This window comes from Daucus carota, chromosome 3, assembly GCF_001625215.2.
Source record: "Daucus carota subsp. sativus chromosome 3, DH1 v3.0, whole genome shotgun sequence".
In the NCBI taxonomy this organism is placed as follows: domain Eukaryota; kingdom Viridiplantae; phylum Streptophyta; class Magnoliopsida; order Apiales; family Apiaceae; genus Daucus; species Daucus carota.
In genome coordinates this window covers 52,084,821-52,156,909 of record NC_030383.2, presented here as the reverse complement: position 1 = coordinate 52,156,909, position 72,089 = coordinate 52,084,821, and the positions used below count along the sequence as shown (strand labels likewise).

General features: G+C 31.4%; 4 protein-coding genes across 4 annotated transcripts in view; 2 read left to right on the top strand and 2 right to left on the bottom strand.

Annotated features, from left to right (window-relative positions):
• LOC108211073 (D-aminoacyl-tRNA deacylase) overlaps nt 1–2,870 on the bottom strand; it is a 3,993-nt gene extending 1,123 nt beyond the window's left edge. Inside the window, exons 1-8 of the mRNA XM_017382563.2 lie at nt 2,698–2,870; nt 2,321–2,504; nt 2,095–2,237; nt 1,824–1,887; nt 1,643–1,695; nt 1,043–1,098; nt 865–939; nt 179–367 (exon numbers count right to left, since the gene is read on the bottom strand). Of these exons, the coding sequence (XP_017238052.1) occupies nt 179–367; nt 865–939; nt 1,043–1,098; nt 1,643–1,695; nt 1,824–1,887; nt 2,095–2,237; nt 2,321–2,504; nt 2,698–2,799 (866 nt within the window). The 5' untranslated portion in view covers nt 2,800–2,870. The remainder of the gene's footprint in view (nt 1–178; nt 368–864; nt 940–1,042; nt 1,099–1,642; nt 1,696–1,823; nt 1,888–2,094; nt 2,238–2,320; nt 2,505–2,697) is intronic.
• Nucleotides 2,871–20,202: 17,332 nt separating this feature from the next.
• On the top strand, nt 20,203–47,075 carry LOC108214605 (uncharacterized). Its single transcript, XM_017386701.2, is given in 27 exon segments — nt 20,203–20,433; nt 20,921–21,667; nt 22,348–22,459; nt 22,560–22,657; nt 35,188–35,343; nt 35,896–35,964; nt 36,204–36,326; nt 36,409–36,558; nt 36,724–36,849; nt 36,940–37,019; nt 37,164–37,258; nt 37,381–37,448; nt 37,742–37,843; nt 37,926–37,999; nt 39,337–39,444; nt 39,549–39,624; nt 40,497–40,633; nt 40,717–40,876; nt 43,366–43,545; nt 43,708–43,824; nt 45,539–45,694; nt 45,808–45,975; nt 46,086–46,198; nt 46,418–46,541; nt 46,645–46,740; nt 46,822–46,884; nt 46,980–47,075. Coding segments are annotated over 27 exon segments (3,786 nt in total). The 5' UTR covers nt 20,203–20,241.
• A 2,576-nt stretch (nt 47,076–49,651) lies between these two features.
• Nucleotides 49,652–52,855, top strand: LOC108211074 (isoaspartyl peptidase/L-asparaginase). Its single transcript, XM_017382564.2, has 4 exons — nt 49,652–49,927; nt 50,282–50,515; nt 51,742–51,828; nt 52,309–52,855. Exons 1-4 carry the CDS (start codon nt 49,766–49,768, stop codon nt 52,777–52,779), a joined length of 954 nt encoding a protein of 317 aa, XP_017238053.1. The 5' UTR covers nt 49,652–49,765; the 3' UTR covers nt 52,780–52,855.
• Nucleotides 52,856–58,415: 5,560 nt separating this feature from the next.
• On the bottom strand, nt 58,416–71,048 carry LOC108211688 (truncated transcription factor CAULIFLOWER A). Its single transcript, XM_017383351.2, has 8 exons — nt 70,712–71,048; nt 60,755–60,833; nt 60,554–60,618; nt 60,369–60,468; nt 60,232–60,273; nt 59,379–59,420; nt 59,197–59,303; nt 58,416–58,754 (listed from the first exon to the last, which is right to left on the bottom strand). The coding sequence occupies exons 1-8, from the start codon at nt 70,894–70,896 to the stop codon at nt 58,652–58,654; spliced, it is 723 nt and encodes a 240-aa protein (XP_017238840.1). The 5' UTR covers nt 70,897–71,048; the 3' UTR covers nt 58,416–58,651.
• Between the last annotated feature and the right edge of the window lie 1,041 nt (nt 71,049–72,089).

The following is a 72,089-nucleotide window of genomic DNA, read 5'->3' as shown; positions in this document are numbered from 1 at the left end:
ATGTAATACTTTCAACCAGAATCAATGGCGCACGCATTGAAACCACAAATTCCAAAATTTAAAAAAAAACAAAAAAAAACCGAAGGCTTCGCAATAAAAGGCACATTGGCTTCGCAATTAAGATTTTTCTGGTTCTCAATGTTTGCACTTTGGCACAATAGTAAAAATTTGAACTTACTTTTGATCAATATGTGCCAGAACATCTCCTCCGGGAAAAGCTGCTTTAGATGTCTCATATGAAACTTTTATAGCTTCTTTCCATGTTCCACCAACTTCCCCTGGATTTTCCCGAGCTTTAGATTGACCCGGGTCTTCCATTAACAACGAATAGCCAGAAAGCAAGTGCCCTACCCAGACAGTGTCTTTCCTGAAAAGCAACAAATTTTGAATATTGATGTTGGAAAATGTAAGATGAAGAGATACTTAGAGCAAGTCCAAGAGATGCCTTATAATTTAGTGCATTTGATAAAAAAAGGTCGATTTAACAATATCCTAGTGATGCCTTATATTACTAGGACAGCCTCTTCAAGCCTTATTTTTCACGGACCTCTTTCTTTGCCCTGTCTTATATTTATGATAAATTATTATATACACACTCTCTCTCTACTTTATATTGTCCTTTAATGATGAAAGAAAGTCTTTACTAATAAAATATTAATGATATAGTGAGGATGCACATTGTTGGAGTTGAAGTTGGTTAAATATGTCCTAAATTAGTATAACATAATTTTTTATATTATATTTAAGTCTTGAACTAGGACACTTTGGACTTGCTCTTATGCACTGAATTTTCTTCCAGCCTAATCAGCTAACTGCTCAATTGCAGTAATGGATAATAATCAATAATAGGATCAGGTAACTCACAGGATAACATCCATGTGGCGGGGTACATAATGTCCCCCGCCAAGACCTAGAAGGATCTTGTTTTTGCCATTATTCCTGCAACACATTGCAAGTGCCAGGACAAATAAGATCGAAAAAAGAAGCAGAAGAAACAAACAAAAAAAAAATCTATTATAATAATTCTGCACATGATAATTACCTGCTCCAGTCTCCAACAGCATCGCCTCCTCCAAGTCCAAGCCCTTCCCAAACTAACTTAACTCGCAAAAAATGAAAAAAAAAAATACTAGTAAACCTATGAGTCAATTACCATTTTGTCTTTCTTTAGTACTTGAAAGATGCTATAATAGCTGATATAAGACTATTATTATTTAAAAAGGAAAGTTATGGAAGCTATGCTACTAGATATGAACTGAAGATCAAACACTCATGGGAAGAAAAGGAGAATGATGTTGATGGTACCTAAGGCCTGATAATGATGTATGAATAATAAATTACCCTTTGTAGTTTGTTCTATGACCAAGCATTTTTGAGATGAAAATTGAACAATTGACAAAGCAAAGCAAGAGAATAGAAGAAAATAAGGAGTTTATGTATAATTGTATAAGTAAGATAATCACAGGTAATCAACATATTTTCCAGAAAAAAAACAAAATTTCCACTACTGCAGGTTTGAACAATCTTAAATGCACAATGTACAAACATCTATTACTTGTTCTGGCATGCAAGGTGAAGATATTAACCTAGTGTATATATAAATCACTTCCATATCAATAAAATAATATAAGCTCTACCCTACTAAAGCAATGGCTTGTGCAGCATCCTGCCTCTTCCAGTACTCCTCTGTACTACCTAAAATAAACAATGAAGTAGTCTAAGATACCAATATCAGAGAGGAAAAAAGATAAAGAGACGAGGACACTCGCATATAATAAGTTAATGTGATTCCAAGTTGAAATGACATCATTAGTAGAAAGTACCAATTTCTACAAACATTGTCGGTGAATTAATTTCAGGTCCATGATGGGTTGCCTCAAGCGTGACCTACATAAAGGTACAAATGTTATGCAACAGCTATATCCACATTATAGGCTCTGGAGGTTTCATGAATTTATCAGATTTCTTATATACGAATAAATATTAGGGAATCCTTCCATAGTTCTTTTTCAACGACAGTGGATATATAGCAAAACTACTTGCACTATATAGGATCTTGCATTAAAAAAATCAACAAGTGAGAATGTATATTACCTCAAATTCAGGAGTTAAATCATGAGCCTGAGCTATAGTCTTCAACAACTTCAACCATGGCCCTATTCTAGGATTTGGAGGTGCAGCCCACCCCGGTTTTCCACCCGCTGGAGACACATCACTTTCACGCAAGTGAGGCACACCTGAAAACACATCAAATCAAAATCAATCATCTCCATAACTCGGGACACGAAACATCAAACACATGATTAAAAACAAGAAATACCAATGGGGTGAATGGTGAGAGCGGGACGATTCGAGGCAGCAGTGTGCTTGCTCAGAAAAATAACTTCGTGAACAAGCTCACCGGTAGCAGCCTCCCACCTCTTATCCAAATGATCCTCTCTGACAATACTATTATCATGTTTTAACAACCTCACTTCCTTATTCACAAAACTCGACATATTCCCCTAAAACACACCAGTAATCAAATTCAATAATAATAACAACCATAATCAAACATTTCACGAAACCCCAACAAAAATCTCGAGGGTTCATTGTTGTTAATTAGATGGGCACTATTGAAATGTGAATAGAAGACAATTAGCATCAAACAACGAACATAATGAGAATAAATGAATAATAAGAGTACATAATGATGACCTGAAGAGAGGGGCCAGGGTGCCAACCAGGCATGGAGAGAAGGGCAGAGGCAGGGCCGATAGAGGCAGGGTCAGTGGTGGTTGCCACCACGAGGCTCACCATCTCTCTGCTCGTCGCCCTTTGGAAACTATTGCTACTGCTACTCAACCTTGTTAATCTTGTATTGTCCGGCTCCTCTTGGACTTCACAAATCCAATTTCTTTGTTTTATAATTTTTTTTCTTATTAATTATTTTTTTCAAATATTGGAATGTTGAATTATAATGGTATTTAAAATATTCGAGATGGTATTTTAATGTAATAAATTTGTGGATTCAGTTGGTTTTTCATTTTTCATATTTTATTAATTTTTTATGAAATATTTGAGCTGATAACCCCACATCGGGATATATATCTTATGAAATTTAAACAATTTATAAAGTTCGTCTTAAAATTTGGATTGTTATACTCTCTTCAAAACTTGTATACATATAAATTAATCTGTATTGACATTTAATTATTTTGAAGGTGAGATTCTAAAAATTTACGGGCCGAATTAATAATATCCGTTAGATCATATAAATACTATTTTCTTCTTTTTTCTGAGAATGAGAATGAATCTCAACAAATATGATTCGGCAATTCACCATGATAATTCTTTTATTCAACAAAAGCTTATCATCTAATCGCTGGACATGCAAGATGACAGGGGAAATTTAGACAATAAAACTTTAATGTCCGAAAAGAAAAACTGTTTTCTTCCAAGCATCCTGAAAATATACACAAAGGAAACAAGAAGAATATAAGTCGATAAATATAATATACTATATATATTATAAAGCAATAAAAGATAATATAAAAATTATATAGCGAACACTAAAGGAAAAACAGTATAGAGACAATTTAAAACACAAGCAATAAATGATAACTAATTAAAAAGCAAAAAACACGTCAATAGATGACACTTAATTGCTTATATTAGTCAAAATATTCTCACAATCATGAAAATTCATGATTGAGATAATTAAGCATTCAAATAAGACACAATTAACAAAACGATAAAGCCCTCAATTAAGGCACAATTAACACCTTCAATCGAGGCACAATTAACGCACTCAATTAAGGCACAATTAATGTTTCCTTTGTGGAACCGACTCACAGATCCCATTCTGATCCTGGAATAGCCACTGTCACCGTCATCCTCTTTGACCACACACCGCTACCGCGAATGGACTATTCCCTTTCCGAGACCCACGCTTCTGGTCACGTCCGATAGCACGTGTCACCGACCCTAATGAAACGATCAGTTTTAATTCATCATCATGATCTTATATTCCTCAAAATTAACAAACTCATTCCCATCAGAATCAACACTACTGATCATTTTTTTGCAATCTTCCTCCGTCCTGTTTTCCCTGAGTTTCGTCATAATCTGATGCAGCTCCGCCGCAGAACTCAATCCATCCTTACCTGCAAATAATTATTAACCAAGAAAAAACAACCAAAAACTCACCTGGGCACCCTAGATTCAGAAGCAGAAACACCGGGGCCAAGCTTCTCTACACCTTCAACACTACTTGAGCACAAAAACCTCTTAGCAAACCCCTCGTTAGAACAAAACCCGGAACCATAAACACCTACTGATGGTGATGGATTAATCCTCTCTCGTACTCCCTGCACCGAAGTTGTCAAAAACCCATATGCATTTGTCATTTGTGTACACGGAAGATTGTTTCTATATCTACTCTTGGTTGGGAAACAATCGACTTCAACTAGAATTTAATATTTGATTTGTCAACGATATAGATGTAATTTAAGATGGAAGGAATTTTTATTTTTTTTAAATGAAAATAAATTTCCATTGATACTGAGTATCGAGAATACAATGTTCGACGGAACAAAGTTTCGTTCATCCACAAAAATATATCATCTAACCGAAGAGTAAGCAAGTACTCTCGGACGTTTAGATGGAAGGAATTTGAATAACTTAATTATCTATTTAAAATTTAACATGGTGTAACAAGAAGTTTATCCACTTGTTAAAATATGTATTGAAAGTGTAACACCCTGTTCCGGAGTTACGAGGAAGTAAGTGAAGAGCAAGTAAAGTTATATAACTTTCACTCATGTTTGTACTCCCGAGTTTTTCAAAAGGACGAAAGCCAGTGACAATGGATGCAATTATGACATAGTTTCACTACAGAAATGGGATGAAAGTGAAAGTTTATTGCTTTCACTTACATTCACTTACTTTCTCACCTAAAAAAACTTGGGAGCAGGAATTAAGCAATTGTTAGTAAGTGTGCATGTCAAAGCAAAGAAAGAAAAAAAATAATACGAGAGATTATTATCCTAGTTCGTGATGACGCAACTATTTATGGATCCGCTTACCTCTAGTCATATTCATGAACTCCTCCGTGAACTCAAGATTTTCACTATAAAATAAAGTATTCCTTACAACATGCGTGGAAACCTTTTGACAACTCTACAAATATAAATCCAATATAAATCTTGGTACTTAACTACCCGTTACTACCTCAATACAAATCTAAACGAATCTACTTTATCATCTTTGAACATAACTCCGTGTTACTTCCCCAAAATCGACGTAAAACCCTTAGGATCTTTGAATTTCTAAACTTTAATTTGTCGGTCTTCGAGTTTAGGTCTTAGGTTTTGGTAATTTCCTCTTCCTTCAAAAATGACTAATTCTCCGTCAGCATGTCTAGGACTTGGATCATTGGACAAAGATCACTTCACTTCAACTCATTACAAAACTTAGAAAATAACATCCATGACAAAAAAATCTTGTAATTAAGAGAGTTTTAGACCAAACACGACTAGACCGAGAGTAAATACAATATTCGGTTAAGAATCCATATGTGTGTGTGTGCCTGTGCATGTACACATGCTTGTGTTTTGGCTAAGTAATGTCATGTAGGTCTTTGATATTGGTTGTTCCAGGCATATGACATGTGATAAGACCTTGTTAACATACGTGGTTATGGGGACCAACCCTATCGTGATATTTGGAGATAAAAACAAAGGATTTACCAGAGGATATGATAATTTGAAGATTGGAAATGTTCCCATTTGTAAAGCATAATCTTACTCATTATTTAATAGTGATAACTCAACCAAGTAATTGAGCAGGAAACAATACGTAAGTATAATACAAGAATCAACATGTTGGAGATCTAGTACGTACAAAAATAGACAATCCAGCTAACTGAAGCAACACTCGTCCACTGAAAGAAGTTCATTAATATGTTCAATAATCAGTGAAGAACAAAGTTCAAAACTCTTTTTGTTATCGAAAGTTGTCTATCAATTCAGTCACAAGAACCAGAAGATTCCAATATACATGCTCTAATTATTCGGAATTAAATTCTGAAGCAACTACAACCAAGTTGGACTGATCAAAGCCATTCATCAAAAGATGATACAAAGTTCGGTTTCAATATTAGTCGTTTGTGAACCAGACTAGTGCACTAAACGTCAATACATACGAAGTCGTTCGAAGTATTTATTCAAAAGAGAATTGATCAAGTCAAGTAAGTTGTTCCCATATCAAGTCGAATGCTTTCAGATGTCCCTGGCCAGTTTTTCATCACTATTCTTAACTACAAAAATCACACATATGTATATCAGAAATCACTATTTTATATATGTAAAATCTGACAAATACACACACACACACACACACACACACACACACACATATATATATACAACGTATATCATCTTCATTTTCAATCATACTACATTGATGAAACTCCTAGCATCTTTATCAACCCCTTCCACTACTACCGTCGTCGCCTACAACCATGATTTGTCTATCGCCATTTGTCATCATAACTTGACATTACTAATGACTATATACCATCACCACACACTTCATCCCGTTATTTGCTACCATCACGGACCTCCTACAACTATAATTGATCATCAACAATCGATCACCAATATCAATTATAAGTAATTTTTCTCAATGGTTAAAAATAAAAACAGATGATTTTACTGTATAAAATAGTGATTAACAGCATAAAAACTAGTGATTTCTGTAGTTATAAACAGTGATTGAAGGAGTGGTTTCTAGTTTCTAGAATAACATTCATTTTTATTTTATCACTTGCCTATAAATATATATGTAATATGTATGTGTTTATGCTATGAATGTTTCGCTAAGTACAAACATTTGTAGCGCCACTTATGTCATATGGCGCCACTTGAGGTCAATAGAGTCAAGGCGCCACCAGCAAAATGACAAAGTCATTTGCTATGAAAAATGATGGACGTATTAAAAAATGTTATAATCATATTCGTTGGATATTTATCCAACGGTCAGATAATGATACTCCATCTATCCCTCTCATTTCCTTTATAGCGTTTTGCATTGCTTTTCACATTGCTTTTCATGTATTTTAAGATGCATATAAAACACAGTTTCATAACTTATTTTTAAAATTTATCTTTCTTTTATAAATTTTTAAATATGCTTTAAACCGGTCCTCATAAACAACCTATTCGGCTGAAGTTTAGTCCTCGTTATACACGTGTCGGGCACATGACCAGATATAAATTGGGCGTTGGCGCTCCCTATAACAATTTTGAGGAATAATGCCTCATATATAACATTTTGAGAAAATGGCCCCAACCCTCACAACGCTATCTAATGTCACGTTTTAGGATCATGTTCCCCAATGCTAGTTCGTCTAGCGTTTTCATCATTTTTAGTCTCACAGAGTTCAGTTTTGTTGGACTTTTATAAATGGGTATATTTCACAGAGATAGAAAATATTAATTACAATAGGATTGTCCCAACATTAAACCTGACAATTTGGTACACGACATGAAAATATGACACAAACACAAAAGTATACGTACACAAAAGTATAAGAGTGTTTGGATTTTGAATTTTGGTATATGAACACAAAAGTATACGTACATGAAAGTACACAATTAATCTAGAGTCGGGTATGAGTTTTCATTTTATATATACAAAAGTAGTCGTACATGATTAAAAAATATTGTAAATAAATAAGTATATTTCTATGTAAAATATGTATTCACATATATATAATATATATTTATGTACAAATTTGTACATAATTGTGTCTAAGTATAAAGCTTTAACTTGTATATCTTAAAATAATACATAAATATGTATTTTTATAATATATTTTAATTAAATATTATTATTTATATTTATATTAAAAGTACATGAAAAGTACCCGACACGTTTCGAAATAGATTTGGATCTCAGACTAGATACACGAATTCTAAACGGGCCGGGTACGAGTTTCAATTTCAAATATACGAAACACGGAGATCCACGACATGACACAATCGACATATTCACCAACATATAACAATTCACCCAACATATAACAATTCATCCTGTTTTGTTCATGAGAACGCTGCACAAAATAGCGTGAAACGTAACAAATGAAAATGATACCCAACATTAATGTGATATTTGAAACTATTTTTTTGGAGGTGATCATTGACTTTAAATTTGTGATATTACGCCCATTTTCTCATAATAGTATAAATGAGAGAACCAATCAATCAATCAATATATTCTTAATTTGTGCTAGAACTAACTTTTCTTAAATACTAAAGTTACCCTTGCACTTTTTTCTTCACACACTAATGATTGTGGCATTTTAGACATCTTACATTTTTGTGGATCATCCAACCGAAAATGGGTTGCTCCACTTCAGATATGCGTCTGCTATCACTGGATATCCATTCTTTCGAGTCGACTTATCATTTTCAAAACTTAAACAGCTGATTAGGGATGGGCATCGGGTCACTTCGGGACCGGGGAGTGCTATCCCCAACCCCGATCCCCGAATTGGTACCCATAACCCGACCCCGCCCCGATCCCCGACGGGAAGTACTTTTGTTTCCCCGTACCCGCCCCGAACGGAGAACGGGAATCCCGCGGGATTTCGGGGTTTTTACAATTATACTAAAATATAATTAAATTTCATGATTATACTATATTTTAAAGAAATATTCAGCTTAGCTCTGTAGTGTTTAACAAAAAAGTAGCCTGATCACATTCTCCCGTGACTATGACAAAAATAAAATCACAAAAACACCTGTAACATGACATTTAAGAAAACAAAGCAACATTTTTTGAAACCTGATCCACACAAATAACTTCTAATAAAATATTCAAGAATGAAATTCAAGTTAAAAAATAATAAGAATATTACACAAATCAAACTTAGCATGCTAAATTTTTCGAGACTTGCAGCTCTGTGAACGAAGATTCCAGAAACACTCTCCCTACTAGTAAGTAATATGCTTGGAAAATCATATAAGCTATTAGAAAATTATATAAACATTAAATTTCATATTTCTTGGCCATATATGCAGAGCTAACTTAGGTCATGTGTTTCATGTGCATAAAAAGATAACATGCACATTTTTTAACCTGATTATACATGTATTATTTTGACAAAATCTAAATAATAAAAAATTGTATTAAAATTATATATCAACCTATACATATTTTAGGTTTAACATATTTTTGAATTCAAGTTATGTTTATTTCTTCATAAAATTTTATTTCATATATTTTATCTCATAAATCTTAAAAAAAAATTACATTTTTTGAGTTCCATAAATATTAGTTATTTTTGTACTTTAATTTATTATGAGTCTGATTTTAAATTTTTTTTAATCATGTTAGATTCTTATGTTTTTTCGGTTATTCATATAAGCAATATTAGAAAATTAAATATTTAATTTCATGTTTCTTTGCCATCTTGTATATGCAGATAAATAAGGATTCCAACTTTTATTAGGGTTCTTTCTTTGTCTCCCTGTTTTGAGAGTCGACTCCCGTATCTAGCCACCACTTCTCCATCTTCTAAATCTTCATCCTTTCATCGATTAATCATTTTCACTCTCCCATCCTCTATTCTGTATTTCAATTTTTCAATAAACCAAGATCTGTGAGATCTTGTTGAGTACCTTGTTATCAAGGCCGCGCCCATATTTTTGGGATGTTAGTATGTCATGTTTTGTGTTTTGTGTGTGTTTTCGTATCGTTGTCGGAGGTTTCTCTAAAAAGGATTCATATGGTATCTTGGGCGATCTGTAAGTATTGCATCGATTTTGGGATGACGGTGGATATCGCAAAAACTCACCTTTTACTGCAAAAATTTGTTCATATTTTGGGAGTCCTTGTTGCTCCAATATCAGTTGATACAACTGATAGTTCTGAACGTTGGGCTACAGATGATACTTATGTGGAGGTCAATTGTTATGCTACGAGTTTCATAGGTGATGTAGGTTGGATTGCTCAATATTTCATTGTATTACTTTTTAGATCAAAGAATTTAAATATTCTATGTGTTAAGCGATCTGAAAACAAAACGGCTATTTGTGTAGCTCGTTCTTTGTTTCACAATCAGATTGTAGTTGACAATTCGGGGGTTTGTCCCGGCTGGGTTCCGATGAGTGATTTCTGTTAATAAAATCATTTGTTTGTCAAAAAAAAATAAGGATATGTGAAGAAAATGATAATATGCACATTCGTTAACTTGCTTATACATACATTATTTTGAAAAAATTTAAATAATAAAAAATTGTACTAAAATTATCTATATTTTAGATTTTACATAATTTTAAATTAATTTTGAATTAAAGTTTTATATATTTCTTCATAAAAATTTATCTCATAAATCTTAAAAAGTTTTACATACTTGTAAAATTGTATATATTAGTTATTTATGTATTTAAATATATTATGAGTATGATTTTATTTTTTTGTCATGTTTGATTCATATATTAGTTAGCTATGATGATTTTAAAAAGTTATAAATATATGACGTAATAATAAAAAATTTGTATAAAAAGTAGTTGTTTTTACATTTGACTTAATAAAAATATATGTAGTAAAAGTCTTAATCCTAGAAATTTGAAAAAACAAAAGATAAAAATTTAATAATTGTACATGCAAGCATAATAAACAGTAAATTTAAGAACTTGAATCATGCAGTGGTGGTATATCAGATGCCAATCACTCACCATCATCTGAATCTTCATCATTAATAGTTGGAACTTCTATTTCAAAAAAAAAAAAAATTAGAATAATTATCACATATATATATAACCAAAGATATAATAACCACAACAATAGAGAATACTGCCTCCTTCCTCAAGAGCAGTTAACCAAATTTGACAACACATGAGTGATTCTAAAGTTTTAGGAGTAAGTCTATTTCGTCGCTCATTCAACACTCGACCACTTGTACTAAAAGCAGATTCTGATGCTATTGTAGACACTGGCACGACAAGCACATCCCTAGCTATGGCTTGTAAAATAGGATACTTTAAATTAGTTTTCCAATAAGCCAATATATCAAACTCCTCACTCCTAGGCAACTGCTCCTCTTCTAAATAATTATCCAATTCAAATTTAACATGTGATACTTTCCCCTTCTTTTCTTGACTAAGAAAAATTTCATAATCACCAAGAAAGTGAGAAACTCATCTACTACTCAAAGAGATAGAAGAAGATTTAGACACCAAAGTACACTCACCATCATTCTTCTTTTTCTTTATTTTACCTTCGAACAATGTGAGCAAGTCATAACAGGAACTCTTTTCTCGCTCCACCATTTCTGGACAACGTTGCCCAAAAAGTTTAATGTAGTAGTACTTGATAAGGCTGAGCTTGAATATTGGATCTAAAACAACTGCGACGGCTAGAAATCCATGTGATTCATTCCAATATTTTTCATATTTCTCAATCATTTTGTTTACCATATTTTCCACCACCTCATTTCCACATAGAGACCAATCATCAAGTGTCATCTTAATATTACACACATCTGAGAAAAATAAATTTGCAGTAGGATAATTAGTACCACTAAACAACAAAGTTGTCTTGTAAAATATTTTCAATCTTTCACAAATATCTTCAGCTAAAATCCAATCATCATCACTGGGGAAACATTTATATTGTGTCTTCTTTAATTTCAGTCGACTAAAAACATTTCTATAAGGCATGGCCGTGTCAAGCATCAGACAGGTGATGTTCCAACTTGTAGTATAATCAATAGCCAATAATTTTTATATTTGACACCTATTTGACGAGCTGCCTCTTCAAATTTCTGCTCTCTCTTTGCAGTAGCGGTCCAATAGGCTACACTATCTCTTACATTTTCAATCAAAGGCTTTATAACCTCCAAACCTTCTTTCACTATCAAATTAATAATGTGAGCTGCACATTGGATATGAAAGAAAATTTTCAACCAAATTTGGTTGCTTCCAAATTTATCCAACATGAGATTGATCATTGCATCACTAGTGGTACAATTATCCACTGTCAAAGTATTTAATTTACTATCAACATTCCACTCTAAGAAAGTCTCCATCAAAACCTCACATAATACTTCTGTTGTGTGTGGACATGGCACATATGCAAACCTAAACACACAAAAATTAAAAATAAAAATATTATTAGTAACAAGTATATATATAAATGTAACTAGTAAATAATTATATCTATAAATATTAATAGTACCTCATAATGTGATTCTCCAACCTCCAATTATCATTGATAAAATGTGCAGTGATTACTATGAACCTCTTTTTTTTTTACTCTTACATGTCCACATATCTGTAGTGAATGAGATTTTACTTTTAACTCTTTCCAAATGCCTCATAGTCTTTCTCTTCTCAATATCATAAATCTTGTAGATGTCCCGTTTAAGAGTGGTTTGAGAAACTACTTTAAACGCGGGTTGTAAACCATGGCAAAATCTTTTAAATCCAACATGGTCCACCATACTGAGAGGATATTCATGTATTATGATCATGTAAGCTAGGTGTTTCCTAGACTCTTCTTAATCAAAATTATAATTCTGGAGGTTGGCCTTTTTCCCTCCACCCATCACAAAACTAGATGTTAGAATCTTTTGCTTGCCATCAACCATTTTTTTTCAGACAAAATTTAGAGTGGTCTTGCAAATGCTTTGTTCCATTCTTCCCATCTCCAATCAATTTTATATTACAAAATAAACATCTAGGCTTGACTACACTGGTTCCTTTCACCCTCTATTCTCTGAAAGTTTTCCCACCATTTACTCCTTATATTATCTTTAGACGAAATTTCATCACCTTCAGAATTATACTCTTTGTCATCAATTGGTTGAGCATTTTCGGCTTGAGAATTTTCAAGGTTTAATGGTTGAGACTCATTTGACTTCCCATTTTGATCCCTATTATATTATATCATTGGATACTAAGATTTAGAGAAGTAGAACATATTGATACATAAAAAATATAAGAAACAAGCATTTTACAAAAAAAATCAAAATTAAGACAAGAAAACACTTACAAATCAGATGATAAATGACCCATATGATGATGTTTGAATGCAGCGTTATATATTTTCTTCATTGGTTAGGATTATTCAATTGAAAAAGTGTTACAAGTTTAAATATGATGTAATACTATTTATTTATAATAAATTTATAAGGGAAATCAATTTGTATACAAAAATTAAGTTCTCCCTTCACATCAATTACCAATATATCATAATTATGTTTATGCAAAATTTCATTATAACTAATATACTATTAGTTATATTATTCAGTTATTGAGAATTTAGATTAGTGATGTAAATTTATCAAAAAATTATTACATCAAAAGTATTTATTTTTCCGTCAAAAAAAAATATTTATTTTTAATTGAAACAATAAATATATGAAAATTAAGTTTTGAACACAACAAAATAATCATATTAATATATTAACTCATGTTGTAATGAACACAAATAACTTGAAATAATAATTTTATGAATGAGTTTTTTTACATATAAAAAATCACCTTAATTTTCATAAAATTTGAAGTCTTTCTTATTTAGTTACAACTTATTTTTTATTTAAATAAAGAAAATATTATTTTCAATGTGTTTGTCCTCCAAGATAATATTTGTATTTTAAAATATAAATTCTATATATTTTCTTTATTCGTTAGGATTATTCAATGAAAAGTGTTAAAAAATTGAATATGATGTGATATTATTTATTTATAATAAATTTAAATGAAAAAATCAATTTTTATACAAAAATTAAATTTTCTCTTCACATCAATTATTAATATATCATAATTATGTTTATGCAAAATTTAATTGTAAACAAATATTATTAGTTATATTATTCAATTGTTGAAAACTATGATTAATGATGTAAATTTAAAGAAAACACATTACACAAAATGTATTTTGGTGATTTAAATTTAAAAGGAAAAACTATTTAAAAAAGGTTAGTGGAAAAAAGTAAATGTGAAGAGTTGGTGTAATTCATATATGTTTAGTTGTCAAAATATAAACAAGTTAACCTGTAGCGCAGTGGTTAGCACGTAACTTTTTTCCAGGTTAAAAACTACATGCACCCATAATTCAAACACATATATATTTTATATAACTTACCTCGCCCTGTTCGGTGCGGGGATCGGATCGAAGTCGAGCGGGGCGAGGTGAATGCCCACCCCTACAGCTGACCCATATACAACCAGATCCACAGTTTGTAAACAACTTACGTGAATCACTCCCACTAATTTAACTTTAATGATTTCACGTAACATTAATTCAAATTCTTCAGCGGGGACATCGAACTGAAGCCATCTTTTGTTTTCGTCGGAGCGATAGTTTCTTCCCCCTTTCCGTGGATCCATTTCATTTCATATCTTCTACTACTTGTTGAATTTTGAATTACCTCATCGATTCTACTGCATATCTTTGTGTATTTATCCAACTAAAGTATTGGGTTTCAGTTTTCAGGAATTCTCTGATTCCATCTACAAATAAACGGATCAGGTTAGTATTGATATTGATTATAAACGCTTTGTATGAATAGGAACAAGTCCAATAATGTCCAAAATTGATGTCCTAAGTTAAAATTTAAGGCATTTGGATCAAATGTGTTCTTCAACAATGTCCTAGTGGTGCCTTAAACTACTAGGACATCCAACGAGTGCCTCATTTTTGAGGCACTACTAAACTTGTCATAAACCAATTTTCTCAATAAAATATTAAGTTTCCATCATTTCAGTGCATCTCTCTCCTCTTACTTTTTCACTTCCCCCACTACTAATTCAAATAAATTATTAATTTAATAATAAGGCACAATTATGAGGCATGTTGTTGGAGTTCATGTATCAAAAAGATGTCATAAATCACTGGGACACTATTTATTATATTTATAAGGCACTCACTAGGACATTGTTGGACTTGCTCTTAAATCCTTTTCTCATATGTTCGTTAGTAACGCTAACAAGTTAGATGCTCTTCTCCTAGATATTAGTGATACAAATCTTCAGATATATTCGGCACATAAACTTCTCCTTAATTTTGATGTTATATTCATCTTCCAAGATTATCCTCAAGGTGATTTTGAATATTAATTTATCCAGTTCTTTTCTGTTATTTCAGCTATATGGATCAAGCATGTTAGTAGTTGTGATTTCATAATCGACAATTACACATCGTGTATTTGATTGATCAGCTCATTACAATCTAAAACAGGTTATAATTGGGTTTCTCCGGTGCCGGCGCTTTTCTTACACTATTTTTATATGTAAAAGGTACATGCTTCCTTGGTTTTTGGTAGAATTATGTATGAATTGGGATTGCAACTTATTATTTTTTTTCATTTTTTTTGTATGTGTGTGTGTGTGTGTATTTGAACATATGAAGTATGTATTGAGATTTTAGTTTAGTATTTGCATAATTTGTATTTGTGGTAGTTGATAATACTGCTTTCTCAATTCTTGACACTGCAAATCAGTCGTGATCCACTTCTTAAATTTAGGCCTACACCTTCGCCTTCATAATTTGTAGAACGGCTTTAAATTTTGATTGCTCAACTAGGCAGGTTGATAATGTGTTTGACAAATTATGCTAAATTTGTATAAAGTGTGTAAAGTTATATCAATACATATTTAGGCTCTTGATATATTTTTGATTTTTTTTTCACATTCCAAGTATGGCGTAATGACATGTATACTATAGTCGTTAATTCAAGCACCAAATTGGATTCAGATTTTAAAATCATATACAAGATTTAAAAGATTCTGCATTGGCTATTGGTGAAGTTTCAGGCAACACATCGTAGAAGATTTATCAGGTTAGTAGTTTGTAAGTTTTGTTTTTACATTATGAATCAATCAGCTTTGGATTACTTACCTTTACCATTTTAATTTAGGTTTATGTAAATCAGTTAGCTATGCTTAATTGTAATGTTACACATGTCAAAACATGGTCCTCTATATCCCTGTCCCCCCTCTTTAACACAAAATGCTTATAACTATGATTTACCTGCAATTATGATCCTATTCTGTGCACTTAATCGTATACACCTTGTAGCATGATTTTTATAGTAGTTCACAAGTGTCATTCTTCGGTTTTCTTGAGTTGGCTGTGGAAAGAATATTCTATATCTAATACATAGTGTGTCTATACATACATTGATCTAACAAGTGCATTCAGCTCCATTATATTAAGTATGGACATACTATCTGTCCATCAGCTAAGTTGATTATTTTTTTTGTTAAAAATATTTTGTATTTGTCAGATTTTGAGGGTTAGTAATCTACATCATCAACTGGAAGATAAGTAGCTCTATGAAGCGATTTTAGAAGCAATGGCCGCCTATGCTTCACACTGTAAGCTTCATACGCTGCATGGAAATTTTGAATACTATGGCTCGCGCAGGTGCTTCCATAACTAACAAGTAAACACAAACAGTAATGCTTCCTAGAATTTATAGATCTTAGTACATCTTCATTCTTTTTTTTTCTAGACGGAACTAAACTTGAAACTTTATCTTTGATCTCTTCTTCTCTGTTATCTGCACGAAGAGAAAAACTTCCATTTGTTGACAAGAATCTTACTTGCATATCTTTAAGTTCTAGCAACTCTATTTCCTACTTGGCTTTGAGCCACCTCAACTCTTTCTCAATCTCATTCTCATAGTCCTCTTTAAATCGCAATATATTATAAGTTTCCGAGACTGAGATTTTTTCAGATAAGAATGTGTATCACTATCATCATTGACATTTTTTATTTCCTCCTCCTTTAGACACAATTCTTCTGGTTATTTTTCATCATTTGATTCTTGCAAGCATAACTCAGGCTCATCAAGTTGTCCCCATATATCAGAATAGTACATGTCATTTGATTGACTTGATAATACTGGTGCTTTATATGTAACTCTTATTGGAGTGAGTTCTTTTAAGTTCTACTTGCACAAATATATATTAAGTAGATTGTAGTTCCAAAGTTATTATATTATATCTGTTTAGTTCCCCGCAAACCTGTTTTCCGTGGTAACATTACCTTGGGCCAACCCAAAGGCGATTAGAATATCTTTTCCGAACTTGATGTAGGTTCTTCAAGTCCAATTATTGCTGATCAAAGTTTTGCTATACCATTCCAGCGAGTGCTAAGTTGCGTAGAACTCACAGATCAATAATGTTTGATTGCAAGTTAATTTTTTTTAAAATTTTACCGTGTATATACTTTTTTCGTTTGGGTTCTTGCCAACTAAGCAGCTTAGACCCGTCGTGTATTTTTATCAAACATACAATTTTGGTTTCTTGAATATTGTAAATTATTTTATTGGCATGTTAAGCGGTCATCTGTTAATGCTGCTTTAAATATTAGTTATCAAAGACCTGGTTTAAACTGCAGGCATCCAGGATATTCTCCAGTTGGGTAAAGTGTTACCAAGAAGAAAGTTGAGAAAATGATACATTGTTTTTGGAGGAGTCTTTCTGCACATTTATGAGATTTGTCCATGGCCATTAATGTATTCTTATTTCTCTTAAAATTTGTAATTAAATTTATAAATAAATTTGATTATTGTCTTCTTCTTTTTTTTTTGAATTTTTTTGATTATTATCTTCTTTTCATTATGGATATTAGTCTTATAACACCCTTGCAATACCCTTGCAATGACTAGGCCAAACGAACATATAACAGCAGAAGACTTCTAGATGTTCAGTAAAACTAATATATTCAGCAAAAGTATTTTATTTGTTTCTAAATCTCAAAATTTTAGATAATATAGAAATCATTATGTAGTGATTACAATTTTATATATCTTTTCTTATTAATATTTAAATTTTATTAATAAATATTATAAATATTTGACAATAAACTTGGTTGTTTTTCATCGTCTTAACTGCAAAAAATAATAATTTGATAATTGAACTATGAAATTTATAAATTATTATTCCAAACATGAGATGTCATTGTTATATTAAATTCTTTCATATTTGTCCCTTTAATTCCGAGTACAAAATTAATTGCTCTCTTCTTCCCTTTGGATCGTTAGTAATTTTTTTACATTGCTTGACACACGTTTCAAAACGTGCATAAAATATAATCTCATAACTTATATTTGAAAATTTTCTTTTTTTAATAAAATTTGAACATTAATTTCTTAATTAAAGAAAAATAATTAATAACGAATGAAGCTATAGTATATATAAGTTTAAAATGTATGCTGAATGCTCTCTCAAAAATATTGACAATCCAAAGGGACAGAGGGAATATTATATTATAATCATAGAACAAAGTTCCATGTATTCCACATATTTACTGTAGTACCGTAGACCATGTATGTTCTGCAACTATAGAATGACATAAAAACATTGCAAAATGTGTTATTTTGCAAATCATGTTCTATAAACATCATTATTTTGTTAAAAATTTTGACAATCCTAAACATTCTACAAGTTAAATAGTGAAAAACACATTATTCTGCAAAACATGTTAAGTTTGCAGAACATATTTACATATTACAGAACATATGTGTTCTACTTGTCGAACATAAATGATTTTCAATATTTTTCATGAAATAGTGACATTTATAGAATGTATTTCACAAAATAACAAGTTTCATACATTTTGCAATATTTTTATGCCATTCTATAGTTGCAGAACATACGTGGTCTACGGTACTACAGTAAATATGTGGACTACATGGAACTTAACTCTATAATCATATGCATATATCTATTTTAAAAAAATAATTAAATATTGTCCATGTGTAAAATTTCAAAAATCATGTTAAAATATTGCAGCACAAGAACACTGATCAAAGATGATATGTAAATAAACAGATTCGGAATTATTACCTTTCTGTTTTAGAAATTCTAAAAATTTAAATAAAGTTGACTAATAAATTCTTATTCCTACATTCAAATTTAATTTGGATGAATTGGTTTTAATAATTGATACAAGTAATAAAATGTTTTTAGAAACTAATTAAATTTTCATATAAAAGACGCATTTATTTATTTTGGAATTCACGTTTCTTTCATTGATACATTAGTGTTTTCACTTAAAAATGAATTTTTCTTTTACACTATATTAATGAAAATGAAAAATGATTTGTTGTAAGGAACAATTATTAAAAAATTTAGTAAACGTTATATACTCCCTCCATCCCAAATTAGATGAGCTCGTTGACTTCACGCACACACTTTAAGGTCTATTGACTGCATAGTCACATTACTTATTGTTAAAATTTTATTTTTGCAAATAAAAATTTAAATATGAAATTTTTGTTTTCAAATGAAAAATTAAAAAAACAAATTTCGAAATTAGACGGTCATTGCATCTTAAGTTACGTGCCCAAATATAACTAGTTCATCTAATTTGGGATGGAGAGAGTATTAGTTTATGATCTTATAATTAAGTTTTATAATCTTTTGCAATCTCACACGGTAAAAATAATTTTGCATATCAAAATGTATAATATAAATCTAAAATTTATGCATAACTAACACGGTAGGGAATTTTTATCAAAAAAACATGATAGAGAATTTAAAAATACATTTCCTCCGTCCCATTTTAGTTGTCCTTTTGGTTTTGTGCTGGTCAAATTGATCAAAGTTTGACTGAGATTTATTAATATTTTATCAATTGAAAAAATAAAAAATATATGTCACCGAAAATAACTTTTAATCTAATTTAAGATGTAATTTTCAAAATTTTGAAATAATGAAAGAATAATTTATAATCTCTGGTCAAAGATTAGTCAACTTGACCAACAAAAATAGAAATGTGACAACTAAAATGATACGGAGGGAGTATTTAATTAATATTTATGTTGGTTGAATGAAAAAAATGTAATAGACTTGATTGTAGTTGACTATTTCATTCATAACATAAAATTCATATAATATAGATCTTTGAGTCGAATAATAAAATAAATGATTTTATGTTATTAACAAGTAATTTTAGATGCGCACTTGAAACCAATTGATATCATCAATATTGTCAAAGTCATGTAATAAAATCCTTCTATAAAAAATAATGAAAATTCATATTTATATTATACAAAGTGTATTAATTTTATAAAAAAAATTGGATTGAAATAATTGCCTTAATAATTAAATTTATATTAATATTACAAAGTTTATTTATTTTATAAAAATAATTAGATTGAAATAATTGCCGCAATTTTAATTTTTACTACTAGTTTGACAGAGCGTCTGAAAAGAAACAAACGGCATTCCCCGCGAAATGAGCGACAGAACCCTAGAGAGTGAAGAGGAGATGGGCGAGAAAGAGAGAGAGATTCAAGTTCGAAGTCTAACAGGCGAATCAATGACGCTCTCAATCTCAGAAAGCATAAGAATTGATCAACTCAAGCTTCTTCTTAAACAAACTTTCCCCCCTGCTTCCTCTTCCCCAAACTTTCATCTCTTCCTAAAGGTCTATTTCTTCCTAGTGTCTGTCTATGTTTTCTGTAAAATGTTTATACACTGCTTGTTGAATCCATAGATAGATTAGCTCCATAATATCATCTGTTATTGGACTTTGCAATGTTTTAAACTGCGTTTTTGGACTAATTTCTCACACCTAATTGACTGTTTTAGATGAGCACGATTGGATATGCCAAGTGGTTAAGGTATCCTCTGTTGGCCCCGGTCTTGGGCTCGACTCTGGCTACCTCGAGAATTTCTGAGAACAAATACTCAAATTGTAAGGTTAAAGCCATATTAGTCGGAAAAAATAAATATAATTTAACTGTTTTAGATGGGAGCATGGGGCAATGTAAGGTGCTAGAATTTGATTAAGGAAGCTAGTAGAGTAGCTGTCTAAGGGACCATACATTTTATGTTTCTGATTGTTTGCAAACTTTACGTTTCTGTTTGTACCCTTGTTTAGAATCTTATATGTCTGGCTTGCTATGCTTCAGGGTATGAAATTGAGTCTGGGAAGTCAAATTAGTCACTATCCCACCCATCCTGGGGACTTTTTTATTCTTATTCCATTTACAAAGAAGGATCAGAAACAAGAGCAGAAATGCGAGGAAGTTTTGGCAGCGCCAAATGTCACCAGTCAATGCTCATCTTCTAATATTGCTCATTCAACCTGGTCTGATCTGATGCAAGATCTGTCTTGCATGCAGAATACTGCTACGAACGAAAATCAACCTTACGCAGAGCTTCAAGGCATGACTTTTGATAGTAGAACTGGAGATAGCAGGAAACATAATGTAACATGTTCTTCAGAGACAAAATGGAGAACTAAATCTGTTAGCAGCGAACATGAAGAAACTGCAAACAGCCTTTTAGAGAGCATTTTGCAGTCATCAAGTAATAATATATTCGATGGTAAAAATTGTGAAAGATTTCTTCACTTATCCGGATTAATTGATTGTTTAGCCGACCCACTCTCCGGGACATGCCTGTTAAACAACGCTATCTCAAAGGACAGTGAAAAGGGACCATATCTGAGCAAGGGTGGTTTATGCTTGTGTCCATTGTGGATGAAGGATATAATGAAGAGGTTTTGTTTCCTAAACCTTTACTCAACAGTTCTTGGATTTCAGGGCAAATTGGTCACCTTTGTTGGTTTGAAAGGAGCTCTGGACCAACTTACAGAATCTGGGTTTCAGATTGGCATTTTAGACCTTGAGCAACTGTCAGCATTATGTCCAAAGGTATTTTTACTATAAATCATCTCTACAGTTTCTTTCACTTGGACCTGGAATGAACACATTAATCTTTTGGTTATACTGTCATGTCAAATTGTTAAGCAATAATTTTAGGCATCTTCGTTATGCAAAATTGATAAGTTATGGATAACGGGGCATTACAAGATTTTTAAGAAACACAACCATTGGCCGAAATATGTTAGCTGATTACCAGCGTTAGTTTTAGACTGTAATTTTGAAGAACTTGCAAATGATAGCTAAGTAGGATGCATGTGTTTCTCCTTCAGTAGTTTCTTAAACTTCCACATTATTAAAATATTTTTATATAGCTCTGCCATTTATAATTGTTATAATGCGTCAGAAGCAATAATTACTTGTCTACATTTATGCAATCTATGGTAATGCAGGATACCAATGGCATGGTGATAAACAAGTTTATTTATTTATTTATTTTATTTTTTTGTGAAATTTCTGCATTTTTACGAACCTTGACGTGTCATGAAGTTTAAAAAGTACAGTTGGTCTTTATTTCAGACAGGAGTGATTATACATTGCTGGAGTTCCTACATCCATACTACTTTATCTATTAGAGGGCTTACACAGTCATGTATTGTTCTTGGTAATTATGTAATATTGTATATAAACATTTGTAGCATATTTTTATTTTTTGTTAACTTTACATTCAGGTGGTTCATTTTGTTGACAGTGAGACAAAAGGAAAGAAATCTAGCAATTCCCTTGTAATTGTAAAATCTCAACTTGACAACAGTGATCAAACTATGCCTACTCGTTCTGCTGGTAATTTGATAACCATATCTTTTTGTCTTTTATATATGGTGTTCACTTCATTCTTAACTCTTTGATTTGGTTATGCAATTACTGTGATACTCTGTAATAGCTGAGAAATGCATGCCTCTTTCAAAAACAGTCAATGCAATGAAGAAAAGGGATAATTTTTTCAAAACTGAATTGTGGAATACTGTCAAATCATTATTGGTATGTTCACAGACCTTTGTATTACAGCTTTTGAACCTTTACTAGTTATCTCATGTCTCCTCCATATGACAATATTGTACATGTTTTGCCTAAAGGTTAAAAGGGCTCAGTCGGTCTTAATTTCAAAAGAAGAAAAATGAATATAGTGCTTGGTCTGTTTTATTTAAAAATGAAATAAACAAAATGCTAATCTGCAGGGGTTATCTATCAGCAATATGCATCATAAAGACACACCATGTACTATGTAGATTCATAAATTATTGTTATCTTTTCTTTTTTATAATTCAATTATTGTTATCTTTTCCCTATTATAATTCATAAGTTGTATTGTACTTATACTGTTCACTATTACCATTTCGTTAGGCTCTGTTTGTTTGAAGGAATATAGATTAGCAAATGAAATAGTTTCCCGATCTTGTTTAGTCTTAGGAAATACAATATCTTCCAAAGTAGGAATATACCTTTGAAAAATGTTTTGAATTCGTGGAATATGACTTCACCTTTTCAATAGTGGAATACATTTTTAAAAATGAAAATTTTCTCAAAATGTCATATTCTTTTCATGATATTTAAACCATGGAAATATTTTCCCGAAAAACGTTTTTTGGAAATATATTTTTCGGAAATTCATTTTCATGACAAATTTCCCCGGGACTTCTTTTGCAAAATAAAAATGTTATTCAAAATTAATTTATTTCTGGCAAACAAACGGTGCCTAAAATTGTGTGGCCAGTGTGTTGATGAAGACCATATATGCATTAGACAACTACGAGATATAGTGATGGTTTGCTCAATCCCTCTTTTGTTTTAGTGCACTTGTTTAACGGATGATTTTTACACAATAATCTCCAGCACTTTTTTAGCTTCATGTTTTAGAAATAACCTTAGTTTTAGTAAAATAATTTCCAAAACTCAAATGGATGTAGGAAAATCAGAAATGCTAGAAAATATTTGATGCTTTTGTTTGGTTTCAGGAAAATTAGTTTTTTCCAAAGGAGGAATTTTCCACTGATAATAAATGGATTTCAGGAACATGAATTTCCCTTTTTAAGAGAGGAAGATATATTCTAACTCAACATATGTACACAATTTCATAACATTTTCATGATGATTAAATGACAAACCTCCCTGAAAATTTTCTGTTTGATTTAGTAAATATTTTCTTGGAGGTTCTGATTTATCTGCGCTTGTTTAACTTTAGGAAAGTTTTTTCCCGAAATTTTCGATTTTCTAGAATTTGGAAAATATTTTTCCTATTTTTTCTGCGTTTGTCTGGTATCGGGAAAATAAAATAGATTTGGAAGGAAGAAATTTCCTTTGAAATATGCTTATAATTTTCTGGAAATTGACTTTCCCTTTTTAAAAGAGAGATTTTTTTCCAGATTAAGGGTCTGTTTGGTAGTGCTATTACAAATTGCTATTGCTGTGAGTAAAAGTGCTGGTAAAAAAAGTGTTGTTTGTAAAAGCTGAAACTGTTTGGTAAACTTGATTTCAAATGTGCTGTTTGAGTAAAAGCTGAAAACAAACTGTTTGGTAAATTTTTGTTAAAGTGTTATAGTGATAAATAAAAGTAATCTCTTATTCATTATTTCATACACAACTATTAAACAACAAATATAATTGTGTAAAATTAGAAAATAAAAAAATAATTAAATCATCTTTACATCATTAAACTATGAACTATTTGATTGCGGATAATGTTCATCTTGACTGAATCCTGGAGCCTGTAGGATGGCTTGATCTTATCTTAATAAAAAGGTAAGTCATTGCTATTTATTATAATACATTATTATGATAAAGTATTTCTTACGTGTGTGTATTGCAAGTTTTCTTCAATTCGAAGAGTTACAGATGCAAAGCTTTGTTTAAAATTTAACTTCATTATTTTATTTTATGTATGAGCTCTTTTAGAAAAATATGTTACTAATATATATATAATTTGTAATAATATATATATTTCATAATTTGTAATTATATATTTGCAAAATTATATAATTTTTGTAAAATATTTTCAACAGAAACACATCGGTCCCAAGTCGATAAGAAATTAAAGTACTTAATTCACACCAATTTTCAACAGAAATTAGGCTCTGATACCAACACAACAAGGACCGATAAGGATATTCCTTATCCTTATCGGTCCTTGTTGTGTTGGTATCAGAGCCTAATTTCTGTTGAAAATTGGTGTGAATTAAGTACTTTAATTTCTTATCGTCGTAGTCGATCGGTCCCAAGTCGCGTTGTGGAGTCTTGCCCGTTAGCCAGAGTTAGGCGTGTTAGGGTTTATTATCCACGTAATCAGTCGTTGACAGCCGAGCTATTGACTTAAGAATTAAAGTTCTTAAAACATGCTAAGATCAATAGGATTTGGTAAACATACTAAGATGAATAAGGATTTCGTCAAGAATAGTAATGAAATAGAATATGAACTTTTAGAACAACATCTTAAAGATTGGTCATTACCTAAGGTTAAACCAACAGAAATTTATGAGATAGGATCACCAACTTTTAGTGACATGAATTTCTCAATAAATGTATTAGAATTAAATAATATTCAAGAATTTAAAATAGACAGAAATAAGATTAATAATGAATTTAATCAACCTAAATATAAGGTTTTTAGAGAATGGTTTTTTAAGAGTTATTCTAAAGAGAAAACTTTAGAATTTAAAGATTTGTTTTATAAACATCTTGAAGAACATAAAATAATATTAAATTTTGTAGACTGGTTTTTCATGACACAAAATGAATTTCCTCAAATAAATATGATTAGTAATTATTATAAAGAATGGCAAACAACACATGGCCCTAAACTAACCTCTTTACACCCTCCAATAGAGAATAAAATATTTTTAACTACAATGAATGGAAACCCTGTAACTGCTCATGCTATATCTGAGACATTTACAGAAAATACCACTCATGAGAAAATATTATCTCAAAATAATTTCTCAAATATGCATTTACATACTCTAGGGAAACAATTAACTAGAGTAGAAAATAATACTAATACAATGCTAGAAAAAATACAGCAATCTATAAAACCCTCTACTCCTGTAAAACAGGAAACAGTTTTAATTCCTCCGCCAGTTTATACACCCTTTAATCTTCAATCTAAAAAAGAAACAAATTTAGTTAATGCATTAGTTACAAAACTAGAAGAATTAAAACAACAAGAAAAAATAACTGAGTCTTCGTCTTCAGTAGCAGTTATAAATAAAGAAGAAACTGAAGGAGAAGATAATATCAGTGAAACAGAATTAGCCCAATTAAACAATCAATTTCAATCCTTAGATAATGAAAACCAGGAAATCAATCAATCCTTGAATAAAATCGAATTTGATAAAAGACCTTTAAAAAATAAAGTTCCTTATGGAAGATACTACTATCCTAGGCCAACACCTATGGATGTATTATTTGAAGAAAATTTTATAAATACAGAAAAATCAAGTTTTTCAGCAGACCAAATCTATGAATGGAACATAGATGGTTGGGCAGAGCAACAAATATTTGCTGTTCTACACAAAATGTTAATGTATTCTACAATATGTAAAGCTAATGGTAATACAGATGCAAATATTGCTAGTTTTATAATAGCAGGATTTACAGGACAACTTAAAGGATGGTGGGATAATATTCTAACACCATTTCAAAGAGAAGAAATTTTACAGGCTAAAAAACTAATACATTCTAATTCACCTGATAATAGTGTAATAAAATCTGAATATCAGGAAGATAGTGTTTATACATTAATTCAAACAATTTTAAAACATTTTGTAGGAAATGCTTTCCATACAATGGATTGCAGCAGGGAATTACTAATAAATCTAAGATGCCCTACACTCACTCATTTTAGATGGTATAAAGATGTATTTTTGTCTAAAATTATGCATAGACAAGATGGAAATTCCACATTTTGGAAAGAGAAATATATTTCAGGATTACCTGCATTATTTGCAGAAAGAATTAGAAATAGATTAAGAACAAAACATAATGGTTTGGAAATACCCTTAGATCACTATACTTATGGAGAATTAACTAATGAAATGATAGCAGAAGGATTAAATCTGTGTAATGATTTAAATTTAAAAGCACAATTGAAAAAACAAGGAATTAATCATAGAAAAGAAATAGGAGAATTTTGTGAACAATTTAGTTATCCCTTAATAAAGGAAAGAAAAGTTCATAAAAAATCTCAGAAGAAACCATATCCGTTTAGGAAAAGGAGAAAGAAAAAACACTATCAAGATTACCTACCTAAAAAGAATTTTAAAAAGAAAATTCCTAAGAAACAATTTATTAAATCTGTAACATGTCATAAGTGTGGCAAAAAAGGTCATTATGCAAATAAATGCATGCTTAAAAAGAAAATAAGTACTTTGTCTTTAGATGATTCTGTAAAACAGGAAATTTATAATATTATTGAGTCTGAAATTATAGATTCTGATATATCTGATTATGATTCTAATGAAATATGTGACATACATGATTCTGATATTGAGGATAGTACTTCTGAATCTGAAGAAGAAGTATGCGCTTGTAAAACAAGTAATGATCCTTATATAGCTAACTTAAACATGAATGGTTTAAGCATCAATGTCTTGAGTAGTTCTGATCAATTTATTTTAGATATGATAGAGAAAATAAATGACCCTATTCAGAAGAGACAAATGATTGAACAATATTTGAATCAGGTAAAAGAAACACCTAGGGAAAAACCCCAAAAACAACCTCAAATTTATACCCCTTATACTTTACAAGAAGTAATAGCTAGATTTAATAATCAATCTGAGAAACCTATAACTCTTAAAGATTTAAAAGAAGAATTAAATTCTCAGAAAAAAGAAATAAATGAACTAAAACAAAGAGTAAAACAATTAGAAAATAATTGTTCCACTCTTGGAAATATAACTCCTAGAGAGGTAGGAGAAACTTCTAATCAATTTTTGTGTAATATACACCAAATTACTTATCAAAAATGGTATATTAATATAACCATTGTAATTAATAATACATTTACTCTGTCTACTATAGCTTTGGTAGATAGTGGTGCAAACATAAACTGCATAAGAGAAGGACTAATTCCAACCCAATACTATGAGAAAACTAAGCAAGATTTAAGTACTGCTGATGGTAGTAAATTATGGATTAAATATAAATTGACAAATGTTGCAATTTGTAATCAAGGAACATGTTTAAATTCTACATTTATAATGGTTCCTTACTTATCACAAGGAATAATATTAGGAACACCTTTCCTTAATAGTATACAACCAATGACCATAAATCAATCAGGAATACATACTAAAATAAATGGGATTGATATATCCTATAATTTTATAACTACTCTTATAACCAAAAATGTAAATGAATTACCTATAAACAATATTAATATATCAAAGAAAAATTTAGAGTATAAACAAAACCATAGCAATTCACTAAAACAAGAAATAAATTTATACAAGAAAAGATAAAACAATTAGAAATAACTATACAACAAGAAGTGTGTAATACTCTACCTAATGCTTTTTGGGAAAGAAAGAAACACATGGTAAGTTTACCATATGATGAAGGATTTACAGAGGATAAAATCCCTACTAAAGCAAGACCATCTCAAATGGATAAAGAGATGTTAGAATTTTGTAAAAAGGAAATAGATACTTTATTAGAAAAAGGACTAATAACCCCAAGTAAGTCTCCTTGGAGTTGTGCTGCTTTTTATGTCAATAAAAAGTCAGAAATAGAAAGAGGAACTCCAAGACTAGTAATTAATTACAAACCGCTTAATAAAGCATTAAAATGGATTAGATATCCTATTCCTAATAAAAAAGACCTATTAAATAGAATAAGTCAAGCTAAAATATTTTCTAAATTTGATTTAAAATCAGGTTTTTGGCAGATACAAATAGAACCTAAAGATAGGTATAAAACTGCATTTACTGTTCCTTTTGGACAATATGAATGGACAGTAATGCCTTTTGGTTTAAAAAACGCCCCTTCAGAATTTCAGAAAATAATGAATGACATATTTATTCCTCATTCACAATTTTGCATAGTATATATTGATGATATATTAATATTTTCTGATAATATTGATCAGCATTTTAAACATTTAAATACATTTATTGATGCTGTTAAAAGGAATGGATTAGTTTTATCACCAACCAAAATAAATTTATTTCAAACAAAAATTAGATTTTTAGGACATAATATAAACCAAGGAACAATAATTCCTATAGAAAGATCTTTAACTTTTGCTGATAATTTTCCTGATAGAATTACTGATAAGAAAATGTTACAAAGATTCTTAGGAAGTTTAAATTATATTGCTGATTTTTATAAAAATTTAGCACAAGATACTAAGATATTATATAAGAGATTAGGTAAAAATCCTACTCCATGGACAGATGAGCATACTAAAGCTGTTCAGAAAATTAAGTTAAAAACTAAAACAATACCTTGTATATATTTGGCAAATCCTCAATGGTTTAAAATTGTTGAGACAGATGCTTCAAATATTGGATATGGTGGTATTTTAAAACAAGTAAATCCTGATAGTAAAAAAGAAGAATTATTAAGATATACTTCAGGACATTGGAATAAAACACAATTAAATTATTCTACTGTTAAAAAAGAAATGCTATCTGTATTAAAATGTTTGTTCAAATTTCAAGATGATTTATTAAATCAAAATTTTCTTCTTAGAATTGACTGCTCTTCAGTTAAAGAAGTCCTTGAAAAGGATATAAAGAATTTAGTTGCAAAACAACAATTTGCAAGATGGCAAGCCTTATTGTCTATCTTTGATTTTCAAATTGAATATATAAAAGGAGAATCAAATTCTCTTCCAGACTATTTGACTAGAGAATTTTTACAGGGATTACCCTCTCCAGAGAAAGAGGGAAATTAACTATGAATCGTGGTGGTTATACCAGAGGATCCACAAGTGGTAATACCAGAGAAAATAGATCTTCTCTAAAAGATGTTCTTAAAAGAGAACAAGTAGATGATATCTACACCTCAAATGTTTGTGAAGTAATACTAACTTTGGAAAATTTTGACCTTAAATGGTTTTCAGATGCTAATTATATTGCATCACGATATTTTGAACCCTATAATCATTATCCTTTAAAAGGATCTAATAATACTAGATTGTTTTATGAAACAATTCTTAAAGAAACTCAAAGTGTTGAATTTGAACACTTTTATAGAGGTGGAAATACCCAACAAAATAAACATGCTCCTTATAGCTTTTCTAAAGCGTCTTTTAAAAAGATGTTATCTCCAACAGATTGGGGACTAGATCCTAATAGGACTAGACAAATGACCAATTATCCAAATATGCCTTATACCTACTGGGATTATAAGGATGCTTGGTATAATTGTTTTTATTATAATAATCCAGATTTTAAACATACTTTGTTTTTCAGATTTATGTCTGATTTTGTTCTTAATAATCCTCCAAATTGGAGTTTTCATTGGTGGGAAAAATTTGGTCCCAAAATTAATGTTTTACCAGAAGAGTTATATCTCTTATTTCCTGGATATAAGGAAGAATGTTGCAAATGCTCAAATGAAGGAAATGATATTCCTATGATGAAATTAATGATGGTTTATAACCTACCATGGATCTGGACTTGGGAATATGCTACCAAGCAAATTCAAGACTTTAATAAAGGTCTTCCTACCTTAGTTCGCCAATTTAAATATAAATGGTGGAATAAGTTTAATACTGAAGAAACTGTAAAACAGTTGAAAGCTGATATTCAGTATTGTAAAAACAAAAATCAAGAGAAGTTAAAACTTCAGGAAAAAGAGGAAATAAAAGATCCTCTAAAATCTCTTAAAGAGACCTTGAGAAGGAAATATCCTCAAGCTTCTAAAAAAGAAATTCAAAAGAAGCTATTAGAAATTGCTTCATTTTCTGATAATGAAGATGAAGATGATGGTAATACCAATATGTCAATAACAGAAGAATCCCCTGAAGATTTTGAGGAGAATCTCCAATACGCTCAAACTCAATAATGGATCCAATCAAGGAAAGATTTCGCAAGCTTAATAAGCAGGAAAGAAAGCTTAGTATGATATATCCAAAGATTCAAGAAGCAACCAAGGAGTTGGAAAACTTAAAGATAAAAAGTCAATTAGCATACAATAAGTATGTGTTAACCAGATATGGTTCATTTCAGGAAATGCACTCAGCTAGAGTTGCAGCTGAACACAAAACTGCTGAATTATGGGCACTTCATGATAAAGAACTACGAATAAGGCTCAAAAGAGATTGGTTATACAAAAAACTCGTGGAATCTAGCAATCTTACAGCATGAATACGATTAAGCAGGTATTCAGAAAATTAAAGAAAAAGAAAGAGAAAGTTAGAACCCTAGAAATATGGGTTGAAACCCTGATCGACACATATCAAAGAAATCTTAGCAACTTTGAGTCAGATGGAGAAGAAATGAATTTTCTCCTTTATGGACTTAGAGAAGAAATGACATTAATCTACAAACGACACAGAGCAAGGGAAATGGAAAGAATTTTACTTCATCAAAATAATCTCACTGGATGATGCAGAGATGATACAGCAATAATGCAGTAGTGATGCAGGTGATAATGCAACCACTAAGATGACATAAGCAATGACATCATCAAGAAAATTCTGGACACCAATAATTGAAGACAATCATGGAACTACAATAATGCAAAGCAATAATAGAGCTGCATGATTAAATTCATGATGTAAGCAATGATGTAATATAGTTTGTCTTTTTTAGTGTACAACTACTATAAATAGATGTGTGTAACTTAGTTGAAGGGCATCGAAAAACACAACCCTTCAAAATCACTCTCAACCACTCTTGTAAAATAAACACCCTTGTATTGTAAAAGTTTTGAAGATCAATAAGAAGGTTTGAAGTTTGTATATCAGCTCTTCTACATGAGTAATAACTCGTGTAAGTATTCTTAATCTTTATCTTTGTCATTTAAATTACAGATTATATCTGTTTAAATATATCTGTCAAGTTCATAACTTGTGTTTAACAGAAATCCTTATCCTTATCGGTCCTTGTTGTGTTGGTATTCAGAAAATTAAAGAAAAAGAAAGAGAAAGTTAGAACCCTAGAAATATGGGTTGAAACCCTGATCGACACATATCAAAGAAATCTTAGCATGTTTTAAGAACTTTAATTCTTAAGTCAATAGCTCGGCTGTCAACGACTGATTACGTGGATAATAAACCCTAACTTGCCTAACTCTGGCTAACGGGCAAGACTCCACAACGCGACTTGGGACCGATCGACTACGACGATAAGAAATTAAAGTACTTTATTCACACCAATTTTCAACAGAGATCTGGCTCTGATACCAACACAACAAGGACCGATAATGATAAGGATTTCTGTTAAACACAAGTTATGAACTTGACAGATATATTTAAACAGATATAATCTGTAATTTAAATGACAAGAATAAAGATTAAGAATACTTACACGAGTTATTACTCATGTAGAAGAGCTGATATACAAACTTCAAACCTTCTTATTGATCTTCAAAACTTTTACAATACAAGGGTGTTTATTTTACAAGAGTGGTTGAGAGTGATTTTGAAGGGTTGTGTTTTTCGATGCCCTTCAACTAAGTTACACACATCTATTTATAGTAGTTGTACACTAAAAAAGACAAACTATATTACATCATTGCTTACATCATGAATTTAATCATGCAGTTCTATTATTGCTTTGCATTATTGTAGTTCCATGATTGTCTTCAATTATTGGTGTCCAGAATTTTCTTGATGATGTCATTGCTTATGTCATCTTAGTGGTTGCATTATCACCTGCATTACTACTGCATTATTGCTGTATCATCTCTGCATCATCCAGTGAGATTATTTTGATGAAGTAAAATTCTTTCCATTTCCCTTGCTCTGTGTCGTTTGTAGATTAATGTCATTTCTTCTCTAAGTCCATAAAGGAGAAAATTCATTTCTTCTCCATCTGACTCAAAGTTGCTAAGATTTCTTTGATATGTGTCGATCAGGGTTTCAACCCATATTTCTAGGGTTCTAACTTTCTCTTTCTTTTTCTTTAATTTTCTGAATACTTGCTTAATCGTATTCATGCTGTAAGATTGCTAGATTCCACGAGTTTTTTGTATAATCAATCTCTTTTGAGCCTTATTCGTAGTTCTAGAAAATATTTGATGCTTTTGTTTGGTTTCAGGAAAATTAGTTTTTTCCAAAGGAGGAATTTTCCACTGATAATAAATGGATTTCAGGAACATGAATTTCCCTTTTTAAGAGAGGAAGATATATTCTAACTCAACATATGTACACAATTTCATAACATTTTCATGATGATTAAATGACAAAAACCTCCCTGAAAATTTTCTGTTTGATTTAGTAAATATTTTCTTGGAGGTTCTGATTTATCTGCGCTTGTTTAACTTTAGGAAAGTTTTTTCCCGAAATTTTCGATTTTCTAGAATTTGGAAAATATTTTTCCTATTTTTTCTGCGTTTTTCTGGTATCGGGAAAATAAAATAGATTTGGAAGGAAGAAATTTCCTTTGAAATATGCTTATAATTTTCTGGAAATTGACTTTCCCTTTTTAAAAGAGAGATTTTTTTCCAGATTAAGGGTCTGTTTGGTAGTGCTGTTACAAATTGCTATTGCTGTGAGTAAAAGTGCTGGTAAAAAAAGTGTTGTTTGTAAAAGCTGAAACTGTTTGGTAAACTTGATTTCAAATGTGCTGTTTGAGTAAAAGCTGAAAACAAACTGTTTGGTAAATTTTTGTTAAAGTGTTATAGTGATAAATAAAAGTAATCTCTTATTCATTATTTCATACACAACTATTAAACAACAAATATAATTGTGTAAAATTAGAAAATAAAAAAATAATTAAATCATCTTTACATCATTAAACTATGAACTATTTGATTGCGGATAATGTTCATCTTGACTGAATCCTGGAGCCTGTAGGATGGCTTGATCTTATCTTAATAAAAAGGTAAGTCATTGCTATTTATTATAATACATTATTATGATAAAGTATTTCTTACGTGTGTGTATTGCAAGTTTTCTTCAATTCGAAGAGTTACAGATGCAAAGCTTTGTTTAAAATTTAACTTCATTATTTTATTTTATGTATGAGCTCTTTTAGAAAAATATGTTATTAATATATGTATAATTTGTAATAATATATATATTTCATAATTTGTAATTATATATTTGCAAAATTATATAATTTTTGTAAAATATTTTCAACAGAAACACATCATTTATATTTTATATTCAACTATAAATATAAATAAAATTATATAATTTACATTTTACCAAAATATACTACTTAAACATATTTTTTATAAACTGATATAATTTTCTTCTTGGTTTAATGTATATTACTCACCATATTTAATTTTTACCCCTATATTATAATTTATTTTTTAAAACAACAAATTTATTGAAACCAAAAATATAACCTTAAAATTCATTTAAACAACCAAATTTATTTTAATAATTCATTTTGAGGTTTCTTTTTAAATTTATTACAAAAATTCCACCTACCAATAATCCAAGTTATAATTAAAAAAAATATTTTATACATATTATATTGTTTTGTTGTTTTGTTTAAAGTGTAACAACTAGGGTAAACAAAAAAATTGCATGTGCGGGGGTTCGATGGCAAGACCAGTAACAACTGGGCGCAACAGCCGCTTCTGTGAAAAGCAGGGGTATACCAGCTTTCTGTAAAAGCAGCTTTTGGACAAAAAGCAGGGTTGGAAAAAGCAGGGTTAAACTTTACCAAACAAATTTACACCAGCTGTTTGACAAAAAGCTGCTGTTGTGGTTGCCAACTGCAACCCCAAACAGACACTAAGCATTTTCCCATCATTTCTCATAATAATAGTGAAGTTATAGGAAATCATTTTTTTGAAAAAAAAAAATTTCCCTAAATATATTTTGCCCCGGACAAATATTTTACAAGAATTTCATATTTTTGCGAATTATTTTCCCAAATTTAAGCTATTTTCTGGTAAACAAATGGAGCTCGAGTTATTACTGAAATGCTGGGGGATCTATATGTGTTGGTGACATTAAATTGATTGTTGTTATATCTAATGATGGTAAATTTTTATTTGAGACAGAAGTAAATATATGAAAATGATTCTGTTTTAACAATTCTTGATGATATTTTAATGATTAAGAGTTGTATTCTCCGTAAGTTTATACTAATGATTGAATAACTTGGAGATAGCCTCCAAATATTATATATTATATTTGTCTAGTTTTAGGCCAAATTGTGAAGCTGTTTTGTTAGCATTTCTTGTGGAATTAATGAAGCTACTTGAGCACAAAGTGGAGTTACTTCTTATTATGGTTTTAAAGAGCTAAATATTATTGTTGTGTATTTGGTTAATCAGTCATAGATCCCAGTTATGGGAACCTAAATCATTATGTATGGTGTGCAATTAGTTACCGCTGTTCGATAGCTTCATTTTTATGCAGTACTTTGGATAATTTGAAACAGCGTGAAACTGGAAATGATATGGTCAAGTGCTTTTCTGTGGAAGACGTTATAATGTTTGTGAATGCAAAGTCTGCTGCAAATAACACAAAAGCTAAACGGCCTAGAAGTTGCACATCTGCTCCATCAACTTCTGTTTCTATGAAAGAAGTCTGTCATGTAAGTATGACCCCTTGTCTAGTGGCTGAATGATCAAGTTGTGCATATTGTATCCATGTTGCTACGTGCAAAATGAAGTGATGGAGTAGTGGAAAAATGATTTCTTTATTGTATATATACACTGGTTGTTAAATGAAAAGTTATATATGAACCTTGAGCTCTTTTGCCATCCACTATAGATATCAATCACAATGCTCTTTCTCCATCAGCTATAGGTAACAGTCACAATCTATAATCATGTTTGAGCTATATTGCTGCTGCAGAATTGTGAATTAATACGCCAATCGACTTTTTGAGTTATTTTTCCCTAGAGTATAGTTTACATCAAACTGTATCATACACAGTTTGCATAAAATTAGGTATTTTTGTATTATACATAATTACTTAACATGACCTGGTCTGTGCAAATTGTTTTAGAAATTTGTGTCTCATCTTATTCTTTTTTCACCTCATTGCTTCTTATATTCTTACTTTCTAATTCCATTGCTTGTTTGTGCACATTAAATTATTTATGAGGCTATTTTAGGTTCTAAAATTCTTCTTCTTTAGCAGGACACACAACCGTTATCACCTATTGAAATGGTGGAACATCTGAGAATGGGTATTGGATCTAAAGGACAGGTAGCAATTTATTATTTGTCTTTTGAATGGGTGTTTGCTTCGTGTTGCAATTGGTTGTCTTTGTATATATCTTTCCTACCTCTGTTTTGTAGTATGTATATGTTTTGGGTGGGGGGATGGGGAAGTTGGCGGAAACATACATAGGAGCCAGCCTTCATGTAAACGTTAAGGCATATCTTCATTTGTTTAGTAATTATTTTTAGTTCAGTTTAGCTGACTGCTAAATTCCATTGATGCAGATTGTTCACATTGAAGATATACCTGGAAGAAAAGCAGACTATGTTGAGATCCCAGTTGAACTATCAAAAAACGTGAAATCTGCACTTAAACGTAACAGGATTACTAGGTTGTATAGCCACCAGGTATGGAGGTTTCCTATTAATTGTGATCCTTTTCGATTCTTAAATTTCTTCTAATTTATGTATACCTTTGCTTTATATGCAGTCAGAATCAATCAAAGCTTCTCTTGCTGGAAAAAATGTTGTTGTGGCAACCATGACATCCAGTGGGAAATCTCTTTGCTACAATCTTCCAGTCCTGGAAGTACTATCTCAGGATTTGTCTGCTTGTGCTTTTTACCTTTTTCCAACAAAGGTCATCCGCGCTAGATGTTATGTGTTCTTATATTTATTTATGCTGATTGATGATGTATCATGAATTCAAACAGCTATGATTTGTTGTAATTTCAGTTTGGCCTTCTGGTTGAATTTAAGTGTCAAGTATACTAAATACCAAATTGGTTGTTGATGCAGGCTTTAGCTCAAAGATCAACTGCGAGCTTTGTCAGAAATAGTGGAAGAGTCCAATACCAACTTAAATATTGGCACATATGATGGTGATACGTCTCAAGAAGATCGGCTGTGGTTGAGGGACAGTGCTAGGCTCGTATGGTTGCTTGTGATGGGGTTCTTTTGCATCTTCTTTGAGTTGGCCTACTTGTTTATTTTTACTGATTTGTTTTCACTTTTTGTGCAGTTGATAACGAATCCAGATATGTTGCACATGTCTATCTTGCCATTCCATGGACAATTTAGGCGAATTCTAGAAAATCTTAGGTACCTCTTGCACAATGAAATGCAGCTGATCCAAGAATCTTTCCGTTTTGATATAAAGTTATCTATTTTTATTATATTATCTTTCTATTTTTCATTTCATAACTGCAATATCGTATATTTTAAAACTTGCACTCGGTATATTAGGTTTGTCATAATTGACGAAGCCCATGCTTACAAGGGAGCATTTGGTTGCCATACTGCTCTAATTTTGAGGAGACTTCGTCGAATCTGTGCTCATGGTATCAATGCAAAGTGTTTATGTAATATACGTACAGATGGCAATATATGTACTATATAATCTGTTTTATATATTATTACCTCCAAACAAATTATTAGTTATCCACACAACATGGTTATGCAGTGTATGGCTGCAATCCGTCATTTGTGTTTTCTACTGCAACTTCTGCCAACCCCCGCGAGCATACGATGGTAAGATTCTAGTTTTGTTTATGATCTTTATTATACTTGAAAAAATCTTAATTCCGGAAATGTGTGGAATGTTAACAATTTCTCTACCGGGGAAACAATGATATTAGTTCTTTGTTGTTGGCTTCGCTAGTAGTACTGATCTCTTGGTCTTGCTAATACTGGACACATAGCATTAGAAACATTTGTGTGCATGTATCTGATGACAATTGAAAATTATATTAATCAGTTTTACATTTTAAATATTCTTGGATAACCACAAGTTTTACATTATTACATCGTTCTGATTAATACAGGAACTTGCGAATTTATCAGCACTTGAGCTGATTCAGAATGATGGTAGCCCTTCTGGTCTCAAGCGTTTTGTCCTTTGGAATCCACCTTTGTGCCTGAGAACTGTAGGCTTTGTGTGCCTATTAAGTGAACAAAACTTTAGACCATAAATCTTCTCTTAAAATTTTACTGACAATTAATATACAGGTTTCCAAGAAGAGTAAGACCGGCGCTGGAACCAATAAAACTTCTGAGAAAAGTGTTGTTGTTGGACGTTCAAGGTAACAGTTATCTTAATATATGGCATAAGCTTGTCCGGGGTGTTCAATTAATATAATATTGACTATGAGGAGTTTGTTGATGGCTAGATGCTTGTCATGTGAGGGGTACCCTGGCAGTCTTATTCACCCCTGACATCATCATCACTTGATCTTTTTCGGGTGTTCAATTTCATCTGTCTATATGTTTGTATCCTATCTGGAGAACATGAAGAGTTTTTCTTCCTGTAGTTTTGAATATAAATGAACTGTGAATTTCCTTTTGCAAATTCTACAGACACAAATGGGTTGAGAAAACACAAATTATTGGGTTACATACTTCCATATTACCAACACCTGGAATTCACTTGATAAAGTTTACCTAACCAATATGTGGAGATTTTCTTAAAGAGATTTAGTAGGGTAGACTAGTTTGTATATTGTCGATTATCTCAAGACACTTGCCAAAGGTGTTCTGAGCGCTTCTCTAGCTCTGTCTTGCAGGTATTTATATCACTGAAGATAATATTCCTTTTGTGAGAGTTATAAGGTTGCACACAGAGATATCTATGCTTGGTTCTTCCGTTGATTAAAACATAGACTTCGAATCATAATTATGGTTACAAGCATGATGACTATATAGCATTTTGAGTGCTGAGATGCTTAAAGACACCACTTCTGCAATATGATAAGTAATATATTTTGGCTAGTAAACAGAAATAGAATTCCTGAATGAGAAGCATTAAATTTCTGCAAACAACGAATCTTTTATATATGTCTCTGACTCGCTGTATATTACAAAAACAGACTTAGACATTGTGCATTGCAACTGTATTATGTTTCAATTGTTTTTATTGGCTGATTGCTGAGGAAAAGAGAGACAGTTTGTTGTACCAGACATGGTACTGGTACCTGGTGCTGAATTCTGTTAAGTTAAGCCGCAGATGTTAATGGCTTATGAATTGGTTGATAATTCAGGATGAGATAACTAAAAAGCTGCCACTTAGTGAATTGGTGATGCATTTTTATCTTTATCGTATAAGATAGCAGTTACCATCTTGAGTGGATCTAGGTGTATACACCTGGTTTAATTAACATCAACCAGTTCAATCAAGAACTAGAGCCACTGCCCCCCAAAATTCATCTGTGTCTCTTTTATACTCGGCTTTATTTATTCATAATGCCGTGGACTTGGTAGCCAGTGTGGAAAGATGTAATACCATATAAAACGCTCTTAAGGGAACATTTACTCTGCACATTTTACAACCATTTGTTATGCTCTGTAATTGGAACATGCACACTGTACATCATCAAATGTCACTTCTAACAAACACTAAAATGCATTGCATCTTTCCTTGCAGTTCAATTATGGAGGTTTCCTATCTCTTTGCAGAAATTGTTCAGCATGGACTTCGTTGCATTGCATTTTGCAAAACACGGAAACTTTGTGAACTTGTGTTAAGTTATACGTATGTGCCCTGAAGCCTACTTCTAGTTGTTTTTCATATTTTCTGCTCATTGTTTATCTGTATCATGATGATTTTATCAATCAATAAACTAAATTTCAATGTAGACGCGAGATTCTTCAGGAGAGTGCTGCTCATCTTGTGGACTCTGTTTGTGCTTATCGTGCTGGCTATATTGCTCAGGTCATTAGGCTATCTGTTTTCAGCTCAATCTTCTCATTGATGCTATCAGTATGATGTCATGATTTTAAATGCCATCTTTAAAATATGATAAATGTGTGTGTGCCTGGCTTTTTTGGTGACCGTGTGAGTAAGATACTAAGAATGGGCTATTTGGTTGGAAAGGCTCTGGGTATTAAGGCTGCCTAAGCTGGCCATGATATTCATCCTACTGCATTCAATATGTGTTGTAGTTTAATGTTTTTCAGATAAATTTGGATTTTTGACATTCCAAGCGCATGTGGAAAGCAGTCTAAACCTGCAATATTTTGAGAAAGAACTGCGGAAGATAAAATCCTTAATAACTTTTACATTCATAAAACAAACAATGACAGACGGATTGTTGCGTTGCTAAACTTTAAACTCTGAAGAGGTTACAACTTCTCCAGAGTTGAACTTTGTGCAACAAGAAATTACCATACCGTTTAGTTGTCAAACTTAGTCCTAATGCCTTCTGTATGTGATGTGGCCTTGTAGGAACTAGGAAGTATTGAAACAAGAAAAGCAATATATAATTTTGTATAAGAAATTACCTTAGAAAACCCGGAAATATGTCAAATTTAAGCTCCTTATTCCAAAATTGTACCAAAATAACAACTTTAAAAAAACAACGAACTTTGATCTTCTGTACCTGCCCCTCAAGTATCCGACTATCCGTTTTTGTCCAGTTCACCTAACTTTGTTTTTTTTTTGTTTTTGTACATGGCTTTCGTACATCTAAAACCATAATTATCTTTCTATGGGTGCGCATGGCTTTCCTGCCTCTGAAATCTGTATTTATAATTGTTTCTATTCTCATGATCACGACTTGTGGACATTGTTAACTAATAGAGCAGGATCGAAGAAGGATCGAAACTGAATTCTTTGACGGGAGACTTCTTGGCGTTGCTGCGACAAATGCCCTTGAGTTGGGCATTGATGTTGGGCACATTGATGTGACTTTGCATCTAGGTTTTCCTGGTAGTATTTCAAGGTATTTACTTTGTACATTTAGTTTTTGTCAACCATATTGCTGTTTCTTTGTTCTCATTAGTGTTAACTTATTCTCCTTATTAGCTTATGGCAGCAAGCTGGAAGAGCCGGGAGAAGGGAAAAACCATCAATAGCGATATATGTAGCATTTGAAGGCCCAATGGATCAGTATTTTATGAAATTTCCTCATAAACTCTTTAAGAGCCCTATCGAGTGTTGCCATATCGATGCAAATAATCCTCAGGTTTGTGGTGGTTTGGAAGTTTTACTGTTGAAATTCTGATACTAATAAGTGACACATGCTGAAAAGTAAAATTAAACAACTTATGTTTATGTAATTATAATACTTGAAACTAAATTACATAAGTAATCCTTTTTTTAGTCTATATATAAACAAAGTCCACTAAAACTTAGTTAACATTATCTACTAGTGGTGAAAAAGAAATCCCAACACGATCTCACACAAAAAGATAAAACCATTTCCTGAAAACGTATATTTTTTTTCTTTAAAAGTTAACATCATATATACTCCCTCCGTCCCACTGATTTATATACACTTTCCTTTTCTGGATGTTCCACTTAATTCTATACATTTTAAAACTTTCCCAAAATAGTACTCCTTCCATCCCGCCAAGAAGTTTACGTACACTGTTTGCACGCATTTTGAGGCTCTCATAAAATATAGTTATATAACGTATTTTCAATTTTTTCTTTTTTTGAATAAAAGTTTAAACTTCAAATTTTTTTTCAGGAATTTATTTAATAAAAATATATAATGTAAGTATCCTTTATAGGAGCCTTAAAATACGTGTCAAAAAGTAACGTAAAGAACCTGGTGGGACGGAGGGAGTATACTTTTATAATATAGAAATCCCTCCCACCCACTACTTTCATCTACATTTTCAAATCTATCTCTTAAATATTGCTGGGTCCCACCACTTTACCCACTTTCTCTTCTCTTTCTCATTACTTTATACTCCTTTATACACTTATCTTAATCTCCGTGTCCATTCCATATGTATATAATTCAGAGGGACGGAGGGAGTATATTATTATCTCTTGATTCAAAGTTATCAAGTTAGTGAAACTGGAGCACTTCTTTTAGTCTTTTTTTGATGCACTTCTCATCACAAACCAATTGACTTGTTGATGAATATGACTTCTCTCCATGTTGCTCATAATCTCAGACAATTCAAAGCAGAGTTTCTTCTTCCAGCCATATTGTAGTGGTATCCTTTTTATTATCTCAGAACCTGCAATGCTTTGCTATATGTCCAAAAATTATGATATTTAAATCATTTTCGCTTTCCCTATGCCAACGATTATTTTTTTTCATTACCATTCTTTTGATAGTTGTTGCATTAGAAGGATCCACTTGTAGTGAATTGATCAACTATGTAATTGTCACTGTTATTAATTCTTTAGGATCTTCAAGTGAGAAATTTGCTTTCATACCTTTGCAGAAGAGTGACTAGATTTCTAGCAACCACTCTTTTAGTTTTCAAAATCCCCTCCAAGAAATATGATTTTATTGTCAATTGGACATAATATACTTGCATATTCTATGACAACTTCATTGTTCTTCATTTCCATAATCTCAAACTCCCTCCTGATTCCTGAAATTTAAAATTTGTATGAAATTTGTCGTATGTTTACCTTCCTTCTACTCTTTGATTTTCTCTCTTGCTTCTTCTTTAGGAGGTTGTTCATAATGCTTGTAAGATTTTCTTTGTATGTAATACACAGAAGTGCTTTGCCTTTCTTGCCACATGTCCATTTTTCTTTTCTTGTCTTCCTCTTCGAGCGCTGCTTCTCCGATCCCACTGAATTGAATTGGGTACATGAATCTAAGGAGCTGCACCAGGAGCAAAGTCAACCATAGCAAGGAGTAAAGTCAACCATAGGAAAGAAAAGTAGACAGAAGTAGTAAGAATACTCTCATTCTGTAGCATAGGGAGCTAGGTCGAGGCTTGGCTTATGCGATAGGCTAGCAGTAAGCTTGGCTTTCCAGACTAATACCGATCCAATCCATTGCATGAACAAAATATGGTATTGTTAGTGTAAGCGAGCTCTAAGATCACATTTTTGGTATAAAATCCAGTTGGTTTAAACTTGGGCTACATTAGGGTCTTCTGGAAGAGGTGTTAGGTTAACATCAGTCTCAATCACTTCCCACAAACTCATAGCTTTCTAATATGATTTAATTTTGATAGCCTGGGAGTTATTTTCTTTATATGTAGGAGAAGGAGAAATTATTTGAAAATAGTAAAGATGAACACTCAGTATATGTATATGACTTCACTAAAAGAAAAAGATCGGACAGCTCTGATACATAAAAATAAGTGATACATGCTGAAAAGTAAAACAAAATAAAGCTGCTGATGTTTATATCTAGTATAATACTTAAAATTAAACTACCTAAGTACGCTTTTATATTGGCCATGTATAAACAAACTTCACTAAAAATTAGCCGACCCTATCTACTAGTGCTGAACAATGAATCCCACTAAAATTTCACGTAAAAAGCTAAAACTATTTCTATGGACTATGATTTATTAAACAATAAACATAACTATTTTGTATATTAATGCTTGAATCATATTTATTTTAACATTTATCCAATACCCACAAACATCCATCTTTTCTTTCCCTTGAACAGGGGTGGCAACATTGCATTTCAATTTACGCTTAGCAGGGGAGCATATGTTTACTCTTTGTAATTCCTCTCTGTAGGTTCTTGAACAACACTTGCTCTGTGCTGCTCACGAACATCCATTGAGCTTACTCCATGATGAAAAGCATTTTGGTCCGGGATTAAAGGATGCCATATTAACACTTCAGGCTAAAGGGAACCTGAGTACTGATGCATCCCGTGGATCTTCTGACAAAATGTGGTGCTATATAGGTCATGAGGTATAAAAAATATGACAAAATGTGGTGCTATATAGGTCATGAACTATAGAATTATCTTATTGTCTAGGTTATATACTTCCTCTATATATGTTAACTTCAATAACCTTTTTTCCTTAAATTTTGCTACTGTGCCTCTTGTTTGATCTGAAATCTCTTTCCCAGAAAACTCCTTCGCACGCTGTTAGTATACGGGCTATAGAGTCAGAGAGATACAAAGTAGTGGACGAGAAAAATGACGAAGTTCTGGAGGAGATTGAGGAGAGCAAAGCATTCTTTCAGGTAGAATTATTAAGACTATTAACCCACTTTTTGTCCACTGTCTTCGGACTTCGAATTCAATATGCAGTTTCTAGACTTTCGTACTCCTACATTCCTACTCTAGCACTATCTTTCCCATATCAAGAAGCAAACTACAATAGATAATATCCTTAAACTTATATGCCTCTAGGTAGGAGCACTTGGGTGACTGAAAGGTGTCTTGCATTAATTTACTGTTTGTAAGTGGGGATTAGTCCTCACAAGTGCCCAAAGCATTTGACATGATGAACAATTATCAAGTGCTATAGTGGGATTTGGAGAAAGATGTACCTCTTACTCTCGATATAGGGCATGTTCCCAAGTACTTAATTCCTTCACATCTTTTGGCAAAACTTCATTTTAAGCAAATCAACCTCGTTAATATTTACGTACTTCCTCTAACTCTGAAAACTTCTTTGTGTGCATTTTTACAATGCCTTAGGATCTGACAAGACAATCTTAACTGACCTTTTGTAATATTTTCTCTATCACAGACTCACAATTAGTTCAGTTTTAATCCGGTTACCTCTTAAGGCCGCATAAAACATGCACATTTTATTTTGGTGATGCAAGTTCTTATGTTAAAGACCATAACATTTCTTATTGGCATCCTTATGATCTAAATAATCTCAATGAGTTAAAAGCTTTCTTATGGTTAGCCAATCATACCAAAATCTAAACACTACAAATAAAATGGATCCAAAATATGTTGTGAAACCAATAGTCTTTCAACTAAAACATGCAACTGTAGCTACTTTTTATTTAAAAATAATAATATTATAATAGTGGTGGGTTCTATTTTTTTATTAAGGCGGTTTACTTTTAACACACGCACATATTCATACAAAAGGGGAGTATGCTTTGTATTCTTCTTACAACTACACAAAGCTACTACCGATTACGTTGGACATTCTATAAATAGAAATAGAAGTGAAAAGAAACTTAGAACAATTTAAGTCATTAGATAAATCTAATCTAATGGCCCTGGAGTGTCACTAGCCACAATTAAAATGCATCCTCCCACACATGATTCCACATAATAACCTCCGTTTCTAAATTGCTTTTTCCCGTCAATCAGTGAACTTTTTTGGAAATCCAACTTCACTATATTTTGTTATCTTGCAACGATCAATTTGCATACCATATATGTTATATTTCGATTTGATTTAGGAATTATTTTAATTTTAGTCTCTTTTTTTAATTCTGAAGGATGTTTCTAGTGGAGTAGGACCCTATATATATGTTGTATATATATATATATATCGATCAATTTGCATACCATATAGGCATATACGTTATATTTCGATGTGATTTTAGGACTTTTTTTTTTTAGTATTTAGTTTTTATTTTGAAGGATGTTTCTAGTTTTTATTTTGAAGGATGTTTCTAGTAGAGTAGAGTAGAGTAGGTTTCTAGTTTCTAGATTAGTTTAGTTTCTATTTGATCCCTTGCCTATATATATGTATGTATATATTTATATTTTGACAAGTATGTTATATACAAGATAGTGATTCGTGATTTACAAATGGGTGATTTCTGCGGTTAAAAACAGTGATTAAAAATTGGTCTGAGACTAGTTTATAGTTTTTACGCTAATTTGGCTTCTACTTGAGTTAGACTCCATATAGGCATATACATATGTATGAATAGTAAATTAATTTATTCTTGGAATTTGATTTCTAAATTTTTCCTTCAGGTTTATGAAGGTGCTGTTTATATGAATCAAGGGAAAACTTATCTGATTAAGAAGTTGGATATGTCAAATAAAACTGCTTTGTGCCAAGAAGCAGACTTGAAATATTATACAAAAACTCGGGATTATACAGACATTCATGTCGCTGGTGGTAAACTTGTATGTGATTTTAAACTATTTTCTGTTGTTTATCATGTTTTCCCATGCTGATTTTTTATCCAAGGCACACTCACCCCATAAAGTAACTTAACTAAGTTAATTCTTCTGTATAGGCATACCCGGCAAGAGTTTGCAGTGGTGCATACCCTAGAACAAGTGCTCAGGCACATAATTGCAAAGTAACAACTACGTGGTTTGGTTTTCGTCGTATATGGAAAGGAAGCAATCAAGTGTTTGACACAGTTGAACTTTCTCTTCCTGATTACTCCTACAATTCTCAGGTGTGTAGTATGTTAACGATGATACTTACATAAATCATAATTGAATCATTGTTGTGTTTGCAATTATGTTAATTTTATGTGATTATCTTCTTTTATTTAATAAACAACAGGCGGTTTGGATTCGAGTCGCACAATGGATAAAAATGAGTGTTGAAACTAAAGGATATTCATTTCGTGGAGGATTGCATGCTGCTTGTCATGCACTTCTTAATGTAGTACCTCTGTAAGTATAATCATAATTAATGCGTAATATAGTTTGAACAAAGCAAAACATATCCACAAAGTTGAAAAAATGTGTTTTGTTGCACAGTATCTGTTAATGTATAATTTGTTAATATTCTTTAAAATCGATCTTTGATGTTTACATGCTGAAAATAATAATAGAAAAAGGTAGCAAGTCTGTTACTTGGTCTAATAATTAATATGATACTTTGGTATGTAGATATATCATTTGCAACTCATCTGATATAGCTTCAGAATGTGCAAACCCTTATGATACTCGCTATGTTCCTGAAAGGATTTTGTTATATGATCCACATCCTGGTGGAACCGGCATTGCAACACAGGTTAATATCCACTTCTTAGTCATTTATCTTGGGTTAGGGAGGCTATGGTTTTCACTGTAAATTGTCAGTCTGACTAACACGTGCTTGCATGATGCACATATAGATTCAACCTCTTTTCACTGAACTGATGGGTGCAGCTTTGGAACTTCTCATATCCTGTTGCTGCTCTGGCGATGCTGGTTGTCCAAATTGTGTTCAGGTTGGTCTCTCCATTTATGTTTACACTTTTGTTCAGATTCAAATATATTCCGCACTGATATCTAGTTCTGTAATCGTGCAGAATCTTGCTTGTCAAGAATATAATGAGGTTTTGCACAAAGATGCAGCTGTGATGATTATTAAGGTTGTCTCACATGTAATTAAACAGGTTTGGAATAGTATGATGCTGCCCTGTTTCGAATGCATTTTAACAGTACGGGGTTTGTATTGATATCGCAGGGTATTCTGGAAGAGGAGAAATCTTAGTTTGGGGAAGTACATAATTTCATGTTAAGCAGCCTTAGTATAGTTTCTGGCTGTTTTACATATCTTTGAGAAAAGGACTAAAAGGTCACGTTACAATTGTCTACCATTTCGAGTCTTCTTTCTATAAACCCAGAACACACCTAAGAGCTGAAATTGAGGGAGTTCGCCTACTTCAAATGCATCCTCAGATCTTTTAACTTTTGGACAGTATGCGGATTTTGGACATGTGTATTCAGAAATTTGCAGATTATTGCAGTTCTCTCAAGTGTTTTCTGCAGTTCTCCACTTTAAACATGCGTTGAGACCATACAATCAAAAGACAAGTGATGCAGTTTCGTTTCTAGTGTACGTGTTAGTAAGTCGTGTTTTTATAAGACTTATCTTTAAGATGCATATTGGTTGATTCATACAAGCATGTTCAACTGTTCAAGTGATAAAGATGTGTTTCACTCCATATACACAACAGAAAATTGCGTTCGATCTACATAGTTAAACAGATGATGGAAAACAATTTATAGAGTGCGTTTTCTGCTCTTACATGACTTAGACTTGCGTCTCTGCCTACATGCTAGAAAGCATCTGTTTAAGCTGTTGACATTTACATCATTTCAGCTTAAAAATTTGCCGCGAAGGGCCAAAGCCCCATATCTACATGTATCATGTAAAATTTTCATAAACCTCAATGTTTGTCTAGAGGTTTATGAAATATTTTACATGATACATAATTTCGAAATTATGTCTAAAGAATTTGAGGTCCCTGCACTGCACAATCAACTTGCCGAAGATCCGGATGTACTCAAATGTATTTCGGAAGCTTGTAAAATTGATACGGACTGTGGAAATCCATATCCAGCAAGTTTATATATACATATAGAGAAAGTATGAGGGTGAGAATCCGTAAGAGAAAAGACAAGCATATTATTGAAATTTAATTCATAGGGCATATGATATACGGAGAGAGAGAAAGCATAAGAGTGAGAATTCGAAAGAGAAAAAAACAACTATATTATTGAAATTTGATTTAGAGGGCATGGTAGACGGAGTGTATATATACAGTGCTTGGACTAACAGAATTATGTTGTGTTTGGTTGGGAAGAATGGATGGAATGGAATGGAATGAGTAAAATTATTTGGAACTAATAGAGATAGGAGGGAAGTTTTGGAATAAATGCAAGTGAGGGCAAAATTGCTATGATGAGATTTGACAAAAAATTGGGTGTAGGAGAGAATGGAGCATTCCATCTCAAATTGAAGGTATGATCTCCAGCACACAATGTAAGGAATGGAATGGGAGGAAGGAATGAAATTTGTTAACAATTGCCTATAATATAGTTCATTTTTCATTCCATTCCTTCCGGAATCATTCACCCCAACCAAATACAACATAGACTAACAGAATTTGATGTATCGAGTATATATACACGTTTGTAGTGGTTCGATAAATACAGAGTCTGTTTAGCTGAACTCATGACTTAACGTGGTTTATGACTTTACGTCACTTATGTGATAAGATAAGCTGAGAGTTTAAAATGTTTATTTGGATAATTTTAACTTATTAATAATTTATAGGTTATTAAAAATATAATAATAAAAATAAAAGTGATTTATTATGAGTAACTTATAATTTATGGGTAAATTTTACCAAAAAAAATTAAATTACTGAAAAAAGTACCTCAAACTACCTTCCGGTTTTAAGTCAGTTTGTGACTTATTTCTTATGTTAAGCCGATTCCAACTTATTACATAAATATACATTTTTCAGTTTAAAGTCGAAAATAACTTAAACCCAAACAAGAATTTGACTAAAGATATGATTGAAACTGATATTTTTATGAGATTATTTATATTTTTTATTTTTAGCATGTTAATATATTTTTTATGGCTAATATACCAATTCGTTTTTTTTCATTGTTGGATTTAAGGATGATCGCGGTGCGGTTTTTCGTTAAAACCGCGGACCAAACCGCATATACGGTTTGTTTGAAAACTCAAACCGCAATCGCACCACGCTAGCATAAAAACCGCGTAAACCGCACCACAAAAATGCGGTGTGGTGCGGTGCGGATTGTGCGGTTTGTAAACTTAAGAATATATATTTTTAGTTGAAGTTAGAAATAAAATTTGAATATACAATAATTAAAATTTTTCTTGTAATGAATTTATATGATATTATCATTTCAGAGCTACAACAACTATTAAAATAACACAAACAAAAGTGTAAATATGATAATAAATATGAGTACTAAGAGACATACAATAATATAATCATTTCATACATTTGGTATAATAGTAATGCGAGATTGATAAAATAATAATTAACTATTATTTGAAGAGATTTAACAAATATTATATAAAACATAATTATAAATAATATATATGTATATAATATAAATTTATTTGACAATCACTAATATATTTATATATGTATTATAATATTGCGGTGCGGTGCGGTTTGAACTGCACTAGTAATATGTCAAACCGCAATCCGTACCGCACCGCCCGATTTGTGAAATTCAAACCGCAGTCGCACCACGAAAATTAAACCCACATTTTGCGGTGCGGTTTGGTGCGATGCGGACGGTTTATGCGGTTTGGGCGGTTTCTTGATCAGTCTAGTAAATTGGGCCATCTCTCTTGGAGTTACTTGTAATAAACAAACATATGTGCTTTATATAGAAAACCCTTGGAGTCTACGCAGTCAGAGAAAGGGACTAGTTTAGTTTTGGACTCCTCCCTCCTCATTGGATCAAGAAAGTGAAATGGGGTGGGCCATTGCCTTACACGGCGGCGCCGGAGATATTCCGATGGATCTTCCAGCGGAACGGCGTCAGCCACGAGAAGATGGGCTCCGGCGTGCCCTTGAAGTGGGTGTCTCTGCACTCAAGTCTCAAGCTTCTGCTCTGGATGCTGTTGAACTCGTGGTATGCTTCCCCATCTTCTTCATTTTTCACATTACATATACTATTACTCTTCTTGCATCATCGCATGTGTTTTTGATGTGGGTTGATATGCCTCTGTTTTTATCTACTCCATTTTTATAAAAAAAACTTAATTTATTTAAAAATTTAGGATTAATGCCTTCCGGCGAAAGAAAATGCTAGTAGTATGCTGCAAAAATCGTATGCTAGGGACTTGGACCCATTTCAATATTATCAATTTAAAAGGGGCTTAAAGTGATACGCAAATAGTAAAACAAAAGAACTCGCGGATACCATGGGGAATTGATGATTTAATGTTTTTAATTATTGAACATAGATAGATTTTTGTTTGTTCAGGTACGTGAACTAGAAAATAATCCAAACTTTAATGCCGGTAAAGGCTCTGTCCTTACCAGCAGCGGCAGTGTTGAAATGGAAGCTTGTATCATGGATGGTAGTACAAAGAATTGCGGTGCTGTTTCTGGTCTTAGTACTGTTGTAAATGCCATATCACTAGCAAGGTTGGTGATGGAGAAAACTCCTCACATATATCTAGGGTTTGACGGTGCAGAAGCATTTGCAAGGGAACAAGTAAGTTTATCTTTGTTTATTCGATTCTAGTGTTCTCTATCCATATAATGACCTCAATATCTATCGACCTACCTGATTTTTGTCCTGTCAAAGACTTGTACGTGTTTCGTTACAAATCCTCTTCATATTATCTCTGGTTATAAAGTACTGTATGTTTTGGTCTTCAGTTACACTAGCATTTTTAAACAGACAGAGTCAACAGGGTTACATAAGGCCACTAGTTACATTTTGGAATTTATTGTCTTAATCCTTTATGTTATAAATTATATTATGTGTAAAAAACTAAGCATCATGTCATGTTTAGATGCTATGGCGGCAACAATGTTCTGTCATTTTTTAACTTTTAAAAAAAATTCTTGGTGTATGAAATGAGGAAGAGATATATAGCATTAATACTACAAACTGTATTTATTATATACTCCCTCTTTTCCACCCCATTCTTTTCATTAAGGTTGGGGACGAAGGTTAAGAAAAATGTATAAAGTAGTGTGAAAGAGTAAGAAAAGTGGGTAATTCATGACTTCTTGACTTCTTCGTATTGCCAATTACTTTTGATTGGATATATATGATCTATTGAATTTGGATAACTGCCATATTTTGTTACTCAACTCATTAACTTCGCTAAATTGGTTACCGAAATTGGAGTCAACAATTATGTTAAAATTTATGGTGTTAGTGTACTTATCCTCTGATATTAATGTTTATAGCCCAACTCCAATAACATATTCTTTACTTAATATTAACAACACGACAAGCAAAGCCAGCTAATATTTTGCAAACAAGAATCCATTATAAGTACATACATATATTAATACTGTAGTGTTATTAGTAACCTCTTCTTCTGGTTGCAGCATAAACTATTCATTTCACACAATAGTAATTATACCAATAATGCTGCCAACAATTATGGAGGATTGGAGTGGCATCTAAGTTTCTCCCTGTTGGCAGCTGGGCAATTTACAATTTATAATGTTCAGGGGCATAACATATATTGCCTTCGCATATGATATCTACTTGTTGGTTGCTTTTTGGTTCCGCTGGACTTAAATAGTTAGATCTTGACTTGTTAGCATTAGAATCTTAAAAGTCCTTTAACAAGCTTCGAGGATAATGACCAGAGGATATATTAATTCTTGACTAGTATATGCATACAATTCCTATTTGTCAGTTAATTCATATTTGTGTAAGATTATATATTTTATCTTATGACTGCTTATATTTTAAAGGGTGTTGAAACTGTTGATCCAAGCCATTTTATTACCGTGGAAAACATAGAGAGACTGAATCAAGCAAAAGATGCAAACAGGGTTCAGGTATGCTGCTAGCCTTCTCTTTCTCTTTAAAATTTGATATCATCACCATACTTCCGTACATGTGAGCCAATATAATGTGTTCTTTTGGATATTATACAGTTTTTAAATTTGTGTTCCTTACTAGTATTCTTTTTTGCCATGGAGTTTGTTTAGCTTGAATACGTGACAATACATACTAAACTTTTTAATTCCAATTGTGATCTTCTAGACATGTTATGTAATTAATTTTTAGCTAGAAGGAAGCTTTTAATTTACAAAGTTTGTAACCTGAAACACATTGCATTCTAGTAGCTGACAAAAGTTTACATCATTTTTGCGCCATATGTATGGTACCTGACATTTTGAAGTTCTATTTAATTTTCTCCTACAAATGATTGTTTTCTGCAGAAAAGAAAACGTGCTCCATGTCTGCGTTATTAAATAGTATAATTACATTTATTCTAAAGTGATGGCGACCACTAGTCTATTTTAAATTTACAGATTGATTACACACCACCCTTTCAAGCGGCGAATACGAAAGACACTGCAGTTCCTGAAGGAGACCAAATTGGAACAGTTGGATGTGTGGCAGTTGATATTCATGGAAACCTGGCCACTGCAACTTCAACTGGTGGATTAGTCAATAAGATGGTAGGAAGAATTGGTGATACACCGATAATTGGTGCAGGAACATATGCAAACAGTTTCTGTGCCGTCTCTGCAACTGGCAAAGGTGAAGCAATAATACGTGGTACAGTTGCAAGAGACGTTGCTGCTCTTATGGAGTACAAAAGTCTTTCTCTGAAGGACGCAGCATCTCAAGTTGTAAAATGCGCCCCAAAAGGCACTACTGGCTTAGTTGCTGTATCAGCTGCAGGAGAAGTTATTATGCCATTCAATACAACAGGCATGTTTAGAGCTTGTGCTACTGAAGATGGAAACACAGAAGTTGCAATATGGCCTTCTCTGTGATTGTTGAATTTGTTCTTACTTTCTTTAGAATAAAGTTCTTAGAAGTACTAATGGGAAGTAGGAAAATTTGGTTCAAGCATCTTTGTTTGGCATGTTTGGGACACCGTTTCAGGTAAATATAAGGACTTATTTCGGGAAAAAATTTCACAATTACATAATATTTTTTAATAAGTATTTAATAGTTGTTCAACATTCTTTATTGATAAAATTAAGGGGTCATTTCTTAAATCTTGATTATATTTTCTGAAGCATGGAATTTCTGAATGACTACATATCTGAATCATTTTATTTTAAATTATTTGTTAAATTGAATCTGTATGACATAAAATAATTAAATAAAATCTATTATAAATCTATATAATAATTATTTTGTATTAAAAACGAGATTTGTAATTAATAATTCATTAATTTAAGATGAAAAAAAATTACAATACAAATTTCTGATTAATTATCTCTATATAACACAACGATGCAAAAAATATGTATATGTATTTTGATTTAGATCCTGAAAATCTATTTAAAATTTTTTAATGCTGTAAATGCACTGAATGACTAAAAAATTTGCTAGGCCTAGCCCCTCTCCTGTAAAACTAATTACTTTTTACAAATTCAATAAAAGACCCCTTTCTTTTTAACTCCACCTTTAATCCTATCTCCTCGAACCCTACGTAAAAAAAAAAAAAAACAAAACCTTTTATTTTTCTTTCTTATGTTTTGAATATAACTAGTTGAGAAGCCGCGCGTTGCGGCGGCCTATAAAAATTATATTAACGATCTAATATTAATATTTTTAGAATGCAATAATTTTGTGGCTGTATATAAAAAATATATTAATGATTAAAAATTATTATTTGTAGGATAAATTAAATTTTATATTATAAAAATCTTGATGTAATGCCAATACTAATATATAAAATTGCAAAATTAGACTATAATTCATGTTGAAACTATGAAAATAAATTTCTACACGTAATTAACAATTTAAAGCACGACAAATCTTAATTTTATTTGTGTTTTTTTTTTGAAAAGTAATCATGTTCTTACATTGTGACCTTCCTCCAATTTTTTTGATTGATTGTGCACAAAAACATCTAACTTAAATTCGTGCGATAGCGGTCTATAACTACCCTTACTTGCGACAACCTTTATTTTTTAATACTGTATGAACAGTCTTCACTTAAAAGTTGTTTGAACGGAGCAAACAGATAATGCATGAATAATATTTTCTTGTGTACAAAGTAAATCATATAAAAATTAACAACAAACATGTCCGATGAACAAAACAAATTTTATAAAAGAATAACCAACAAACATACATCACTAATAGTTAATTTATTGATATCATCCATCAATATCATGTCAAGACTATATTCTTCTCTCGTGTTTGGATTTGTCGACTCCCACATAGCGGTCTATAACTACCTTTGCTTACAACAACCTTTATTTTTTTTTAATACTGTATAAACAGCTTTCACCAGAAAAACGGCAACACCGAGTTAGAAATCGAGCAATAGAACTATCACCAGAGAGAGTTAGGGTTGTGATATTGAGAGAGAAGGTTGTGTTAAGATGATCCAAAACCCTACAACCTATAGGGGTATTTATAGGTGCAGAGAGACTTGTGTGCTACTCATTTCCATAATTAAATAATCTGAAACAAAATCAAATTAAAATTTTCAAGCTGCTATATTCTATAAATAATCTGAAACAAAATCAGATTCTGAAACTTGCTTCTAATATATCCGAAACTAAAAAAGGCAGTTCTAATTTTTGATATTTTTCATCTGAAAATTTCAGAAAATTAGAAAATTAGAAAAATAAAACAGAGCGATGTGAGAGGCGCCACCTACACGCCCTTCGCTCCTCCTTTATATAGAAACAAAATCAAATTAAAACTTTCAAGCTACTATATTCCATAAATAATCTGAAATAAAATCAGATTATATAGAAACAAAATCAAATTAAAACTTTCAAGCTACTATATTCCATAAATAATCTGAAACAAAATCAGATTCTGAAACTTGCTTCTAATATATCCGAAACTAAAAAAGGTAGTTCTAATTTTTGGTATTTTTCATCCAAAAATTATAAAAATAGAACGGAGCGATGTGAAAGGCGCCACCTACACGCCCCTCGCTTCTCCTCTTCTCCTTTATATAAGTGCTTCTCCTTTATATAAGTATATTGATTTTCTTTTTTAATCCTATAACCTTTTCTTTTTTATGTGTTGAATATAATTTTAATCTTTGAGGTTGTCCAACACAATGTATTAAACACACCCCCTTGTCCTCAAAATGAAATTTCGAAAATAGCGAGTTGATCATATCAGCATCCTCAAACTCGGGCAAAATACTAGTATTCGGGAAATGAAGCTCGTAAGCTTCTTGTCTGACCCATTTTAACACCTCAAACAGCCTGTAAAATCGGGCGGTCAACTTTCCAAAAGGACGCTTGGCTAATAATTTTTTTCGATACGATTGCAACTTAACACAAACAAAACCGCCTACTTCAAACATGACTTCCCTCCTCTTTCAATTTGTAGAATTCTTCATAATTTGTTGAGCCCGGACTAAATTAATTAAAATATAAATCGTCTATAATCACATGCCTTTCTTGCAACAACTCTTCTAAACAATGCAAAGCATTTTCCCCTATCCCACACACATCAATGCAAAGCATTTTCTCCTGTAATACATCTCTACACTCGTCCACTAGATTTAACATCAATGGTTTCGATCAGATATAATTGACAATGGCATCCCATGCAAACGAACCACCTCCCTGACAAACACTTCACCCACTATAACTGCTGTAAAAGAATGTTTTAGACCATTCAAATTAGCAAATTTCGACAATCGATCCACAACCACGACAATGTCCTTCTATAAAACTCATAGTCAAATCTTTCCAAACTTTAACTGGTAAAGGTAGGGATTTTTATGAGAAATATTGATTTTTTTCCGCCATTCTTTTATATCTTGTGCAAATATCCCAATCTTTTCTTCGTTTTTCTTACAAAAATTCGTATGGCTTTATTTACACAAATCAGCTGTCTTGTAAAATTCGTAGAAAATTCAATTCTTATTGGAATTCGATGATTCTTGATGTTTTGGAAAGATCTTCTAATTGTCTACAACCTTCGTTCAGAATGTTTTCTCAGATTCTTTTTCAAACTGTTCTCAAAATCCCAAAACGTATTCAGACCCTATTTTTCGCTTTGAATCTGAGTCAGCAGACATTTTATTTAATTCCCATTTTGTTATAACTCCGTTTTTGATGAGCCTTACCTTTTCGGAAAGGTCTTTCATCCTCTACAACTTTAGTGTTTTAAGTTTTCCCAGAAAATGTCGTTTAGGGGTTCAAAACAGGTGATTATTGGTCTGGGCAGATTAGATTCATGGAGGATTTTGGAGTCTAAGATGAGATGATTTGGTTGGTTGCTAAGGATTGGATATAGGATGTTGTGGAAATTTTGAGTTTGCGTCGACGAGGTAAGTACCTTTTGACTTATTTTTATTTTCGAAAGGATATTTTGATTTCGCAAATTTTAGATTTTTGTTATAAGATATAAGAATCTTGTTTCGAAGTTTACAAGATATAAGATATGAGAATCTTTGAAGACCCGGTCTCTACGTTTCGAACCCGTTCGTAATTTACGCTATAATTCCGGAACTAGCCTTAAATACCCTTAGTAGGCGCACAAGTGTGCAACTTTTGATACCTATTAATGGCGCGTGATTGTTGAACTTTAGATCCCGGTCACTGGTAAGTGTGGCAAAAGAATAAGAATAAGATCCCGGTCACTGGGAAAGTGTGGCCGTAGACCAAGACTGTGGTATTTATAAGATTTTTGTTTCTGTTCTGTTTTAAATTATGTTTTCTTTTAAAATATAAACTGTGGGTTGGATTTGCTTTTACAAGTGTTTTAAAAATTATTATCGTTTTGATGAACAATGTTTTATAAAAACACCCACTGATTTCGAGATTAATTGTTAGTTAAATTGTTACTTGCTGAGCTGTGTAGCTCATCCCCCTTTACAGTTTTTAAGGTATGATTTAAGAGCGAGTTGATGTGCATTGGATTTGGAGTTCGGTGATGTTAGATTTAGATTGACTTTTAGACTACCGTTAGCTGCGCCTTTGTAATCGGATTTTGGATTAATAAATTGTGTTATATTTTAGTTTTTAATTTAGTATTAATATTCCGAAATGTCGGGATGTTACAAAAGTCCTCCATATATTTGTGAGAAAAACGAAGAAAAGGTTGGGCGGCTTGCACAAGATATAAAAGAATGAGGGAACACAATTAACATATAAAGAGTTTAAAAACCCTAATTCTAGACCGACGAATTATCCGACTATAAGTCCAATCCATATTTTAGGCCCATTTTCCTAATTCAATTATAAATCCTAATCATAATCAAATTTTAATCCTTTTTTATTAATACTAATCTATTAATCTTATTCTAAAAATTACTGGATATTGCAAGTAGTCTTTTGGATGGCCGCATGTTTGGCCTCCAATGAACCAACACCATAGATAATCTAATTTTGTTGCTCAAGTTCCATCTAAAACGTCTTCAGTTTCTCAAACAACCTTTGTAAAGACATATATCTGAAGTCGCTTCTTTCACAGATGGATTCAGTCTTATTTACTAGGTGGGGTGGCATCACTAACGAGAAATTCTAGTTAATCTGTTTTTGAGGATATGTTTTGTCGTGGAGATTCAGTTCATTTAACAGCATCATGAAACTCTCATAGATTTGTGAGATAGTCTCACCAGGTATAGACTTGAAGGCTTCATATCTAGAGATAAGCAGATCGTACTATTCTCCCTCACTTCTTCGGATCCCTAAATTAATGCTTCAACAGCATCCCATATTTGCTTTGCAGATTTTAAACTCAATATCAGGTTAGACATTGTTTTGTTCATTGCCACGACTATGATGAGTTGTAGATTATGGTCATGAGTAATGTATTCCTTATCGGTTTCAGTGAATTCGCTCATTTCCTTTGAAATAGATTTCTGGGGTATGTGAACTCCATTTTCAACAGATTTAGGATTTATCTTCATTGGTACATGTGGACAAGTGTTCATCTCAGTTATCTGGATTGTCTGTGTCTGCTTGTACCGGAACTCCAACCTCTTGATTCTTGTATAATACTTACGTATTGTTTCCTGTCTTGTACTAGTGTTGAGTTATATGTATTACATTAAGAGTTACATTATGCTTTACACAATATTTTTTATCCTGAAAATTGTATGCCTATGAATTTGGGTTCAAACCTATATAATCATCTAAATATTTGTTTATAGTTAAAATCAATTAGAAAGAACAATTTAAGCTTTTAGTTTTTGGCTTTGAGGTAGGCATCCCCTCATTTGTCATATTTGTGTCTCTTATGTTACCGGAAAAAAAAAATTAGGTCAATTATTGCCAACAATGAGTTGTCACAACGATCCCGTTTCTTATAATAGCAAATTCAAGAATCCAAAGGAATTATTCAAGTGCTAAGAATTACAGAGATGTTGCTTCTGCAAAGACTCTTGACAAATATCTTAAAAACCCTTTATGACACAATATATTATGAAAACACGAAAAGGTTTGTTGTCTATCTTCAAAAACAATTAAGCTACAAACATAATAAACAAAGTATGAGTTAAGAAAGAGTTTATATACATTGCCATATGGCAGTTGAGCAAGTTGCCTCGTAGTCTCCAAACTTGAATCGCATACACTCACAACCTTCTACAAATATTTCACAAGACCATAATTTACATTATTACTTCTGTAGTTAGGTTTGTGAATCATATTATATATAACTGTTTACCTATTTGATTTGTATTCAGTGAACACCATTATGTTTCTTTCATCCATTGATGTGGCTAAGCATCCACGCAGGCATTGTTGAGCTAGCTTGGTGTTGTCGTGTTTCTTCTACTTCTCCATCTTCCCCAACTTGACAAGGAGTACTGCATCTCGTTAATACCACCAAGCTCAATTAGTGACATCTTCACCTTCTTTAGATAATATAATTAATTATTTCTTTTTAAAATAAACAATTACTTTGCGTTTGGTAAGACAAAGTTGGTAAAAATCATAAGATTCAACTTATGCACCAAGTCAATTCGAAATCTAACATACAAGAGATAAGTTTTATCTTATAAAAGTCTCAAGAAACTCATAGAATGACCAACATAACACATAAATTTAGGGGGTAAATAAGTAGCTAAAATGGACAACTAGAAAATTTGGCACATTAGCACCCCCACAAGATATATATTTATTCTCACAAAAACACATAAACAATTAAGTTTTTTCTTATTCAAAGGCTACATCATGTAAGTGCTAAAAAAGCCAAATTTTCAAAACGTGTCATTTCGATTTATTAAATTTCATTCAACTTGTGCTAACCCGATGTTGACAGAATGTAGTTGGTTTGGCAAAGCAGTAGATGAATTCCCATCATTTTGCTGCTCAACAGGAGGTGGTTGATATATCTCCTTTTCCTTGCCATTCGCCTACAATAATTTCATTTCTTATTTATAATATTCAAAATGCTCCAAGAATGTTTACATTAACACAAAAAAAGGTACCTTCTTCAGTAGCAAGTTATTGTGTTCCTGCAAATTCTTGTCCTGTTTCATATTAAAATGAATTTTTTTCAATGATTAAAGAAGTTACTTATAGAAGCAAATGCTAACTTCATTCATCTTTCAGTACTGTGACATCACCACAACCATGTAGCCAATTTCAAAAATATTCATACAATAGCTATTTATAATGATAAAATTTTCAAGATGTCTTACCAGTGGCGGAACTAGAAATTCATGCAAGGAGGGGCGCCATATAAATACTCCTTCCGTCCCGGCAGCCGACAGGTTCTTTACGTTAATTTTTGGCACACATTTTGAGGCTCCTATATAAAGTATAGTTCTATAATATTTTTTCTGAATTTTTTTCATGAATAAAAGCTTGATTTTTAAACTTTTATTTTGAAAAAAAATAAATTAAAAAAGCGCTATCAAACTATACTTTATAGGAGTTTCAAAATGCGTGCAAACAATAAACGTAAACTATCTGGTGGGACGAAGGGAACAGAATATTATAATGGCCTAACTTTCATTACATGAAAATTTATACTACTAATTAGTCAACCTTTTTACATTTCAGTATATTGTTTATTTTTCATTGAGTTTTAATAGACTAATGACCAATAATTTTTTTTAATTAATCGAATAAAACCATTAATAGAGAACCAGTACAATAGACTTCATATCAATCAACACAGGCAAGCATACCACAGAGAAACTAAAGAACACAAAAGACATACTAGGACCAATGACCAATGGGTTTGCAATTTATATATGTATACACAGTTTGTTTTATTTTTTAAGCAGGGGCAGCTGACCCCCCAGCCACATGGCTCCCTTCGCCACTGTGTCTTACCTTTCTTTGGAGTTGGGAAATAGACTCAAACATGAGTTGACTCTGAAATAAAAAATATTTCGATTTCAGAAAAACCATTGTTGTACAAAAAAGAGAATATACTACTTGATGGTGTAAGAAAGTAGGTATTGTATTACCTTTCTTGATCTTATTTGTTTAAGAGCTGAGTCAAGTTGGTGCTCCAAGTTGTGAAGCTCTTTTAAACTCAAAGAATCCAAGTCTTCTCCCATGTAATGCCTAAAAAACATGTAAGGAATAATATTTGTTTTAATTATATTATTACAAAAAGCATAAGAACGAATATATGTACGTCTACTTCTACCTTTCATTTTTCTGCAAAACCTCTATTCTAGCTTGAAGTTTTGCATGTTCCAAATTCCAACTTCCCTGGATTATACAACTAACACTTATTCAGCAAAGAACACCAATACAATGAAATATTAAAAAGGAAAAAACAAATATTTATGTTTTGATACTATATTAGTCATTCAAAGAACTTGACTTAAATCTTGTCTAGAGCGACCTGGGTTTCGATATCAGTTGCCACGAGCTGCCTTTCTGCATAGGCATATCTCTCATATCGTTCAAGGATCCTTTCCATGCTGTTAAATGAAATATTAAGAAGAAAACAGTCAAAGTTCACATCGTCAACAATTTTAACCACATTCTATAACACATAACTATTACAAATCTTAAAGGATTTAACTATATTTACAATTGTACAATTTTAACAGCCCAAATTTATCCATTTAAATAAAATTCAATGAAAATCGGATAAAATGATACAATTTTTCAAATCCAACAACTTATTATATTCTTAACACTTATACATAATAATCACAGTTATATAATGAACATGTAACTGATAAATTACCAACTTACTCTTACACGTACTATTAAACTTACAATTAATACTCAAATTAACTCACTGATATGGGAGATAATCTTACAATCACAAAAAATAATACATTTTCGGTTGTCTAGATATCTGTAGTCATTAAAATCAAAACTTAGGGGGAATTGCATTGCCCAAAATAAATGTTGCACAAAATCTTACAGGGGCTTATAAGACACTAAAGCACAATACTACACAAAGGTCAACTTACACAGACACCATAGTCATAACTACACGTGTCCCATAATTCCAACGACACGAAAATGAACAACCCAAAACACTATCATAATACTGATATAGAAATTAGCGATCTATGTTCTGAAAATTAGTGATTTCTTGCAAAATACGGCTGCAAGTACATCTTCAGTAGATTAAATAGATACTGATTGAGTCCCACATTACTGTACATAACACGAACCTGGGCGTATGTTCAACCCATGTCAACTTCTCGTGGTGCTGGATCGAGGAGCTTCTTTAAACGTACATGGTCCCATTCTTATGAATTTATGTTCGACAACTATTTATTATAAGTTGTGACCCGATCATTTCATTGGCTTCTACGAATAGTTATGCTTCGATGATCTTAATCAATATACAAGCATATGATGATTGAAACACTTGTTTCTCTTCTTTATAAACAAAATACTACATGCAATTGTATTGAAAAGTAACATATATGGAGGTGGTTGTTATGAAAGGGACTGGCAGATGGAGGGGCGATGGTGATGACAGAGATGACGCCGAAGGCGATTCTGGAGGCAGAGGCAGAGATGGGGTTGCTGAAGATGAGGTTGAGACAGGGTTGTTATAGAAGTTAGGGGTTGTTTGGTTGGAGAGAGTGTATGGGGTTGGAATGAGGAATCGGGTTGAGGTGGTATGGGTTTGAAGTATCATTTTTAATATCATGTGTTTGGTTAAGTGCTGGAATGAGCATATCTAGTTTAAATATTTTAAAGTGATTAATTATAATTATTTTAAAAAAAAATTGAAATATTTTTTTTATATATATTTGAGTCATCAATTTCATTTGATACTAATAATTTGAATTTAGTAACATAAATATAAATAAAAATAAGACAAACAAAATTGGTTCCTCAAACCTATGTTTCATACTCACCTCCTCTCTTGGTATGAAAATCTCATACCTTGTAGGTTTGAGGTATGAGTTTGAAGGACAAGAAAATGTAACCAAACACAAGTATGAGTTTGGAATAAACCAAACCCATACATGATACCAGAAAGACGTGAACCAAACGATCCCTTAGTGATTTTCATTTAGAATTTAATAATATTTGAACTGGTTTTTTAATATGTAGAATAAGAAGAGTTGTAACAGAATAAGACTCAATATATATAGTTATACAAGGAGAAATGAAAATTCATAAACGAGTGTGCAGCGGTATAAACTATGTGGCATGCCTAAGTACTGGTATAAAGAATTTCTAGTAAGAAAAATAGGAGAAATTATATATAAATCCAATTTTATTTTTGTACTTCTGATCTCATATATAACCCTCTCTTTTTTACAAGAGCAGTGATTAAAGGTCAAGTGGAAGCTGGTTTATGGTGATTTCATTTAGCAGAAAAGGTATACAAGCAAGTGGATATATTTATTATAGTATATTATGGCTTACAAAAGATATAAATCCATATAGACTTACAACTGCATTACCAAATTCTGGATATGGAACCGTATCTTGTATTATAGTCCTCCCAAGTACTATGCATCATAATATTTTTTCGAAATATATGCAAACAGATTATTATTATATTATATAAATTAATCAAAAATATATATCTATAAAATTGATTTTATATAAATAAGTTATTCTACTCTATAAAATTTAAAATAATTTTATATTATATTTTTTAGTGAATATTTTTTATTCTTTGTTCTTATAAAATATAATATAAAGTTAGGGATATTGTTAAATTTGTCTATATTAAACATTATTTCAAAAATAAATATAAGCATTTTCTCTTGGGCTCCGAACGTCCTAGGCATAATATGTTAAACAATAATTGATATTTATAATAAAATGATTAAATATTAGTTAGAACTTTATTTCAAAAAAAGATAGCTTTCACTTTAAATTTTTGATCCACTTATTGTTTGGGGTTGCTGTTGCAGACAGCAACAGCAGTTTTTTGCTGAAAAGCAAGTGAAAAACTGTTTGGTAAATCTAAAAGCAGCTTTTCCGAACTGCAGCTTTTAGCTCAAAAGCTGCTGTTAGAAAAAGCAGGTCCTCCCATGCTTTTGGAAAAAGCTGCTTTTCAGCTTTTGCAGAATGCTGTTATAGATTTCATTATAAAACCTCACCAAAAACATTATTTTTTTTTATTATTATAACTCAAAATAAGTAAATATCAAAAAATTACCAAACAGTTATCTGAAATCTACAACAGCACTTATTTTACCAGCACTTTTTCTGACAACACAGCAATTTTTAACAGCACTGCCAAACAGACCCTTAATATATATTGTTACACGGGTAAAGAGTATCTACCTAGCAAGCAGCCTGATACTGCGTCGTTTCGACTATGTGGTGGGACTCGTACCTTTAAAAACTAAACGCAGATTCATCCACTTGTCATCAATTTACGGGGGAAGCACAGATGCACAATACAATCAATTCATTACTGAGCAAGAGGCCCATGAAAATAGGACAAAATATCCTATAAAAAACAAGGACTTGGTAAAAAAAACAAGCCGAGAAGGTTGTGTATGCTGCCATCTCCAAAACCCCTGCAACAGAACCCCGTGCTAATAGAAATGGCCAGAATCAAATCAACCGTAGGGCAAGAACACGACCAATAAAAACAAACACTAGACTTATACCGCAGATCCTTAATCTCCCATGATGATAACTCATAACTCATTAAATGAATAATATCATTTACTTAGCATATTCTGCAATTCTGCAATGTCATAAAAAAGTTATCAATTTCTAAAACTCAACATAATTTAAGGCATTTTATTAATATGTTTCATTGTTGATTTCTACTTAGATGATTATTATTTCATATTTTAAAGATATATTAATAAATCAATTATTTTTATTTAAATAAAAATTTCAATTACTCTTTAAATCGGTTGGAAAAAATTCTATTGCTTTTATAATTTTTATTTTACCTTTTATTATACTAATTGTAAGTGGAAATAAAAAGGGAATTTACCAAAATTATCATTTTTTTCTAAAAAGATTTGCGATTTTACTATCTTTTGAAAATATTTAAAAAAATACGATCTACAAATAAATGCAACTTCAGTTAATTGACCACACGGATTGCAAATATGATTGCTAGTTGAAAGTATGGTTGTATCTTGTTGCAAGTATAGTTGCATGCGATTGCATATAATATTTTTGGCAAATATTTCTAAATTTTTGGTATTTTTGCAAAATATTTGAAAAGGATTTAGTATTTTTATAAAAAATATTTTGGACTTTGATATTATTGAGAAAACCCTAAACAAAAGACATACTCCCCCTGTCCCATTTTATCCCATTTTATGTGAGCCACTTTGCTTTTTTGGATGTCCCAAAAATGATGACTCTTCCATCTATTTAAGATTATTACAACCACATATTCATAAACTACGCTCATTTAGCCCGCAAGAGTTGGTTCAGCCGGTTAAAAGAGGGGACTTGTATCCTCTTGGTCACAAGTTCAACGGCCTCCTGGGTCAGAGCCTGTCGCTTAAGTGCGGTTTACCTTGGTTCATCTGGTTTGCAGGCTATTACGTGAACTCGTGGGTTTATCTACTGCGCATCCAAAAAGTAGCGGTTGCGGGCTACCCTCATTTACTACTCACTACTTCTTTTTATGCGGTTAAGATTAAGTCAAGCATTTATTCGGAGGGAGTAGTACTTGTATGATTCCTATTCATAATATTTTATTATATTTACGATAGTTGTAAATAAAAATTGCATTTCTTTTATTATGGGTTTTTTCAAAATTTTAATGGAATAAAAATTTTATTCTTTTTACAATTTTTATTTATCAGCTTTTATTATACTATTATTTTCTATTTTTAAGAGATAAAACTTTTTTTCCCGAAGAAAAAGGAGATAAAACTTTTAATCCATTTTACAATTCCTAGCTGTTGGTTTTTACTTTACTAATTATAATTCCAAATTAGCATTGTATTTTTTTGATAATTCTATTTTAGTTATTTTTCTTTGAATAAGTAATGTATACTTTTAATAACTCATGAAATTGGTTGAAAATTAGTTAAAAATAAGAATTATGTTCCTTTTATGATTTTTATTGACTATTTGTTATTATACTAATTGTAATTGAAAATAAGTACCACACATATTATGATTCCTATAATTAGTTGTTATCTTTTACTATATGAATGATGAATAAAATTATTCTTTTTTATGATTATTATTTTCTAGAATTTTAAAAGTTAAAACTATAGATCTACTTTTTTTATGATTCCTATTTCTTTACTTTTACTATACCAATTATAATTAAAAATAAAAATTATACTTTCTCAGTCTCTCTCATTTCTTTACAATTTTTTTATATTACTCGACATGTATTTTAAGACGCATATAAAATATAATTTCATAACTTATTTTCAGAATTTTTCTTTTTCTACAAAAATTTATACATTAAACTTTTATTCCTAAGACAAAAAAGTTCAAAATTATTTATCAAAGTATATTTTATGAGAGCATTAGAATGCGTGCAGAGTCTCGTCCCTCCCAGCGTAAGTAATTGAGGGCGGCAGAAGGAATATTATCATTATAATTTGTTTTTACTATATTTTCTTTGTAAGAAAATGAGGTTAAATATGAAAGTGGTCACTAAAGTGGAGGTCATATATCACTCCACTAATCTTAACAGATTAACATTTCAATCATTAAAGTCATAATAAATATCAATCAAGTACCTCCAAATTTTAGTTCAAGCAGTTAAAAATTATGTGAAGAATTTGACACATTTTTGAATACTATCATAAACAAGTAAAATATCATGACTTTTAGTAATATATTTAGATTTTATAAAATTTATTTACTATTTATTTTTTATCATATAATTATTTTTTTGTTTTAATTAAAAATAATTAGTAAACAAAATTGATAAAATCTAAATATATAGTCATAAATACTAGAAGTCATAGCCTTTTAGTTGGTTGTGGTAACATTCAAGAACAATATGTAAAACTCAATAAATAATATTATTATTTTTTGAATTAAAATTTGGACGTACCTGATTGATATTTATTGCGACTTTGATGATTGAAATGATATCGTTAAGATCCGAAGTGATGACCATTATGATATTTAACCAAAAAAAATACAATTTTTATTTTCTATAAACAAAAAATAAAGTATATTACAAAAGTAAATTCATGTAATTCTACACACATATCGTCCTTTATATATATTCATAGTAACTGGTCATCATATCCTAACAGTGTTGACAGCCACTGACATGAACATGTAGTATCTGGATAGGCGCAACTATGCCTTTGACCCAGCTCAAAAAGTTTACCAGTTTTAAAGTCTGTTTAATTATCTTATAAGTGATTTATAAGTTAAAAAACGTTCGAACCATTCTCTTGTGGGCAGAATATTGCAGATGCTGAATAAGCTCATGCAGAAGTAACAGAAAACATTGTAAATTATGGTGAACACAGAAAATGTTGAAGCTATTAGCTATATTATAAAGTCTAGTTTCCATTTGTACGTCTGCATGAACTTATCTCATGTAAAACTCGAAAAGAAATGTATATTTGATTATTTTCTTTGTTATACTCTAGGGAAAGGCTTACATGCAATAGATAACATCTGGCTTTTAGATTTGTCAATTTAAATTCACAGCTCTGTTAGATAAGCTTCAAATTCGGCTCACAATGAAACAATCAATCCTATAGATATATTTTTGAGTAAAGACACAAATAATATAATAATATATATATGTGTAATAAAAATATACAAAACCCTCGAACCCGGACTAAAAAGGACTTGAGTGTCAATCTAATCTCAGTTAAGAGAATAAAGGGGGTGTATTCGATTGAGATTTTAATGAATTGTTTTTATTTTATGGATTTTAATGGATTGTATGGGATTTTGATTTTTTGCGGATTTTTAATAAAATATCGCAGAGTTGATAGGATTTAGGTACAATGCTTCAAAATCCCATTGATTTTGGTGGGATTTCAAAAAACTTAAAATACATTGAACAATGCCACAAAATCCATCATTTTATGAAATGAAAAAAAATCCATCAGCATTTGAATACCATCAGATTTTAATGGATTTTAAACAATCCCAATTGAATACCCTCGGATTTTAAAGCATAATTTAAAATCCCAATTGAATACCACCAGATTTTGTAGCATAATTTGAAATCCCAATTGAATACCTCAAGATTTTAATGGATTTCTAACAATCCCAATCGAATACTCTCGGATTTCATGAATGCAAAAAAATGTTTTAAAATCCCAATCCAATACACCCCTCTAAGAGAATATTGTATGGTAGAATCTGAATTTGACTTGAAAATCCTCAAATTATTGATTCCACGTATTTTGAACTATTTTTTGTAAACACATGGCTGGCACGAAGGGAATATTTCTTTTATTATGATTATTTTCTCAATTTTTAAGGAATAAAGATTCGGTTCTTTTTACAATTTTTATTTATCAGCTTTATTATACTATTATTCTTTATTTTTAGAAGATAAAACTTTTAATCCATTTAGGATTCCTAGTTTTAGTTTTTACTGTACTAATTATAATTCTGAATTAGAATTGTACTTTTTATAGTTCTACTTTAGTTAAGTCTCTTTGAATAAGTAATGTATACTTTTAATAACTCATTAAATTGGTTGAAAATTAGTTAAAAATAAGAATTATGTTCCTTTTATGATTTTTATTGACAATTTTTTATTATACTAATTGTAATTGAAAACAAGTACCATGTATATATTATGATTCCTAGTTGTTATCTTTTACCGTACCAATAGTAAATAAAAATTATTTTTTTATGATTATTATTTTTTAGATTCCTAAAACTATAAATCTACTTTTTTTTTTTAGATTCTTATTTGTTAGCTTTTACAATACCAATTATAATTTAAAATAAATTTGTATTATCTTTATGATTTGTTTTTCAATACTAATTTTATTTTCTACTCAAAAAATCAAGAATTTAAAAAAAATAATTTCAAGTAATTCCATACACATATCCTCCTTTATATATACTCCCTCCGTCCCATAATACTTTTCCTATTTCTTTTTTGCACGCTTGCCAACACACCTTTTTGATTGTTAATATTTTTAATTTTGTATTATTATTAAATATAAAAACTTCACTGTATATATATTTCATCTCATAGATTAGACGTAAATTATAATTTATCTAACAATCCGACATATCAAACTAGAGAAGTATAAAGAAACGGATGGAGTAGTGTACACCCCTGTATATCCTGTATATACGTATTGATTCATTGATGATGATCGATGATTATTATGGTCACTGGTCATCATATCCTAACATAGTGAGACAGCCACTGACATTAACATGCACTCCCTCCGTCCCATCCATTTCTTTACATTTTTTTTTTTTGTCTACCCAATTCTTTACATTTCAAAACTTACCAAAAATAGTCAATGAGTCCAACCACTTCTCCAATTTTTTTTCCTTTTCACACTACTTTTACTCCACTATCTTCTTTTTATACATTAAAAATCAACGGGTCCCACCACTTTACCCACTTTTCTTCCTTTTTTTTCTACTGCTTTATACATATTTCTTAACCTCCGTGCCCAACCCATTCGATGAGAAATGGGTGGGACGGAGGGAGTATCTGGATAGGCACAACTATGCCTTTTACCCAGCTCAGAAAGGGGTTAATTATCAAGTTGGTCACTGAAGTGGGCTTAATGTATCAAGTTAGTCACTGAACTCAAAACGGTATCAAGATGATTACTGAAGTGGCCATAAATATCAAATAAGTACCTTGAAATATTAGTTCAAGCACTAAATATATTATTTATAAAGTTTTACACATTATTTTGAATGTTATCAAAACCAAGTAAAAGGTTATGACTTCTAATATTTATGACAAAAAATTTAGATTTTATCAAGTTTATATATTATTTATATTTTATTATATAGTTATTTCTTTGTTTTAATTAAAAATAAATAATAAATAAACTTGATAAAATCTAAATTTTTTGTCATAAATATTAGAAGTCATAACATTTTACTTGGTTTTGGTAACATTTAAAAATAATGTGTAAAACTTTATAAATAATATTTTTAGTGCTTGAACTCATATTTCAAGGTACTTGTTTGATATTTATGACCACTTCAGTGACCATCTTGATACCGTTTTGAGTTCAGTGACCAACTTGATACATTAAGCCCACTTCAGTGACCAACTTGATAATTAACCCGCTCAGAAAGTTTACTAGTTTTAAAGTCTGTTTAATTTTCTTATACTCCCTCCGTCCCTATTTATCTGTCCACTTTGGAAGTAAAAATTTGTCCCTATTTATCTGTCCGTTTATACTTTCAAAACTAATTTAATGATAGTTTTTCAAATATATCTCCATAATTTCAATTTTCAAGGCTTGACTTATTTAAAACTTGGTTGAATTCATATTTTCAAGACATAAAGTAGGGTATTCCACCATTTTCAAGATATTAATTAGAGGTATTTAATGAAAAAAGTTTATACAATCAATTATTCCTTGGTATGTGTTTTTTTTTCCAAAATGGACAGATAAAAAGGGACAGAGGGAGTAAGTGATTTATAAGTTAAAAAATGTTCGAACCATTCTCTTGTGGGCAGAATATTGCAGATGGCTCATGCACAAGTAAAAGGAAACACTGTAAGTTATGGTGAACACAAGAAATGTTGAAGCTATCAGCTTTATCATAAAGTCTAGCTTCCATTTGTACGTCTGCATGAACTTATCTCATGTAAGACTCGAAAAGAAATGTATATTTAATTGATTGTTTTCTTTGTTATATTCTATGGAAAGGGTTACATGCAACAGATAACATCTGGCTTTTAGATTTGTCAATTTAAATTCACAGCTCTGTTAGATAAGCTTCAAATTCGGCTCAGAATGAAACAATCAATTATATAGATATATTTTTGAGTAAAGACACAAATAATATAATATATTTGTGTAATAAAACTATACAAAACCCTCGAACCTGGACTAAAAGCACTTGAGTGTCAATCTAATCTCAGTTAAGAGAATGATGGTAAGTAATGTATGGTCGAATCTGAACTTTACTTGAAAATCCTCAAATTACTGATTCCACATATTTTGAACTACTTTTTAGTTTCACTTATTTCACAACAGTATCTGATTATCTTACAAGTTGAAGTTAATATTACATATACTACAAACTGTTAGTTCAGTTCTTCTACTAGCTCAATAGCAGCTGTAGATGAAACATCTTATTGTTCAACCAAGGCAAATCAACTTAAAAGTTTCTTATAAGTAATTAAGTCAAACAAAGTAGAGGAACACAGTTTTAAGAATTGTAGCACGGTTGAATGCATGATATGAGTATATATAAAGAGAAAACAATGATAACATACCAGGAATCAGTAGCATATTCACAAAGCTTGCCTTTGGTAGAGAAAACAATCAAAGAGACCTCAGCATCACAAAGAACAGAGATCTCATGGGCTTTCTTCAACAACCCAGATCTCCTTTTGGAAAAAGTCACCTGCCTGTTTATCTTGTTCTCTATCCTCTTCAGCTGCACTCTTCCCCTCCCCATCGAATATTTATAAATATGCAATGAGTTGGGTGTTCAAGTGAAAGCAGATGCTGAGATAGATAGATAGATAGATAGATAGATGGTAATATAATGGGAGATGAGATTTGGGGTATTGCCATACCGGGCGGTTTTGAGCATGACGTTGTCGATTTGTGATTGGAGAAGACACTGTTCAACGTCACTTTTCCCCCAAGTTGTTTTTTAGTAGCACTAGTCTTTGTTTTATGACCAACGTAGCCCTTGCGTAAATATCTCATCCTTCCTTTAAACGTTTTAAATATCTTTGGACAGCTTCAATTCGCAGCTGTTTTTAGTTTCATCAGTCGGCAAGTCTGTTGCCAGGGTTTATCAAATATCTATAGCAGCATAAATATAAGAGGTAATTGTACCGGCTACTTTATTATTTTTGGCAAAATTGAATCAGTAGAATTAGTTTGAAAACCGTGCAATAATCTTCCACCCATTTTTTAAAGTAAATAGTTAAAATTATATAAAATAATGATTATGTAAAATCTATTATATATCTAATAGAACAACCATGAGTAATTTAATTAAAAAGGACCAAAATACCCTTACTCACTATACATAATTTAATTTGAAAAGACTAAACTATCCTTACTCATTATACATATTATATTTATAAATAGTGAAGTTATTATTGACTTTTAATACTAACATATTTATTGAACATTAATGTCTCTTCATTAATATGCATTAATTACTTTATAATTAAAACTCCAATACATCTCAGTATATAATATTTATAATTATGATTTATAAATAAATAAATATCCAAAATCGTAAAAAGCGGGAATCAAATCGGTGATTAATCGGAATGATTAACATGATCATTTTCTGAAATTAATTTAATATTATATATGTAGAAATAATATATATAATCATTTTTAAAATTTAATTTTAATTCCCCACAAATTTCGTAAACTTTTATATTCAGCCCGATTTTCGACCTATTAATAAAATCTCTGGCTAATTAGACATCAAATTAACTGAATTTTACCAAATCGGATCAAAATCCGTCCGATTATCGATTAATCGGTTAATTCGGCTGATTTTTAGAATTTTTAATTGTTATGACTTACGAAAATTATAGACACACACACATATTAGAATTATTTTAAATATAATATATGACTATAGGAAAAAGACTCATATTCGGCTAGGGGTGGCAATAT

Bases quoted from the DNA above. Each gene is read 5' to 3' on its own strand.
- LOC108211688 (XM_017383351.2), bottom strand. From the start codon at position 70,896: ATGGGGAGGGGAAGAGTGCAGCTGAAGAGGATAGAGAACAAGATAAAC. The intron at 60,834-70,711 runs GTATGTTATCAT...TTCATTTAACAG, and splicing joins GAATATGCTACTGATTCCTG to CATGGAAAGGATCCTTGAAC. The intron at 60,274-60,368 runs GTAATACAATAC...TTTTTATTTCAG, and splicing joins AACAAATAAGATCAAGAAAG to AGTCAACTCATGTTTGAGTC.
- LOC108211074 (XM_017382564.2), top strand. From the start codon at position 49,766: ATGGGGTGGGCCATTGCCTTACACGGCGGCGCCGGAGATATTCCGATG. The intron at 49,928-50,281 runs GTATGCTTCCCC...TTGTTTGTTCAG, and splicing joins TGGATGCTGTTGAACTCGTG to GTACGTGAACTAGAAAATAA. The intron at 50,516-51,741 runs GTAAGTTTATCT...TATATTTTAAAG, and splicing joins AAGCATTTGCAAGGGAACAA to GGTGTTGAAACTGTTGATCC.